We start from the raw sequence: 72,089 nt of genomic DNA, 5'->3' as shown, positions 1-72,089 counted from the left end.
GTGTTGATTGCACCATAACTTAAATTTGCATCAAATTGTAATGTTGACAAAAATTCTACAACATCTGAAGTGTCTGCAGTGTGGTATGAAATGTTTTGTCTTGCACAAAACTCCTCCCATTTCTTAATGTAAGAAATGTACTGCTTCTGGGTACTATCCCTCCAGGATCCTGCAATTACATCCATAGTGTAATATGATAGTCTTCTTCCGACATATGGCCTTTTTAGATTCTGCAAATCAACAAATCAATATGATCATGTAAAGGATGAAAATCACCAGTTACAGGGTGCACGAGTAGGTTTTCTTGTCTTGAGATATGAATTAGAGGTTGTGTGATTTCAGGCCGTAGATTCAATTCCGGCGTATCACTGCATTTGATTGACTCTATGAGTGAAAGACAGTATGCAACCATAACATTTATGTAATCAGTTAATGGTTTATTTATGATAAACATTTTGTGTCCCCTTTTAATCCTGAAGCATTTAATATCTTGTTTCTGCAATCTCTTTTGTGGTAACTTGTAAAATCTACTTTGATAAGACAAAAGGGTTTTTTAACACTATGGCATAACCAAAAACAAGCCATCTTGTTTGATCTTTTGTAGACATTACTGATAAGACAAAACGAGGAATGCATAAAAACATTCCACCCCAATTTAACGAGAATGCATCTACCCCTGTTGCACCTGGGTCTGGTTCCCATGAAACATATTGAGGTAACTGATGGTTCAGTCTGGATGCAAACAAGTCAATTTCTGGTTTTCCAAATTTTTGAACAATGTTATGGAAAATGTCACGATTTAACATCCATTCTGTATTGTCATTAAATTTCCATGACCTAGTGTCTGCAATTATATTGAATTTACCTGGGAGGTAAATTGCAGAAAGCCAAATGTTTCTCGTAATGCACCAATGCCAGATCATGTTTGCCAATCTGTCACATGCTTCTGACTTGATTCCACCCTTGATTGACATATGCTACTGCCGTAGTGTTGTCAATCTGAACCTGCACATGCAAGTTTTGCACCTTAGCGCAAAGGGCTTTAAGCCCATGAAATTAATAATAAGTACTTAATAATTCAAGATAGTTAATGCCATGTGCCTCGAGCAAAGGTTCTTCCTCCGCATTCCATCTACCTCCACAGCTCGAGATAGTATCAGCAGCTCCCCAACCTAGTGCGCTTGCATCGGTTTGTAGAATGATAGCTGGTGATTCAACCAGAATTTTTCTGTAAGAATAATGAACATTCTTAATCCACCATTGTATATCATCAATTGCTGTTTTTAGTAGTTGCATGGGTCTATCAAAATGCCCGGAATGTCTTTTCAGTGCTTGGACCTTTGCTCGCTGCAGTTGTTGGTAATGCAGTAGACCAAACTGAACAGCTGGAAAAGAAGCAATTAGTTTGCCATACTTGGCTTGCCACTTGCCTGATTGATGGTTGTTGATCTGAAATTAGCTTGTTACAACCTTCAATTCGCTGCTACTTTTTGTCCTTGGGTAAGGTCACTGTCATGTGCTCTGAATTAATAGTGAACCACAAGTAATTAATTGTTTTATTAGGTGACAGTCTAGATTTATCTGGATGGATAAGAAAGCCCAGATTTTGAAATGTTAGTTTGACTTCTAAAACTGATGCTTTTGTTGTGGCTTCAGTGTCTCCCACAATTAAAATGTCATCCAAATAAGCCATTATCAAATGGCCCTGGGCTCTTAACAATGCTAAAGTTGGTTTTGGCAGTTTTGTAAACAATCTAGGGGCTAAGTTTAAGCCATTAGGCAATGCTTTGAATTGACACAATTGATTCATCCAGATAAATTTCAAATATCTACGATCATTAACATGCACGACCACAGAGTAATATGCTTCTTGGAGATCTATGCTTGCCATATGGCATTCTGTTGAAATTAGATGCAAATCATTAGTAACTGTCTCAATTTTGAAATGTTTATACTGTACAAAAGGGTTGAGACTTGTTAAATCTAAAATGATTCTACAGCCACCATCCTTTTTTGGTCTAGAAAAAATACTAGATATACTAAATTACTAAATTACTAAATACTAAATTGGATAGGCATATGGATGAGAAGGGAATGGAGGGTTATGGTATGAGTGCAGGCAGGTGGGACTAGGGGAAAAAAAAAAAATTTGTTCGGCACGGACTTGTAGGGCCGAGATGGCCTGTTTCCGTGCTGTAATTGTTATATGGTTATATGGTTATATATAAATTGGTGGTTTTGATAAACTGTTTTCTCAATCACCCCTTTTTTACTCAATATGTCAAGTTCTACTTGAATGATTCTATTCTCTTCTTTAGAGAAAGAATGTATTCGGTTCGGGATATATTGAGTAGGGGGATTTTCATGTTGGTAGAATTAAATTCTAAACCCCATTATACTGCACAGTATATAAGCGTCAGATGTTATTTTACGTCATTCTTTTAGGAAGAATTGTAACCTTCCCCCAATTTGTGAATATGAAACATCTGATATGTTTCTGTCAGAACCAGAACCACCTAGCTCAGGGTTTGCTGGTGTCACCTTTTGTACCTTGCCCCTTGTGGGAATACCATGTCCTCCACGTCCTGGGGTCGTGTACCAATAGCGCGTATACGGGTACGAGCGACTTGTTCCTTCACCAGCTCCAGCCACCCTTCGCTATGGATATTGCCTTCGAACTGTTCAGCCAAACATCGGTGGTTTTATCATACCCATATTTTTTTGCTTCTTCGTTTAAGACTTTCAGCTTTTTGGCAAGATCTTCTCCAAAGAGTAAGTTCGGCAATTGTATATTCGATGGTTTACAGAGCCCTGCAAACTTAGGATGTATGTTAGGTCTTATCGCAGTTTTACGAATATAGTTTATTTCCAATTGTGCATTACACATCATCCCCATAACATCCTGTTGTGACGTTGGCACATTTCCTTCTTCCAGGTCTCTGGCAAACGCCGTAATGCTTGACCCCATTAATCTAAGCACCCGCTGTAACCTCATTTCTTGTGCACGTACTGCGGCGCCCATATAAGCCCATATTTCACTGTTTAGTGCTGGGACTGCTAGCAGAGCGCAATTCTGCAGGATTTCGTATTTGTTCACAATCTCATCCATCGTTGGTTCTTCCAAATGATGGGAAAGCAGGTAATTTATATTTTCTGCTATATCCTCCGGCAGAGGTTGTCCCTTGTGTCTGGGACTATAGAACGTTTGGGCCAGACCTGGTACTTTGCGCTGTATTGGGCTCTGGTCTTCATATGATTCATTGTCAGAATATTCTGGATATTCCTCCTCATAATGGGGTTCACCTGGCATTTCTTCTTCAGGTATTTCATGCGCTGGCTCTCTGATAGGCCTACACTTAGTCAACCCTTTTTTGGGTATCTCAGGCTCTTCCATAGAACCATATTCCGGCAGCCCTTTTTTGGATGCTGCTTCATATGCTAGCTCTCCTGTAGACTAACGTCTGTATTGTCTTTCAGACATTTCAGTTGCTGGCTCTCTGCTAGGCCAACATACATATTCACCATCATCAGGCATTTCAGTCGCTGGCTCACTTCTAGGCCAACGTTTCCCAGGACCTCTCCTGGGTGTTCCATACGCTGGCTCTCCTGTAAGCCCACGTATTTTTATACTCCTTCTGGAGTTTGCCTTTGTATATCATTTTCCCCATGAGGAATTCCAATTGTGAAACTCGGTCTGACATAACCTCTGGTTCTGACTCGTCCGAGTCCACTGGCCTGTTTGTTTTCTTTTTGGCCTTTGGGTGGGTGTTTCAACGGGGCTTTTTTCTCCCGTTTTAGAAGTTGCTGTTTTTTCTACCACCGACTTTTTCGCCGGGCACCCGCTAATCTGACATTCTGTCCTCTTGAGTTCTCACTGCGGTGCGCTTTCCCTTATTTCTCCCACTTTTCTCCATAATAAGACTTGCCTGTGTTCTCTGCACGCAGTCTCCACAGAGGAAAAGCAGCCTGAAAGTGAAAGTAAAAGTAAAAGTACTTACCTTCAGGTTTTTCTTTCACTCACCGCTTGGAGGGTTCTGCACCTCCTACCGCGGTCGCAGTCGCTATGCGTCTGACGATATGACGCATGTGCGCCTGGACGGGCCTTCTTCACGTAGTCACTCACGTGACTCCAAAGTAAAATCTGTTTATATCAGGAGATGCACTGCTGACTGAAATATCATTCACTGACAATGTTCACATGCACCTCCTCCAACCTCATCTAGTAAGGGTGACTGTCTGTTGTTCAAGATGTGGACTCTTATACATTGGTGAGACCAAACGCAGACTAGGCGATCGTTTCGCTGAACACCTTCGCTCATCCCGCTTGAACCCATCTGATCTCCCGGTTGCTGGACACTATTTCTCCTTCCCATTCCAACACAGACCTGTCTGTCCTAGGTCTCCACCATTGTCAGAGTGAAGGTAAACACAAATTGGGGGAACAGCATCTCATATTTCGCCTGGGCAGCTTACAGCCCAGTGGTGTGAATATTGATTTCTCTCACTTCAGGTAGCCCCGGCATTCCCTCTCTCTCTCTATCCCTTCTCCACCCAAGTAATAATAATAATATCTTTTATTTTCATTGCACATAAGCACAATGTACATAAGCGCTCTAGCTTCTCAATTTCACCCTACAAACAACTTAAAAGGCCTTTAAGAAGGAACTGCAGATGCTGGAAAATCGAAGGTAGACAAAAGTGCTGGAGAAATTCAGCGGGTGCAGCAGCATCTATGGAGCGAAGGAAATAGGTAACGTTTTGGGCCAAAACCCTGCCTCAGTCTGAAGAAGGGTTTCGGCCCGAAACGTTGCCTATTTCCTTCACTCCATAGATGCTGCTGCACCCGCTGAGTTTCTCCAGCACTTTTGTCCAACTTACAAGGCCTAATTCCTTTAGTATTGTAACCTATTTGCATATTTTTCAGTCATTGTTCTTTATCTCTCCACTTCACCATCTATATCACTTGTTTCCCTTATCCAGTCTGAAGAACGGTCTCAACCCAAAAAGTCACCCATTTCTTCCCTCCAGAGATGCTGCCTGTCCTGCTGAGTTACTCCAGCTTTTTGTGCCTATCTTCGGTTTAAACCATTGAAATTCCCTACACACTGACAATTCACCTGGATATTCATTCTCACTTTAAAACATATATTATGCTGTATATTAAGCTCAGAACTTTGCTGCACCTGCTTCATTGTGACTAATTCATATGGATTTCCCACTAGGGTAGTCTGGATGTGGACATCTTGAGCAGAACACCATCTGTCCCCATTCTGTATCAGCCATGTTCACCCAGCTGAACTCGTCTCAAAATGAATTTTGCCCTTTCTTCATTTCATTAAATAAAAAGCATTGCTATGGGAACATGTGTGGAGAAGTGTGTTCCAAGGAAAACCATCTGCGTGTTCCCCAACCAGAAGCTTTGGATGTATCAGAAGGGTGTTTTCATTAAAGGTAGATGCAAACATTACTGTGTTAACCACCTCCAGTTTAAATTCCATTTGGAATATTTTGGAGGACCAAGAAACCAAGAACCAAGAACTACTGAATATATACACTGAGAAGGTATGATGAGTTTTTTTCCCGTTTTGTTTCAGATATATTTCTATTCTAAATAAAGCTTTTTTTTTTAAATTAAAAAAGAGACATCTGTCCTGTCAAGTACTCTTTAGATCTTTATATATTTTGATGGAGGCACTTTTCATTCTTCTAAATCAGGAGTTGGTAACCTTGTTCTGCATAGGGACCAGGACTCATCTATCACATGTCCACATGGATCCCGCCCTCATCCTGGCCCAGATGGCAGGCATCAAATCACCGTGTATACATGGATCCCGCCCCTTCGAGGACGCCACCCCGAGCACTGGCCCTTGTTACGGGCTCTCACGAACATGATGAACCTACGGACCATTGCCTTGGCTCTGTCCTGAAGGTGGTGGCTCAAATACTCACACTCACTTGTCCCCGGCCTATTGACAACCCAGATCCCAACACAGAAGGTGCGCAACCATGCCGGCGGCTTTGAGCAGTATGCGGTACAGCCAGAGATCGGCGCAGCTCGGCGGCTACGCCATTCCGCCATTGTAGACGCCAGCGCAGGCCTCCTTGCATCCTCGCGTAACTGTATCTGGGCACAGCGGCCTCGGGAGGTACCGGAGATGACAGAAGTCTGCGGGCAGGATAATTACGTTTAAAAAAAATACGTCCGTGGGCTGGGTGATTTTGGGTTACAGGCCGCATTCGGCCCGTAGGTTGCTGACCCCTGTTCTAAATTCTAGAGTTTAGAGGGTTCGCCTGCTTAGTAGAAATATGGAACTGCAGATACTGGTTTACAAACAGAGGTTCACGTTGCACCTCCTATAACCTCACCGACTGCATCCGTTTTTCCAAAGTGGCCTCCTGTAGCAATGGTACAAAATTTTGCGATTTTAAAAATCAAGTCTGCCATTTATCTCATCAGATAAAGCATAAAAAGAAGTTTAATTTGACACATAATTCACTTTCATATCTTCAGTATTAAAAAAGTTATGGCCATTTTCATACTTGGAAATTAGCATCTTGTTCCCTATTGCTTTTCCATTGACTTAACACAAAAGCTGTGATCAAGGACAGTCAAATGGCCAAAACTTTATTAAAAATTAAGAGAACTGAAAGAAATTTTCAGTTATTATGCATTAAAGCATTCTGAAACAAATATTAAACAATCTTACCTGGATGACCTGAAATTAAAGCATATAATTAGTTAGTTACCCAATTGTAGCTAATTCCAAAATTCAATGACTAAATCTAAACATCTATCCATTTCTTAAGAAAAGATTTACATTTTTAAATAGCCTAAATGTCCCAATAACATTCACACAAGAATTCACAATATAACATGATTTTAAAATCTCATAGTCATAATTTTATAGGCCAAATGGAAGGAATTTAGTGTTTAATTGCTGTAAATTAATGGCCATTTAAATCATCTTGCGAGTGGGATTTTGTGGAACGCGCTGGTTTGGAACATTGCGGTTGCAGTGAATTTGAAGCACATGTCGGCACGAAAAACACTGCTGGTTCAGATGGGCTCCAAGTCACCTTCTCGCAACTTAAAGTTTTGAATAAAGGCATCTTAAGAAGTACTTTTTATGTAAAAATAAACAGCCTTTTAAACCCGCCCCCCTCTCAAAGGCGTCAAAGTCACGCACACGGGCAGCGGCAGAACTGCAGCGCCGCTGAAGGTAAGTTTTGTAACATCCGGTTGGTGGCGCGACTCTCGTCAGCAGCGGCCTCTGCAGCCCGTCCGCGTTTTTATATTTTTTGTCTATGTTTCTATGTAGTTTTTGTTATTTTTTGTTGGGGTGTGTGTGTGGGGGGGTGGAGGTGGGGTGGGAGGGAGGGGGTAACTTTTAAATCTCTCCCTGCATGGGAGACCCGACCTTTTCTTTGTCGGGTCTCCGTTGTCGTTGGGGCTGCAACGAGGAGCGGCCTCCAACAGGAAGACCGGGGACTCTGGTGCCGACGACTCACCTCACCGTCGCGGAGCTGGCCGAGCCCAGAGCGGGTGGAGCGGTGGTGGAGCGCTGCTGCGGCCCGACCTCTGGAGATTCGGAGGCTGCAACTGCGGGTCTGGCGGACGGCGGCACCGGGAGCCTGCGGGTCCCTGGAGGGAGACCGCTTTTCAGGGCTCCTGCAACGGCGACTTCTCCCGCCCGAGTTGCAGGGTAGAAGAGCTCCTGGAGTGGGGCCTGACTTCACCGCCCCGCGCGGCTTGGAATGGCCGCGGGACTTTGCGAGTGCACGCCGGGGGCTCTAACACCAAGACCCGGTGTGCGACCTTGCATCACCCGGCGTGGCTTTAATGGCCGCGGGACAATCGCCATCGCCAGCCGGGGGCTTTGACTTTGACTCTGACATCGGGGGGGGAGAGTGCAGTGGAGAGATAAGTTTTTTTGGCCTTCCATCACAGCGATGTGATGGATGTTTATGTAAATTATGTTGTGTCTTGGGTCTATTTGTTTGTAATGTATGGCTGCAGAAACAGCATTTCGTTTGGACCTCAAGGGGTCCAAATGACAATTAAATTGAATCTTGAATCTTGAATCTTGAACCTCCTGTACATCGGCGAGACCAAGCGTAAACTCGGCAACTGTTTCTACTAACAATTGCACTCAATCCGCCAAGGCTTACCGGATCTCCCGGTTTCTATCCATTTTGACTCCACCTCAAATTTCCATACTGTCCTGGGCCACATCCATTGCCAGAGCGAGGCCACATGCAAACTAGAGGAACAACACCTCATACTCCTTGGGTGGCTTACAACCTAATGGCATGAACATTCTCTAAATTCTCCAATTTTAGGTACCTATTAAACTCTCACTTCTTCCCCCAACCTTAACAATATAACCATATAACCATATAATAATTACAGCACGGAAACAGGCCATCTCGACCCTTCTAGTCCGTGCCGAACACATATTCTCCCCTAGTCCCATATACCTGCGCTCAGACCATAACCTTCCATTCCCTTCCCGTCCATATAACTATCCAATTTATTTTTAAATGATAAAAACGAACCTGCCTCCACCACCTTCACTGGAAGCTCATTCCACACAGCCACCACTCTCTGAGTAAAGAAGTTCCCCCTCATGTTACCCCTAAACTTCAGTCCCTTAATTCTCAAGTCATGTCCCCTTGTTTGAATCTTCCCTACTATTAGTGGGAAAAGCTTTTCCACGTCAACTCTGTCTATCCCTCTCATCATTTTAAAAACCTCTATCAAGTCCCCCCCAAACCTTAGACCTATCTTGTTCAACCTTTCTCTGTAACTTAGGTGCTGAAACCCAGGCAACTTTTAGTAAATCTCCTCTGTACTCTCTCTATTTTGTTGACATCTATCCTATAATTAGGCGACCAAAATTGTACACCATACTCCAGAATTGTCCAGAATTGGCCTCACCAATGCCTTTGTACAATTTTAACATTACATCCCAACTTCTATACTCAATGCTCTGATTTATAAAGGCCAGCACACCAAAAGCTTTCTTTACCACCCTATCTACATGAGATTCCACTTTCAGGGAACTGTGCACAGTTATTCCCAGATCCCTCTGTTCACCTACATTCTTCAATTCCCTACCATTTACCATGTACGTCCTATTTTGATTTGTCCTGCCAAGATGTAGCACCTCACACTTATCAGCATTAAACTCCATCTGCCATCTTTCAGCCCACTCTTCCAACTGGCATAAATCTCTCTGTAGACTTTGAAACTCTACTTCATTACCCGCAACCCCACCTATCTTGGTATCATCTGCATACGTACTAATCCAATTTACCACACCATCATCCAGATCATTGATGTACATGACAAACAACAGTGGACCCAAACACAGATCCCCTTATTTTTCATGCTGCTCCTCCCCCCCCCCCCCCCCCCCCACCCCCCCCCCAATTCTCCCGTGCCACACCTGGACACACATATTTATCTCATCCCTCCCCCTCTCCATTCCTTGCTCTATCTTCACAATTCACAACTCTTAAATCCTTATATTACAAGCATTCTGTCTTTTCATCTCTGGCCTTTGGCCAACCATTTACCTATCAAAAATTCCTTTCACCAGTATCAGCCTTACTTCCCAGGCTTTGTCCTACATCTCCTCTCTTCCTGCTTTCTTTCCCCCCCTCCCCACCACAATCAATCTAAAGAAGGGTACTGACACAAAACGTCACTTATCCATGTTCTCCAGAGCTGCTGCCTGACCCGCTGAATGACTACAACTCTGTGGCTTTTTTGGCTACTTAGTTTCTCCTCATATAACAGATCTGCCATTCATACGTTCAAAAGTGATCGGTGCTGAATTAAGCCATTTGGCTACTCCGTCATTCAATCATGGCTGATCTATCTTTCCCTCTTAATCCCATTCTCCTGCCGTCTCCCCATAACCCCTGACACCTTTACTAATCATAAATCTATCTACCTCTGCCGTAAAAATATCCATTGACGGCCTCCATAGCCTTCTGTAGCAATAAATTCCCCAGATTAAACACCCTCTGACTACAAAAATTCCTCGTCCTCTCCTTCCTAAAGGAACGTCCTTTTATTCTGAGGCTATGATATCTGGTCCTAGACTCTCCCACTAATGGAAACATCCTCTCCATCCAGGCCTTTCAATATTCAGCATGTTTCATTGATGTCCCCCTCATCCTTCTAAACTCCAGTGAGTTGAGGCCCAGTGCCGTCAAACACCCATCATATGTTAACCCAGAAAGCAGTCTGATGAAGCTTTATTGTATTTCCTCAGTAGCAAGTTCATCTCACTTTAGGTAATGTGGCCAAAATTATTTCTAATTCTCCAGATTTGGTTTCACCGTGGTCCTATGTAATTATAACAATACATCCTTAGTTTTTGGGCTGAGGCCATTTCTTCCAAAACATCACCTATCCACGTTTTCCTGAGATGCTGAGTCATTCCAGCACTGTGTTTTCCTCAAGACTCCAGCATCTGCAGAATTCCTTTTCACTATGTAAAGAAATCCACGTTCTGTTCTTTATATCGTATATTATCTTGATGAATGAAATTCATTGTTGGAAATTAAAAAAAGCCTTTACATAGAAACATAGAACATAGGTGCAGGAGTAGGCCATTCGGCCCTTCGAGCCTGCACTGCCATTCAATATGATCATGGCTGATCATCCAACTCAGTATCCCGTACCTGCCTTCTCTCCATACCCTCTGATCCCTTTAGCCACAAGGGCCACATCTACTCCCTCTTAAATATAGCCAATGAACTGGCCTCAACTACCTTCTGTGGCAGAGAATTCCAGAGATTCACCACTCTCTGTGTGAAATTTTTTTTTCTCATCTCGGTACTAAAGGATTTCCTCTCTATCCTTAAGCTGTGACCTCTTGTTCTGGACTTCCCCAACATCGGGAACAATCTTCCTTCATCTAGCCTGTCCAACCCCTTAAGAATTTTGTAAGTTTCTATAAGATCCCCCCTCAATCTCCTAAATTCTAGCGAGAACTCTAACGAATTCTCCTCATGGTATTCCTACTTTGAAGAGGTTCTCTCTCTTACGAGTTTTGCAACATCCTCTCACTGCACCCACTCTATGATTCCTCCAGCTCTCCAACTATTCGCCCACGTTTTAGCCCAGACTCGCTGCCACAGCCACGTGTACTTTATCATCGTTACTTTCATTCATTTGTTGTGTATCTCTCTATATCACCGTCTATATCTCTGGCTTCCCTTTCCCCTGACTCTCAGTCTGAAGAATCTCGACCCCAAACTTCACCTATTCCATTTCTACAGAAATGCTGCTTGACTCGCTGAGTTACTCCAGTTTTTGTTTTGTGTCTGTCTTCGACCTCAACACTTGAATGAAGTTCATTGTTGAAAATAACAACAAGCCTTTGATGAAATCTCCTCATGGTATTCCTACATTGTAGTTCTCTCTCTCCAAGGAGAGTTCTGCAACATCCTCTCTCATTGCACTCAAAGATTTTGCTCTACTATCTTTGATTGCACTTGTCTTCCCACAGATGGCAATGTTTGGCAGCAGGACCTCTGTCCAGCCAGTTATGGATGGAGGCAGGTACACAAAAATGCTGGAGAAACTCAACAGGTGCAGCAGCATCTATGGAGCGAAGGAAAATAGGTGACGTTTCGGGCCAAACCCCTTCTTCAGACTGATGGGGGGTGGGGGGGGGAGAAGGAAGGAAAAAGGGAAGAGGAGGAGCCCGAGGGCGGGGGGATGGGAGGAGACAGCTTGAGGGTTAAGGAAGGGGAGGAGACAGCAAGGGCTAGCAAAATTGGGAGAATTCAACGTTCATGCCATCCGGACGCAAGCAACCTAGGCGGATGGAGTATTTTTTATTGTATGGCTGTATGGGAATTTAATTTCGTTAGTTTCACAAATTGACTGTTTTTACTTTTTTGTGTGTTTTTTTACAAAAGTGTTTTTAACTAGAAGCCTTTTCCTAACGTCAGCTTTTATTTCAGTGGTTTACTTTGGTGCCTTCCCACACAGTGGGAAACTTTGATTCTGCTGTTGGGGATGTTTTATGTTAAATTCTATAGTGTGTTGTGTCCTTTATTTTTATTGTATGGCTGTATGGGAATTTCATTTCACTGTGCCATCTGGCACATGTGACAATTAAATGTATCTTGTATCTTGAATCTTGTATCTTGAATCTTTCCCCGTGTAGCGGCGCTCTCGGCCGGAGGACCACACGGCACCCAGTTCTCTCCTCCTCTCGCTCCTCGCTCGGGTTGTCCTTCTCACATTGACGTCAGATGCCGGAAGGTCAGAGGCTGCGAGCGGAAGTGGGTGCAGGAGCGCTCCGCCATTGTGTTGGAGAGAAGAAGTAATCGTACATCTATAGACACGTACACACAGGCAGCAGTCGCGGCCGCCGCCACCGCCACCGGAGTGAGAGGCCGGGCCCCGAGAGGAAAGCCGCCGACAGACAGACAAACAGCCGCCCGCCCGCTGCTCCGCCGCCTCCTGGTATCTACCGTCACTGGCTTGGGCCGCTGCGCGATCCACTGGGAGCACGATTTTTACTTAAAGTCGGCGGAGCCTGAGGCCGAGGCCGAGCCCCTGCCCGCTGTTGTTTAATGAAGAATGTCTGCGACCAGCGTGGAACAGGTAATGAATGCGCTGGCTGTTGGCTGTTGGCTGTTGGCTGGGGAGTGAGTGCTCGAGTCCGGGCCGCCGCCGCCGCCGCCGCCGCCTTTAGTTCTCGCAGGCCAGGACTCGTTCCCTCTCTCCCTTGGACATATCCTGTCGCGTAGTCTCTTGCAACAAGGTTGATTTATTACTTTAAAAATTAGATGACTTGATATTGAATTTCCATAAGGTACTGACGGGTGTTTTCTTTTTGTTGTTGTTTTTTTTTTTTTGCATTTTTGCTTTCTATTAAACGCGATACTACATCAGCGATCGAAAGGACAGGGAAGTAAAGGTGAGTTGGTCCGTAACTCATTGTTAGTTTCACAAATTGACTGTTTTTACTTTTTTGTGTGTTTTTTTACTAAAGTGTTTTTAACTAGAAGCTTTTCCTAACGTCAGCTTTTATTTCAGTGCTCATTTATGCTCGAAACTATTATTTACATTTAATGTTCATATTGCAGAGCATATTTTCTAATTTGGGGCATTTTGTCAAAATTTAAATTCACTGACGTAAGTTTCAGATTACTTCCATTGACGGCATATATGAATATAATTATTTAGTCTTGCGTTCATGATTTGCTGTTTATATCACTTGTTTGATCTTTTAAGTGTTAGCTTGTAGCCTTTAAAATTAATGTACTTTGATTCTAGTTCTGAAAATGAAATTAAGATATTGAAGTAAACAAAACCTTGCTGATACTGGAAATCTGAAACAAAATATGCTTGCAATGTTTGTAACCCCAATGGTTTGCTGTTTACTCTGAAAACAGCAGTATTTACTTTTTTTATATACAAATTTTGCAATGGCAAGTTTCACTTAGTAGCTACCTAATTCATTCTGTTACTATTGTACATATTTTAGGAACCTAAAAACATTTTAAATTCAAGTCCTCTCAAGCAACAATAAAAACAGAAAGTCTAGGGATTCTATACATAATAATAGTCAATAAATGTGACAAGTTTAGTTTCTATCTGAAATGTAAGTGCAGCAGTTTTGTGTTATTTAATGAATTTCAATTGTGAGACACGAAACAAAGTTTTGTGAAGCTGAAGGGAAACAGCATAAACCAGCCAACAATACTTGAATATCAGAGCTAAATGACTATTGGCCTCTGAATTGGAAGTTGATATGCCTTTTGTTTAAACAATAGAAACTATCATTCATCTTGGGTTATATTTAAAGTAAATGTTTGGCCTGGTCTGTGTGAACTTGTAATTTGTTAATTTAGAATCATGTAGTTATCACAATTTTCAGGGGAAATTTAGGAAATCCAGGGCCTGGGCTATGTTCATATTCAATAAAATTGGCTTAAGTGTGTAATAATGTACCATGCTTTGACTTCACTTCCTGTTTATGCCTGTTTGCTTAGCCCAACTAATTGTAGTGTGCATAGTTTACTATTGATGGAATCTTAAGTGGTTGAATTGTTCATATTTCGATCTGTTGATGGACTGATTTCAAATGACCATGATCTGAAATAATTCATTTCGGCTACAAAGATTCTTGCATTTAATGCCTTGAACTACCATATGTAAATGTTTGATACCTCAAATGGAAGAAAGCTTGCATTGTTTGATTTGCCATATGGCCACTGAGAGTTATGTTGCAGAAACAAAATTAGCAACACAGACAATTTTATTTTCTCTCCCAGCTGACGAAGGAATGCAATGTCAGAAAAAACAAGATAATTTAGAGTATCTTGAGAACAATTCAATTCTATAGGGTGATTTCACGAAAGGTCACTGGATCATAGATCCTCACCCACGTGGACGCAAAATTTAACTGAGGTACAAACGTCACTTCCGGTACATGTTATTGATGCTAGAAACGCGTACTTTCACACCCTTTAAAAACCGTGAAAACGGCCCGTTTTTGAGCTGTAAATAACTGCCAGTCGTGACCGTGAGGCACAGTTATCGTACTTTACAGTCCAGAAGATAAAGAAAAACGAAGGTAAAGACGAGGGAGCTGAAGGGGCAACAACAGCGGAAGTGTTTAGCAAACATTGGCCGTGGAGATATAAAGATAGAAAATATCGGGAACTATCACGTTTGCTCACCGCATTTCATCAAAACCATATAACAATTACAGCACGGAAACAGGCCATCTCGACCCTTCTAGTCCGTGCCGAAGTAAGGCATTATGTTTTATCTTTATTAATTTGTTATATAAAAAGTTTTAAAAGTGAAAAATCCATCATTAAAATTGCAAAATCTTCCATGATTCTCAGGTTGGTTTTAACATGCAAAAAGAAAATGCTTCTGAAGCTACATTTACCATTTAAATAATCGTAAACCATAAATGCGTTTTGAAATGAATTTTACTCGGATGCAAGCTGATAATAATAATAAAATGTCCTGATTTTGTCCAATTAACAGCTGACAATTATCCCATTCCTCAGCTTGCATCCGAGTAAAATTCATTTAAAAACGCATTTATGGTTTACGATTATTTAAATGGTAAATGTAGCTTCAAAAGCATTTTCTCTTTGCATGTTAAAACCCACCTGAGAACCATGGAAGATTTTGCAATTTTAATGATGGATTTTTCACTTTTAAGACTTTTTATATAACAAATTAATAAAGATAAAACATAATGCCCTACTTTTGATGAAATGCAGTGAGCAAACACGATAATTCCCGATATTTTCTATCTTTATATCTCCACGGCCAATGTTTGCTAAACACTTTCGCTGTTGTTGCCCCTTCAGCTCCCTCTTCTCATTACCTTTGTTTTTCTTTATCTTCTGGACTGTAAAGTAAGATAACTGTGCCTCACGGTCACCCCCGACTGGCACAGTTATTTACAGCTCAAAAACGGGCCGTTTCACGGTTTTTAAAGGGTGTGAAAGTACGTCTAGCATCAATAATGTACTGGAAGTGACGTTTGTACCCCAGTTAAATTTTGCGTCCACGTGGGTGAGGATCTATGATCCAGTGACCTTTCGTGAAATCACCCTATTACCAAATAGACGTGGTCTACTGTAGTTTTATTTTTAAAGTTAAACAAGATCTAATAAAATTGCCATATGTACAGTGCACTAGCTCAAAAATAGAACGGATCTTTTGCCCAAAAAAACCCAAAATAAGCTACCACCCATTGTGCAATGGGCCAATCAAATATTTTGGTGCCACGCATGTGCAATGCAGACCATGTGGTTGTGTCACTTTTCACCTTGTGAACTAATTTTACTAGAAAATATTCTTGCGATTCAGGTGAATGTACTGCATACATTTATTCACTTATGTCACAATAAAAAAAGCATGAACAAAATAGTTGCCCTATATGCTTTTCATTCTTTCCATTTAACTGCTGAAATGTTACAGCCATATTTACCAATTTACTTAATTACAACTATAATTGGCCACATCTTCATTCCCAGCTGGCCATAAAATGTCTTTCCTTTCAAATAAATGTGGGATAAACAGCCATTGAAAACTAGCAGCAAGTTTTCCTGTTCATTTATAAATAGCAGCTTCTTAAATGATCTGAGACAATCCATTGTTTAATACCGATTCCAATGTGACATTCAGACAGGCAAGAGTTTATCATTAGAGTGAATACAATATGCATTTCAGGATTTCCATGTAGCATACCTCTTTATTTAATGTAAACTGGATTGAGGAATATGAAAACTTGTGTATGTCTTCTGGTCACACTTGTATTGCAGTCTCCACTACAATTTTCTGTGTCACGTGAGATTGTTTTTAAAAAATGTGAACTCACCAGTGTATGAACTTGCCAAGCAATTAATAATAAATAGTCTTTGTAAGTGCATCTGTACTTTAATAGTGACATACTATAATCTTGTTGTTTTAGCAAATGGTTTATCTTGATGTTAACATAGCCATGGGTGGCATGTTAATTTTTAAACTAAAAGAACATGAAATGTATAGACCTGTTGTACTGCAATTAATGTAAAACAACCCCTTTGTGAAAAAAGAAAGAAAATTAGTACTGAGCAAATATGATCAAGAGAAATTGTGACCACTATTTTTACAATCTGCACAGATATTAATATGTATGTTTAATTTAATTTGGAAATATCGCGCGGAAACATGTCATTCGACCCACCGAGCCTATGCAACCAGCGATCTCTGTACACTAGCACTATCTATAAACTAGGGACAATTTACAATTTTTACCCCATCAAGTCTATGCAACCAGCGATCTCTGTACACTGGCACTATCTATAAACTAGGGACAATTTACAATTTTTACAAAGCCAAATGTGGAAGGAAACCGGAGCACCCAGGGAAAGCCCACGCAATCACGGGGAGATAACAACAACTCCATACAGATAGCACCCGCAGTCAGGATCAATCCCGGATCTCTGGCGCTGTAAGGCAGCAACTCCACTGCTGCGCCAATCTTCCATTGAATATAACGTCAATGCTTCAAGACAACGATTTAAAAATTGTATGAGCATATGATACTCTACATATGTAGATAATAATAAAACACAATGTTATAATTTCCAATTCACAGTTCACTGAATAAATAATAAAACTTTGACCGTATAATTTTTACTTTTTGTTTGATTTTTGATTGGTACAGACTTATTTTGGCTTTAAGCAGTAGATTGATATATAGCACAAGATTCAATGCTCATGCATTATGTCTTATGTTTTTCAGAGACTAATTTTGAAGTTGTCTTTATTTTGCCAAGTTGACTGTTGTTTAGATGTTGGTAATAATTGCTAATGGTTCTTGTTTACATGGCATGCAGATATACTGATCATGTTGCCATATAATTAACTTAGCTATGTTTTGCATTCATATTATCCTTAACTGCTCTAAATCTTGTTTTGTGGTAATGTGGGAATTAAACTTTAAAAAAAAAGTGCAATTTAGAAACTTGGTTAAATATGCCGTATACATCCACACAGGATATCCTGGAACTGTTTATTAACATTAACATTTCATGGGACACCTGTTCTTTTTACTATTGATTTTGTTATGTTCAGTTATTATGGTCAGTGTTAAACTAGCCTATATTAAGCAAACCATGGAAGTCTTTTTAAAGATAGTTCCATTGGTTCAGAGCACCTACTAATGGAATATTTTTAATTGCAGTTCAGAACGGTTCGATGCATCAAAAAGACACAGTGAATGATGATGATTTTGAACCTTATTTAACAAGCCAGGCAAATCAGGTAAGTACTTAATTATCACAAAGTTTTCAATGCGTGTTGACAAACATAATATGCGTTACTATTTCTTAAAACAAATATTAATTCACAATAGTGGAATATTACTTTCACTTTATCATGTTTTGATTTGCTGAAGGATGATAATACTGTAGTAAGCACAGAGCAGGATTTAACAACATTGATTTAACAACTATCATTTCTTATGTTTTGGGTCAGGAGAGATGTTTAAATTAAATTTAGATTAATTAATCACAACAAGTTGCAAGGAAGTTCCAACGATGATTTTTATCAGGGAAGCCAACAGCTTAAAGGACATCGAAGGTAGACAAAAGTGCTGGAGAAACAGCGGGTGCAGCAGCATCTATGGAGCGAAGGAAATGGGCAACGTTTCGGGCTGAACCTCTTCTTCAGACATCATGGATGCATTTACGAGAGGTCTACAGATTTTAAACCAAAATGATCAGTTGCCATTTATAATTGCTGCTGGTGTTATGTTGCTGCCTAAGCTCCATAGGGTGCATGATATCTTGAATTCTGGCTTTGCATTATCTCTTAAGATTTCACACTTTTTGAATTTCGGGTTGGTAGCAGCTTTGCTGACAGATAAGTACGTCAGCATTTTAGGCACTTGTTATACAGCTGCCAGCACAATCACTTTAATTCTAAGGACTTTAGCTGTTTTGATCTACTCTGAAATAAATAAATCCCAAAGATTATTGTTGGTGCACTAGTGAGGGAAAAAAAGGTCTTGGGAGAGGGGTTGTACTGGACCTGGTTTGGAAAATAGAAACATAGAAAAACAGGTACAGTAAGCCATTCGGCCTTTGGAGCTAGCACCACCATTCAATTTGGACCCCAGTTATTTAGATTTAGACGAGGGAAATGTGACATATCCAAGTTTGCGGATGACACAAAGCTGGGTGGCAGTGTGAGCTGCAATGAGGATGCTATGATGCTGTAGAGTGCCTTGGATAGGTTGGGTGAGTGGGCAGATGCAGTACAATGTGGATAAATGTGAGGTCATCTACTTTGGTGGCAAGAACAGGAAGGCAGATTATTATCTGAATGGTGTCAGATTAGGAAAAGGGGAGATGCAGTGAGACCTGGGTGTCCTTGTACATCAGTCTCTGAAAGTAAGCTTGCAGGTACAGCAGGCAGTGAAGAAAGCTAATGGCATGTTGTCCTTCATTACAGGAGGATTTGAGTTTGGGAGCAAGGTTCTACTGCAGTTGTTCAGGGCCTTGGTGATACTGCACCTGGAGTATTGTGTGCAATTTTGGTCTCTTAATTTGAGGAGGGATCTTTATTGCTATTGAGGGAGTGCAGCGTACGCTCACCAGGTTAATTCCCAGGATGGCAGGACTGACATATGATGAAAGAATGGGTCGACTGCGCTTGTTCTCACTGGCATATAGAAGGATGAGAAGGTATCTTATAGATGCATGTAAAATCTTAAAGGATTGGCCAGGCTAGATGCAGGAAACATTTCTCATGTTGGGTGAGTCCAGAACCAGGGGTCACAGTTTAAGAATAAGGGGTAGGCCATTTAGGATTGAGATGAGGAAAAACTTCACCCAGAGGATTGTGAATCAGTGGCATTCTATGCCACAGAAAGCAGTGGAGGCCAATTCACTGGATATTTTCAAGAGAATTAGATTTAGCTTTTGGGGCTAAAGGAATCGGGGGATATAGGGGGGAAAGCAGGAACGGTGTACTGATTTTAGATGATTAGCCATGATCATATGGACTCATTTTCTGGATTTTTTTGATGATGTAGCTAGGAAAATGGACAAGGAGAGCCGGTGGCTGTAGTGTAGCAGGACTTTCAGAAAACATTTGATAAGGTCCCACATAGGAAATTAGTGGGCAAAATTAGAGCACATGGTATTGAGCGTAGGGTAAACTGACATGGATAGAATATTGGTTGGCAGACGGGAAACAGAGTAGGAATTAACAGATCCCTTTCAGAATGACAGGCAGTGACTAATGGGGTACCGCAAGGCTCAGTGCTGGGACTGCAGCTATTTACAATATACATTAATGATTTAAATGAAGGGATTAAAAGTAACATTAGCAAATTTGCAGATGGCACAAAGCTGGGTGGCAGTGTGAACTGATGAGGATGCAGGGTGACTTGGACAGGTTGGGAGTGTGGGCTGATGCAGTTTAATGTGGATAAATGTGAGGTTATCCACTTTGGTGGCAAAAACAGGAAGGCAGATTATTATCTGAATGGTGTCAAGTTGGGAAAAGGGGAAGCACAATGAGATCTGGGGGTCCATGTTCATCAGCTACTGAAAGTAAGCATGCAGATATAGAAGGCAGTGAACAAAGCGAATGGCATGTTGGCCTGCATAACAAGAGGAGTTGAGTATAGGAGCAAATAGGTCCTTCTGCAGTTGTGCAGGGCTCTAGTGAGACCACACCTGGAGTATTTTGTGCAGTTTTGGTTTCTACATTTGAGGAAGGACATTCTTGCTATTGAGGGAGTGCAGCGTAGGATCACCAGGTTAATTCCCAGGATGGCGGGACAGTCATATGTTGTGGCTTGTATACTCTGGAATTTAGAAAGATGAGAGGGGATCTTATTTAAATATATAAGATTATTAAGTGTTTGGACGCTAGACACAGAAAACATGTCGCCGATGTTGGGGGAGTCTAAGGAGAATAAGGGGTAAGCCGTTTAGAATGGAGATGAGGAAATACCTTTTCACACAGAGGGTTGTGAATCTGTGGAATTCTCTGTCTCAGAAGGCAGTGGAGGCCAATTTTCTGTATGCTTTCAAGAGATAGTTGGATAGAGATCTTATAGATAGCGGAGTCAGGAGATATGGGGGAAAAGGCAGGAACAGGGTACTGATTGTGGATGATAAGCCATGATCACAATGAATGGCGTTGCTGGCTCGAAGGGCCGAATGGCCTACTCCTACACCTATTTTGGTATGTTTCTATGTAAGATCATAGGTCAAGAATCTTGTCCTAAAAGTGCTAGAGAAATATAATCTTGAATATAAACTAAAAAGTTCATTTCATTCTTGACTAGGACCTGAGGGGAAAAGCTGTAGTTTTCGTCCCATTTCTTTTCACCCCTTCCACCATTCAGTACATTAATTTGTGGTAAACATAGTTTGTGGGTGAAAAGGCACACAACTACAGATGATCACATTACTGTTCCTGTGTGATGGATCAAGTCATAATCCAAACTCAAGATTATGTCAAAAGCAGATATTCTCAATCTGAACATCAAATGACTTGGTATGATCAGGGCTCGAAATTAGCGGTTGCCCGGGTGCCAATAGCCACCTAAAATGTCGCCGGGCAACCTAAATGCCGAGTCATTTTGCCTGGTTTGGCACTGCTGATACTGGTTTTTACCAAAGATAGATCCAAAAAAACTGGAGTAACTCAGCGGGTCAGGCGGCATCTCTGGAGAAAAGGAATGTATCGTTTTGTGTCGGCGGCGACTGTCGTGCGGGGCAAAGATACGAGGTGTGGGGTGATGGAGGGTCAGAGGGCCCCGCACACCGGTAGCGGCTCCAACTCCCCCACCCGCCATGATAGCGGCCGCTGTGTGCCACTCCACAAACAGCGATAAACGCTTTCAAAACAAACCCTCCCGCACGCCGAGGCCGGGAGGAAGGAGGAGGATGCCCCCTTCTGGCGTCTGAAGCAAAAATCATATATCATCTGCGCAGCTCGGCCCCACACCTTACTGTCGGCTGGTGGAGCAGGGGAGGCGGTGGCGAGGAGATCCCAACTGTCTCCCCCTTTGGGGGCGGCACTTGGCGGTGGACAGGGACGGTCTGGCATTGTCTGCATATGCGTATATGAATATAGCTTCAACGCGATTCAAGACATCCTCTAGCACATTCCATTCTTCATTGTAACTTAAGCCACTTCAAAAGCTGTTCCACAAAAGTTGAAATTTCCTGCCTGTTGAACAGTTCTCCCAGTATTTTCTTCACATGACTGCGATGTGGCAAAAAAGATAGTGCCTCATTACCCCCTTTCATTTTTCCCAGTGAATCTGACATCACATCCAAGTTTATAAGGCTTTGCTTTTCCCAACTCTGATTTCCCACACAACTTGTATTCTTTTCTAAACATTTGTTGTATCCATTGTGAACCAGACCCAATTTTCAAGAATTTCTCCTTGAGCCTCTGAGTTTTCTCTAAGACATTTTCTAAAAATTGTTTATTAGGCCAAGCTAATATTTAGGGGCAGGGTTTTGTCATCAGTCAAAGCTGCTGGGGGATTTTCATAGTGGAGATTTTTTTTAATCATTTGCCTAAGTTACTGAGGCCAGTAAAGGGGCTGTCCCACTACGGCAACCTAATTGGAGAGTTTAGGAGAGATTGAAAAAATGTCATGTTGAAGACCTTCGACTATGTAGAAGACCTCCTTCGACTGTTGAAGACTAGCCTTGACTAGCTTCAGGAAAATTGGACACTGAATAGTGGAGAGTGAAGAAGACCTCCTTCGATCTCCTACGACCTCCCTTCGACAATGTTGAAGACTGTCTACGACTATCTTCGACTACCCCCGATTACCTACGAAAAGCATGCCGACCTTCTGACCTACTTCAACTAAACCTTCGAGTAAAAAAGTGTCGATTTTTTTTCACGGCCACCTTTTTTTACATGTTTAAAAATACGCCGCGACCTAGCTGAGGCCTCGAGTACGCGGGGACTGCTCTCGAGCATGAAGGAGAGTTATAAAGACATCCTAGGAACTCGTGTCGACCAAGCTGCGAGTAGGAGTCGAGGGCAAACTCGCCAGAACTCGTGGATTAGGTCGCCGCAATGGGACAGCCCCGTAAGGTAAAACCTTGGCATCCATGTTGTGAGCAATTGCAGAGGATGAGTCATTATTGAATTTGGGGCCTTTAATTTTTCTTTCATTCCTTTTAAATTATCTACAATTAGAAATGCATTGTAAAATCATAGATGCAGTTACATGACCATACACAAAGGACTAATTATCAACTATATGTTGCCATGGAAGATCAATCCACTGAGCATCTGATATGAGCTGCACTTTGAAAGATTGGATTGCTACAATGATTAGCGCTGATTTTTTTTCCCCCGCTGCATCATTGTATCAAGAAGTCATTTTGTTGAGCAGGCAGCCAGCCTTAAAGATGCTTAAAAATCAACTACTAATTTTAGATCTCAAGCACGATTAATTGTACCTAATTTCTTATCTTTCAGCATTGATTTCCTTATTAAATCACATTCCTATGTTAGTTACTTCACTTAATTCATGTGGAGTTGTTTGGCTTGATTATATTCATGTATAGTATCTAATTTGATAATGCACAACAAGCATTTCACTGAGCCTCTGTATATGTGACAATAAATCTAAACCTAGTAGAAAAGATGTACAGCTTCAAAATTTAGCTTTTCTTTTGTGGAGTGAACTGGACTTTATTGTTTATTAAAAACAAAGGAGCAGTGCATGTGGTAAATTATCTGTTACTGGTTTATACCAAAGATCGACACAATGCTGGAGTCAGAAAAAAAAAAAAAAGCCTGAAGAAGGGTTCCGACCCGAAACATCCCCTATCCATGTTCTCCACAGATGCTGCCTGATTCACAGAATTACTCCATTTTGTATCTAGCATTGTTGGATATCCTTGTTTGCTGTTGAAATAATTAACTAAAATAACGTAGTTATATAATGTATTTTACTTCCAAATTACATCCCACTTTACAGTCAGTAACATTTATTTTGTAGTTAGTATGTGCTCATTTGGAAGAAATGTGATGACCAATGAAAAGATAGTCCTGTTTACACTTTTCATAATGTGATTTAGCAGCATCAGGACAGAATTATTAATCGTGCTGTTCTTCCAAATTGTGTTTTCTTGTCTTCTTGAAAGAACAGATGGCACCTTGGTTAACATCACTTTGATAACCACTTCAATAGCACAACCCCTAGTTTCACTTTGATAGGTGTCAGCTCTGTGACGGGGCTTTCACCCCAGCCTAAGTCTAGTTTGACAATCCAGTATCAAACCAAGAGTATGCTGCACTGTCAACCTAGACTTAGGCTGGGGTGAAAGAGCTGACACCTATTGATGTGAAACGAGGGGTTGTGCTATTGAAGTAGTTTGAGCAGGTGATAGAAACATAGGTGGAGGAGGAGGAGGCCATTCGGCCCTTCGAGCCAGCACCGCCATTCATTGTGATCATGGTTGATCGTCCCCCATCAATAACCCATACCTGCCTTCTCCCCATATCCCCTGACTCCACTAGCCCCTAGAGCTCTATCTAACTCTCTATTAAATCCATCCAGTGATTTGGCCTCCACTGCCCTCTGGCAGGGAATTCCATAAATTCACCACTCTCTGGGTGAAAACATTTTTTCTCACCTCGGTCTTAAATAACCTCTCCTTTATTCTAAGACTATGGCCCCTGGTTCTGGATTCTCCCAACATTGGGAACATTTTTCCTGCATCTAGCTTGTCCAGTCCTTTTATAATTTTATATGTTTCTATAAGATCTCCCCTCATCCTTCTAAACTCCAGTGAATACAAGCCTAGTCTTTTCAATCTTTCCTCATATGACAGTCCCGCCATCCCAGGGATCAATCTCGTGAACCTACGCTGCACTGCCTCAATCACAAGGATGTCCTTCCTCAGATTAGGAGACCAAAACTATACACAATACTCCAGATGTGGTCTCACCAGAGCCCTATACAACTGCAGAAGAACCTCTTTACTCCTATACTGAAATCCTCTTGTTATGAACTTGCTAGTGTTGCTCCTAATTCCCTCTTCCAAATCATTACTATATATGGTAAACAGTTGCGGCCCCAACACCAAGCCTTGCGGCACTCCACTCGCCACTGCCTGCCATTCTGAAAAGGACCCGTTCGCTCCTACTCTTTGCTTCCGGTCTGTCAACCAATTTTCTATCCATGTCAACACCCTACCCCCGATACCATGTGCTCTAATTTTAGTCACCAGTCTCCCGTGCGGGACCTTATCAAGGGCTTTCTAAAAGTCTAGATACACTACATCCACTGGCACCCCTTCATCTATTTTACTTGTCACATCCTCAAAAAATTCCAGAAGATTAGTCAAGCAAGATTTCCCTTCCATAAACCCATGTTGACTTGGACTAATCCTTTTACTGCTATCCAAATGCCCCATTATTACCTCTTTAATAATTGACCTGTATCTTTCCCACCACCGAAGTCGGGCTAACTGGTCTGTAATTCCCCGTTTTCTCTCTCACTCCGTTCTTAAAAAGTGGGATAACATTAGCTATCCTCCAATCCACAGGAACTGATCCTGAATCTATTGAACATTTGAAAATGATCACCCATGCATCCACTATTTCTAGAGCCACCTCCCTGAGGACCCTGGGATGCAGACCATCAGGCCCAGGGGATTTATCATCCTTCAGTCCCATTTTTTCCTTAACATATCTAAAACATCTTTTACTGTCCTTTATATTCCTGGCCAGCTTCCCCTCGTACTTCATCTTTTGTTCCCTGTTTTGTTTCCTTCAGTTGTCCTATGAAAGTTTCCCAATCCTCTGGCTTCTGGCTACTCTTTGCTGTGTTATACATCTTTTCTTTAGTTTTATTCTATCCCTAACTTATTTTGTCAGCCACAGTTGCCACCTACTCCCCTTAGAATCTTTCTTCCTTTTTGGAATGAAATGATCCTGCGTCTCCTGGATTATGCTCAGAAATTCCTGCCATTGCTGTTTCACCGTCATTCCTGCTAGGATCCCTTTCCAGTCTACGTTGGCCAGCTCCCTTCTCATGCCTTCATAGTCCCCTTTGTTCAACTGCATCACTGCCACTTCCGATTTAACGTTCTCCTTCTCAAATTGCAGATTAAAACTAATCATATTATGTTCACTACCTCCAGCGGTTCCTTTCCCTCGAGTTCTCTTATCATATCTGGTTCATTGGACAACACTAAATCCAGAATTGCCTTTTCTCTGGTCGGCTCCATTACAAGCTGCTCTAAGAACCAATCTCGGAGGCACTCTACAAACTCTCTTTCTTGGGGTCCTGAACCAACCTGATTCTCCCAGTCTATCTGCATATTGAAATCCCCCATCACCACAGTGGCATTACCTTTGTTACATGCCAGTTTTAACTCCTGCAGCAACTTGCACCCTACATTCGGGCTACTATTTGGGGGTCTGTAAATAACACCAATTAGCGTCTTCTTGCCTTTACAATTCCTCAACTCAATCCACAGTGACTACCTCGTCAGTCTCTATGCCTTCCCTCGCAAGGGACTGAATTCCATCCCTCACCAGCAAAGCTACCCCCCCCCCCCCCTCTGCCACCTGCCTGTCCTCCTGTCCTTTCTATTAGATGTATAACCCTGAATATTAAGTTCCCAGGCCCGATCCTCCTGCAGCCACGTCTCAATAATCCCCAAATTGATATTGTGTAAATGTTGGGGAAATGCCATCACCATTTGGCGAGGATAAATTCCCAGAGGATTCAAAATCGTGACACTTGGTAGTTATCTTTGTGACGTTTCAATGTCTATTCAGAAAAGGGTACTGTTTTGCTTTAAAAATATTCCATTAATTTGTGGTGGGATAGTACAGCAGATTGAGCAGTCCATGTTTAATCCTGATTTTAGGTGCTGTGTGGGCAATGTTTGTGCATTCCCCCTTTACAGGGTTTCTTCTGGTGCCACATCTTTAAACAATACAGGTGCACAACCTTTTATCCGAAAGCCTTGGGACCAGACACTTGTCGGATTTCGGACATTTTCGGATTTCAGAATGGAAGATTTTTAGCGTAGATTAGGTAGGTAGCGCGGGCGGCTTGAAAAGTCTGGAGCAGCTGCCTCCTCCCCGGAGACCGGGAGAATCATTGCATAAATGTTAGTCAGTTAGTTTGGAGGGATTTTATGTGGTGGTGGTGGTGTAGGGGTGAAGGGGGAAACTTTAATTCTTAGTCCCCTACCTGGTCAGCGACTCCCAACCTCGCGGAGCTGGGGGCTCCGTCCGGCCGCGGGCGGCGCCGGTTGTAGCTCCGACCCCGGCAACTCTACCCCTGGCTGCGAGGCGCTCCAAATCCAGCGCGGCCCGCGGCCGGACGCCCCAGCTCCGCACCAGCGGGGTGCGGGCAATGCCTTACCGGGTCGCCGTGCGGCAAGCTCCGGAGCGCTGTGGCCGCCTTCTTCCAACATTCGCGGAGCGTCGCTGGATTTGGAGCCGCGGAGCTGGGGGCTCCGTCCGGCCGCGGGTGGCGCCGGTTGGAGCTCCGACCCCGGCAACTCTACCCCTGGCTGCGCGGCTCCAAATCCAGCGACGCTCCGCGATGTTGTGTGTCGGCGGCCACAGCGCTCCGGAGCTTGCCGCACGGTGACCCGGTAAGGCATTGCCCGCACCCCACTGGTGCGGAGCTGGGGCGTCCGGCCGCGGGCCGCGCTGGATTTGGAGCGCCTCGCAGCCAGGGGTAGAGTTGCCGGGGTCGGAGCTACAACTGGCGCCGCCCGCGGCCCCACCGGCCACAGCGCTGCGGAGCTTACTGCACAGCAACCCGGTAAGGCATTGACCGCTCCCCGCCTCTCCGACCAGGTAGGGGACTAAGAATTAAAGTTTACCCCTTCACATAAAAGCCCTCCAAACTAACTGACTAACATTTAAGCAATGATTTACAGATGTTTAAGCGTCTCCCGGTCTCCGGGGAGGAGGCAGCCGCTACAGTAGTACAGACCTGGGTTGACCGTGGGTCGTTTTGGGTCAAGTTTGGCGCCAAACGCGAGCTTTGGTGCGCAGACGACATCTGGAAAAAATGGCCGGTTTTCGGAGCTTTTCGGTTTCTGGAACACCGGATAAAAGGTTGTGCACCTGTACTGAGTTAACCAGCCACAGTAAATTGGGGCTAGATGAACTGCTCCTCTGGGAGTTGAGAGGGACCCCAATGGGCTGAATAGCTTTCTGCTGTATATTAAAATAGCATGCGCAGGGCACCAACCCTCGGATACTTCCATGTCCCCTATGTTTCATGTGCTAAGAATACTCAACTGAAATGGCAAACTTTGTCCTGCCTGGTGACATCAGCTATCTGCATAAAGCTTGTGAGGTAGTGATCCTGATATAAGGCTGCATTTAAATTTGGGTTGTAAGGAAGAGTAGTAATTTATCAAGGACAGCTTACTCGCTATTTTATCGTAAATTTGTTTCCTGCACAAATGTTGAAGTCTTCATTTAAAAAAAAAAGTCTTGTGTAGTATTTATACACTTATTAGATGTATATTTGAACTAAACTTTAAACAAAGAGAAATGTTAATGGCTTACCAGATGACCTGGGGAGTTGGGATTTGGAGGTAGAAAGGACTAACTTGAAAAGCTGATTATTGCAAACAAGGATCAAGCTTGATTGCCAGTCTCAGGCAGTTATTCATTGCTGAGATGAAGGAAAAGACTTAAGTTGGTATTGTTCGAAGAGCAGGGAGGTTCTACTGCAGTTTTACAGGGTTTTGGTGAGACCACAACTGGGGTATTGTGTACAGTTTGGGTCTCCTAATCTGAGGAAAGACATTCTTGCCATAGAGGGAGTACAGAGAAGGTTCACCAGACTGATTCCTGGGATGTCAGGACTTTCATATAAAGAAAGACTGGATAGACCTGGTTTGTACTCGCTAGCATTTAGAAGATTGAGGGGGGATCTTATAGAAGCTTACAAAATTCTTAAGGGGTTGGACAGGCTAGATGCAGGAAGATTGTTCCCGATGTTGGGGAAGTCCAGAACAAGGGGTCACAGTTTAAGGATAAAGGGGGAAGGAAGTCTTTTAGGACCGAGATGCAAAAAACATTTTTCACGAAGAGCGTGGTGAATCTGTGGAATTCTCTGCCACAGAAGGTAGTTGAGGCCAGTTCATTGGCTATATTTAAGAGGGAGTTAGATGTGGCCCTTGTGGCTAAAGGGATCAGGGGGTATGGAGAGAAGGCAGGTACATGATACTGAGTTGGATGATCAGCCATGATCATATTGAATGGCGGTGCAGGCTCTAAGGGCCGAATGGCCTACTCCTGCACCTATTTTCTATGTTTCTATGAAAGGCGGCATTTGCATCTGAGTGGGAGGGTTTTTGGTTTGCAGCATTTTGAGTAAAGGCATTTGCTTAAGACATTTTGAGTACCTGTCAAGCAGATGGTCTTCAGGTTTGTGTACTTTGGGGTTGCATGTTTCAGTTATCTAACACCAGAGGGCTGGGTTTAAGGTGAAAAGCAACATTTAAAGGGGTCCTGAGGGGCAGATTGTTTGGACAAGCTGGTGGGTATACGGAATGAGTTCCCATCATTGAGGATGCGCCAGAGAAACAATTATGACATTTATTCCAGTGAATAGGGGTCACAGTTTAACACAAGAGATCAGTGTGCAATATTAGAGCACATGGTATTGGGGTAGGTTATTGACCTAGATAGAGAACTGGTTGGCAGACAGGAAACAAAGAGTAGGAATTAATGGGTCATTTTGAGAATGGCAGGCAGTGACTAGTGATGTGCTGCAAGGCTCAGTGCTGGGACCCCAGTTATTTACAACATATATGAACGATTTAGATAAATGTGAGGTTATCCACTTTAGTGGCAAGAACAAGAAGGCAGATTATTATCTGAATAGTATCAGATTAGGAAAAGAGGTGCAACGAGACCTGGGTGTCCTTGTGTATCAGTCACTGAAAGTAAGCATGCAGGTATAGCAGGCAGTGAAGAAAGCAAATGGCATGTTGGCCTTCCTAGCGAGAGGATTTGAATATAGGAGCAAGGAGGTCCTACTGCAGTTGAACAGGGCCCTGGCGAGACAGTACCTGGAGTATTGTGTGTAGTATTGGTCTCCTAATTTAAGGAAGGACATTCTTGCTATTGAGGGAGTACAGCTGAGGTTCACCAGGTTATTTCCCAGAATGGCGGGACTGATATATGATGGAAGAATGGGTTGACTGAACTTGTATTAACTGGTATTTAGAAGGATGAGAGGGAATTTTATAGAACCATATACCATTATTAAGGGGTTGGTTAGGCTAGATGCAGGAAACATGTTCCCATGTTTCCAGAACCAGCAGTCACAGTTTAGCACTAACGGGTAGGCCATTTAGGGTTGTGATGCCAAAATAATTTTCACCCAGAGAGTTGTGAATCTGTGGAATTCTCTTCCACAGATGGGAGAGGAGGCCAATTCAATGGATGTATTCAAGAGAGTTGGATATAGTTCTTGGGGCTAATGGGATCAAGGGATATGGGGAGAAGGCAGGAACTGATTCTGGATGTTCCGTCGTGATCATATTGAATGGTGGAGCAGACTCAAAGGGCCAAATGGCCTACTATTTTTCAATGTTTCTATGTTAGCATTTTAAATTAATTTGGACAGGTACTTAGGAAGACTTTAGAGGGATATGGGCTAATTACAGGTAAATATGACTAGCTCAGGAAGCTTGATTTGACATGGGCAAGATGGGCCAGGGTCCCTTTTTCCATGCTGTAATTCTGACTGATACTTGAAATATAGGATTGGAAAGCCTCATTCGGAGAAATATCATGGGAGTATTTTTAGTATTGCATATTTAATATTCCTGAGTTGTGAACATCCAACATACGGACAATGAACATATGAACAAGCTTTTGGGAGACCAAAAGGATCGATTTGCCAGCTGCTGTGGCACTGCAGGCATCTTCTGCCAGGTGGAAATGGGGACTGGGTACATGTAAAGTGCAATCTCCCTATACACTTTCTGAATGTTCCGGCTACTTTTAAATATCTACAGTGGAAAACACTTTTTGTGTAAGCATATTTCTTGTTTAAGGGATCAGGGGGTATGGAGAGAAGGCATGTACAGGATACTGAGTTGGATGATCAGCCATGGTCATATTGAATGGTGGTGCAGGTTCGAAGGGCCGAATGGCCTACTCCTGCACTTAATTTCTATGTTTCCCCCTCCTCACTCCCTCTCCCACCCATCCCTCTCTCCCCCACCCCCTTCCCTCTCTACCCCCACCCCATTCCCTCTCTCCACCTGCCCCCTTCCTCCTACCCCTCTGTCCCTCTTCCATCACTCCCCCTACCCCTCTCCTCCCTACCCACTCTCCACCCACCTCTCTCCCCTTCCCCCTCCACTCTACCTCCCCACTCTTTCCAATCTCTCCCCCCCACCCCTCTTACCCTCCCTCCCTCCTCCCACCCCCCCTCTCCCCCCTCTCACCCTCCCCCCCCCCCCCCCCCCCCCCCCCCCCTTTACCGGCTCTCCTTTCCCTCCCAAATCTGTCCCGTTTCCTCCTCCTCCTCCTCCTCCTCCTCCTCTCCCCTCCCTCCCCTCTTCTCACCCCCCCTCCCCCCACCTGTGTGTTTGGGGGGTGGTTAATGTGAGTGTGATGCTGCAGCCCCCCCCCCCCCCCCGCAAACGCCGTTTGGGAAACAGACCCAACGGGTCTGCACTTGGTCTAGTAGACTGTAAAACTCTTGTGGAAACAGTTTCACAACTAAGGCCATCCACCTGCTGCCTTAATGCTTTACCTACCAACTGCTTTACGAATGTTTTTGACTGCCTAGCAATAGACATACTGCAAATAGTTAACAGCTCTCTTCAATCAGGCAATTTCCCAAAAGCCTTGAAAACTGTAGTTATTAAACCTCTTTTAAAAAAGCGGAGCCTAGATGACTATTATTAACAACTATAGACCAATATCAAACCTATCTTTCATAAATAAAATCATTGAGCAAGTTGTCCTCCAGCAACTTAATCACTTCCTGGCTTCAACTGGCTGCTATGACAACTTCCAGTCAGGATTTTGACCTCTTCGTAGCACTGAGACCGCCCTTATTAAAGTTGTAAACGACATCCGTCTAAACACAGACTCTGGCAAAGTTTCAATATTAATGCTATTAGACCTCAGTGCTGCATTCGACACTGTTGATCACTCAATACTTTTGGACAGGTTGGTAAAATGGGTGGGGCTTTCAGGCACAGTCTTAAGTTGGTTCAGGCCATATCTACAAGATAGGAACTATTTTGTTTCCATTGGCGACTTTGTATCAGAACCAACCAACGTGACGTGTGGAGTCCCGCAAGGTTAGATCTTAGGGCCCTCTTTATTCAACATCTACATGCTCCCACTAGGCAAATCATGCAAAATAATAATATTGACCACCACTGCTATGCCGATGACACTCAAATCTATGTAGCGCTATCACTAAATGACAATCGCCCCATAGATCTGCTGTGCCAGTGCATTGAGCAAGTCAAAGACTGGATGTGCCAAAATTTCCTCCAACTAAATAAGGACAAAACGGAGATAACTGTTTTTGGTGCTAAAAACTTTTAAAACAAGCCTGAAAACTTTTATGTTTACTTTAGCTTTCAGCTAAATCTTAACTACATTGCACTTTTAACTTTTGCACTTTTTATAATGCATTCTTAACTTTGCTTTTATTTTCTTTTAATTCTATTTTATTTCATTTTATTATTTCAAGTTCCTGCTTTTATAGTCCCTGCCCCTGCCTCCAGCGGGGGCAGCAGTGTGAATAGGGAAATTAGTAAAAACATTAATATCTCGGTCATATTTCATCGACGGGAAAAATCCTCGGCACACATACGTCGGAGGGGGTCTCTGAGCAAGGTGGCCAAAAATGATGGCCGTAGGTGGCGGCGTTCTCTCGGAAATCGCAGCACAGATGGCCAAAACCGGTCAAGAACAGAGTTTTAGTAATTTTTTTTAAATTATTTGCCTCAATGACTTCAGCAGCTCATTCCATATATCTACCATCCTCTGTCAAAATGTTTCCCCTCTGGTTCTGGTGAAACCTTTCCTCCCATACCCTAAACCTATACCCATCTAGTTCTTGGTTTCCCTTTGTGCATTCACTCTTATCTATTTCCCTCATGATTTTATACACCTATAAGATCACCCCTCAGCCCCCTGTGCTCTAAGGAATAAATTCCTTGCCTGCACACTCCTTTTAGTTCAGGTCCTCAAGCCTGTAAATAGTCTCTGCAGTCTTTATGGCATATTTGCTATAGCAAAGTGGCAACATTGAACTCTGTGGGCTTGCCAATGTCTTGTGCTACTATGACTTGACATCCCACCTTCTCTGATTGCTGATTGCATGCCAAAGGATGCCTTCAACACCCATTGCAACATTTGCAATGTCATTTTCAACCAACTTTGTACTTGTACTCCTAGATTCCTTTATTCAACAACATTCTCCAGGGCCCTATCATTCACCGCTGAGATCCTGCCCTGGTTTGACTTCCCACGTCACACCTATCTGAATTAAACTCTATTTTCTTCATAGGGAGAGGATTTGAGTATAGGAGCAAGGAGGTCCTACTACAGTTGTACAGGAACCTGGTGAGACCACACCTGGAATATTGTGTGCAGTTTTGGTCTCCTAATTTGAGGAAGGACATTCTTGCTATCGAGGGAATGCATCGTAGGTTCACCAGGTTAATTCCTGGTATGGTGGGACTGACATATGATGAAAGAATGTAGTCTTGTAATCACTGGCATTTAGGATGGGATCTTATAGAAACATATAAAATTCTTAGGATTGAACAGGCTGGATGCAGGAAAAATGTTCTCTGCTGGGGGAGTCGAGAACCAAGAGTCACAGTTTAAGAATAAGGGGTAGGCCATTTAGGACTGAGATGAGGAAAACCATTTTCACCCAGAGTGTTGTGAATCTGTGGAATTCTCTGCTACAGAAGGCATTGGATGCCAATTCACTGGATATTTTCATGAGTGTTCGATTTCTCTCTTGGGGCCAACTGAATCAAGGGATATGGGTGGAAAAGCAGGAAACGGGATGCTGGTTTTAGATGATCAGCCATGATCATGTTGAATGACAATGCTGGCTCGAAGGGCCAAATGGCCTACTCCTGCACCTATTTTCTATGTCTATGTTTCTAACCCCTCTTCGACCCACCTGCCCAGCTGATCAAGATCCTACTGTAATTCTTGTGGGTTAAGTTATGATGAGCGTTTGACGGCATTGGTCCTGTACTCGTTGGCGTTCTGAAGAGTGAGGGGGACCTCATTGAAACGTACCAAATAGTGAAAGGCTTGGATAGAGTGGGTGTGGAGAGGATATTTCCATAAGTGGGAGAGTCTAGGGCTCAAGGTCATACTCTCAGAATTAAAGAACTTTCCTTTAGGAAGGAGATAAGGAATTTCTTTAGTCAGAGGGTGGTGAATCTGTGAAATTCTTTGCCACAGAAGGCTGTGGAGGCTGTCAATGGATATTTTTAAGGCAGAGATAGATAGATTTTTGATTAGTACAGGTGTCGGGTTTAGTTTAGAGATACGGCACGGAAACAGGCTCACCGACCCGCCGACCAGCGATCCCCGCACATTAACACCATCCTACACCCACTGGTAAAAGTTTTTTTGCATTTACCAAGCCAAGCCTATAAACCTTGGGGTGTGGGAGGAAACCGAAGATCTCGGAGAAAACCCATGGGGAGAACGTACAAACTGTACAGACTGCATCTGGTTTGAACCCGGTCTGGCGCTGCATTCGCTGTAAGGCAACACTTCTACTGCTGCCTCACCATGACCGCCACAGTAATGGGGAGAAGGCAGGAGAATGGGGTTAGGAGGGAGAGGTGGATCAGCCATGTTTGAATGGCGAGGTAGACTTGATGAGCTGAATGGCCTAATTCTGCTCCTATTATAGTGACATATTGGCTAATAATTAAAGTAAAATAAAATGCTTTTTGTAAACTGAATGTTGATGACTACAGTGGGACCATGCTAAATGTATAAAGTTGAGGTCTCTACCGTGTTTCTGGCCCCTTGTGTTCGTAAGATTAAAAACAGCCCCTGGTCTGACTGGGGACTTCAGGGACACCACGGGAAGCTATTTGCGCTGGCATCTGACCCCCAGGTGTAGATGTCTGAAATTTGTGTGTGTGTTTTCTATGGAAACATTGGATACTCATCCACACAGTGTAGCCCAATAAATCATTTTTTTTAATTCTGTTTTATTGTGTAGTGATGTTGCATATCTTGCAGGTGCCCTAACTAATTTTCTGTAACTTGGTCTCAGATGAGCATTTGAAATTAACCAGCTATCGTTTAAAATAAGCAACTAAAAAAAATCCATACAATTCATGTTTGCTCGGTAATATATTTATTGGGTCATAAATATTGCCAATGGAAGAGTACACTGTTTGCATGAAAATTATAATAATCACACAAACTATTGTCTCATCTTATAGACAAATCCTGTGTGGCAAACCTAAAAAAATAAAATTGCCTCTGCTTGTAGAGAAACCTTCCCATATGCTGCAGATGGTTACAAATTGAATAATTAGTTTTAAAATGTAATTTTTTAATTTGCTGCATGGTGTTAATTGAAGTCCTAGTTTTTATGACCAGAAGATGCAATTCCAGGGTGAATTAAAGGGGTCCTATTTAAATCCATTTGATTTTTAGTAATTGCTGATGTCACGGTATGACAGCATGTAAGCTGCTATGGAATGAGCAGCATTGCTGGTTTGATGAAATGTAGTAATTTTGCAGTGTTTATAAATTACATTTTGTTCTTTCTTGCAGAGCAACAGCTACCCACCAATGTCAGACCCATACATGCCCAGTTACTATGCTCCTTCCATTGGATTTCCGTATTCTCTTGGTGAAGCTCCCTGGTCAACAGGGGGAGATCCTCCAATGCCATACCTAACAACATATGGACAGATGAGCAATGGCGAGCATCACTTTATACCAGATGGTGTATTTAATCAACCAGGGGCCTTGGGGAGCACCCCACCATTTTTGAATCAACATGGATTTAACTTTTTTCCTGGGAATGCAGACTTTTCTACTTGGGGAGCAAGTGGATCCCAAGGACAGTCAACACAAAGCTCTGCATACAACAACAGTTATGGATACCCACCCAGTTCTCTTGGAAGAGCCATAGCTGATGGACAAGCTGGATTTGGAAATGACTCTTTGAACAAAGTGCCTGGCATAAATAGCATTGAGCAAGGCATGACTGGGCTGAAGATTGGAGGAGATATGACGACAGCTGTCACAAAAACTGTAGGTTCAGCTCTTAGTAGCACAGGTATGTGCAGTAGCATTGTTGCTAATAGCATTCCAGCAACCACATCAGCACCTAAGCCAACATCATGGGCTGCTATTGCCAGGAAACCTGCAAAACCTCAGCCCAAGCTAAAGCCCAAGACTAATGTGGGATTAGGTGGATCTGCAGTGCCACCTCCACCTATAAAACACAACATGAATATTGGAACTTGGGAAGACAAAGGTAATGTGCCCAAAGCCCCACCTACACAGCAAGTTCTGCCTCCTCATGTAGTTATCCAACAACATCAGCTTCCACCGCAACCAATCGCTATTCAGACTCAACCAACACATCAACAACCACAGCATCTAGGGCCTCAACAACCTCAGGGTCAGCAGCAGTTACAAAACCGCTGGGTGGCTCCTCGCAATCGGGGAGCTGGCTTTAATCAGAACAGTGGTACTAATAGTGAGAGTTTTGTGTTGGGTATGGCCTCTTTAAGCACTTCACCACCTGGAGGAGAAGTACATCCTGTATTGGAAAAATTAAAAGGCATTCACAACTACAACCCCAAAGATTTTGACTGGAGTCTGAAGACGGGTCGTGTATTTATAATTAAAAGTTACTCTGAGGATGATATACACCGTTCCATCAAATATTCTATTTGGTGCAGTACTGAGCATGGTAATAAACGTTTGGATGCTGCTTTCCGCTCTTTGAACGGTAAAGGGCCACTCTATTTACTCTTTAGTGTGAATGGAAGTGGACATTTTTGTGGAGTGGCTGAGATGAAATCAGCTGTGGACTACAATGCTTATGCTGGAGTGTGGTCACAGGATAAATGGAAGGGCAAGTTTGAAGTGAAGTGGTTCTTTGTGAAAGATGTACCGAATAACCAGCTACGGCATATTCGTTTGGAAAACAATGATAACAAACCGGTTACCAACTCAAGGGACACACAGGAGGTGCCCCTAGAAAAAGCCAAGCAAGTGCTTAAAATAATTGCTACTTACAAGCATACCACTTCAATCTTTGATGATTTTGCACATTATGAAAAGCGTCAAGAGGAGGAGGAAGCCATACGTAGGGTAAGTGTGGAGCAGATGGTATCTGTTGTTTACACTTAAGCCACTTGTTTCTGCTTGTAAAGTTTTTAAAGTTACTGATATTTTATGTACAACCATGAATCGGGTAACTGCCTAATATTGGTATTCAAGGATTATCAGAAATCTTTCATGGCAAACCTCTGAAGGTATAACTAATTCTCAAAGGTCTTAGATCCTTGAAATATTTAAAACTTTGGCTAATGATGTACAGTGTGTGAATTAAACGGGCCTATTTGTGCAAGTTAATGTAAACAAATAAATCAGAAACTCATGTTTAGTAGCCCATGAAGGATTGGTGCTGGTTCCATTGGGTTGGATAAACGTCCTGCAGTTTTTCCACTCATTCCTTGACATTTTTCAATAGTGCTAAATACCAAAATAAAGAAAAATGTGCAACAAACCCCCGTTACAATGCAAAAAGCATAGGAAAACTGGTTCCTATACTGCAGAATCTCTCACCCCTTGCATACAGAGAGTCAAGTCATACAGTACTTAAATGTGCCCTTCGGCCCAACTTGTCCATACCGACCAAGATGCCAATCTAAGATAATCCCATTTGCCTGAGTTTGCCTATGTCTATCCGAATCTTTCCTATCCATGTACGTCCAAATGATATTTCAATGTTGTTATACCTTCCTCAAACACTTCCTCTGCTAGCTCTTTCCATACAAGCAGCTGTGTTTGGGGGAAAAAAAGTTGCCCTCCTGGAAATCTTTTCACTTTCACCTTAAACCTATCTCCTTTTTCTTGCTTTCTGAAACCTAAGAAAAAAGACTTAAGCATTCACCATATCAATGCCATTCATTATTTTATATACATCTATAAGATCATCCCTTGGTCTCCCATGCTTCAAAGAGTAAAGTCTTATCCTGTCCAACCTCTGAAGAACAGTGTGCCAAAGGACCTCCATCATCCTACCTGTGGTGACACTTTCAGGGAACTATGGACTTGTTCTTCTAGGTCTCTGGCCTACACCACTTCCCAGGATCCTACTGTTCATTGTAAAAGTGCTATCCTGGTCTCACTTCCCAAAATGCCTTGCACTTATCTGAATTTTTCCATTTCTTGACCCACTTCCCAGCTGATTAAGATCCTATTATAAACAACCATGTCTTGTACGTTCTCACCCATATCATACGTAGCGATCTATAACTTATGATTCGGATTGGAACCTGTGACCATGAAACGGCTATTGGCCTCTGGATTAATGCCTGTGTTTTTAGCGGAGAATATTACGGGGAATATTTGTTACGAGAGAAAAAAGATTGGAACAAGTTCCAACAATACGAGTGGTGTCCACTGTTGGAGGTTATAAGGAGCAGTGGAGTTAGGAGGCAGCATGAACTGGAAATTTAAGAGAAAATAAGATTTGAGCTAGGATAAAATGATTGAAATAACCGGTAAAGAAATATTAGAGGAGAAAAGGAAATTAAGGATATTTTGGTAGTAGGGGGTAAAGAACAGTTTTAGCAGATATTGCCTAGTGCTGGACAACCTGTGAACTTTGGCTTTTATTTTGGCATTCTGAAAGCGTGTAGTAGATCATCTCGTACAAACCAGAGTTCAGGGTATACTAGAAATGTGTTAATCTGGCACATATTAGTGTTAACAAAAAAATTTTGCATTTAAAAAAAAAAGGTGATGTTTTGAGTTGGGATACTTCAGATTGATTTTCAGACTAATTTTGATATTGTAGGCTATCAGTAGAGAGGTGACAAACTGGAAAATTCACAGGTATTTTTTGAACAATGTAGAGGAAAAGGAATCTGAAATACAAGTTTTGGAACTCAATATTGTGGATACATTTGGAATCGTGAACTCTCTGATTTTTAAAAAAGTTCTTTGAATCTGATACTGGCTGAATATTCTTGGAAAACACTTTGTTCAGTCCTATTATTCAATAACTTTATCCTCATTTAATGTTGTTCACACGTGCTTCTGGTTTTCATGTTATTGGTCTGCTAAGCAGTGCCCCATAATGCCAGGCTGTGAACATCCCTCTGGAAATTTAGCTACCTCTTCATACTGCCATCAATGAATTCTCCATCATTAACGTCTTTGGGGGCGGTCACCAGTGTGCAGAAACTTCATTGGATTGCACACATCAAAAGCATCAAATGATGCGAAGACTTTCCACAATTTGTTTGTATATATATTATACTGAAAAAGACAAGTATGATACAGGAAAGAAAAATAGCATGCTTGTTTGACATGCAGGCACCACAGTAAACATTTACACTTCCACCACAATGCACTGATTTGGGTGTACAGCAGTGTCGACTAGATATAGAACTTCTACCAACGAGAAGGAAAAGGAATTAAGCACGTAGGGACACTGGGGTCTATCTGCAAGTTTGTTCCAAAATAGTGCGTTAACCTGGCTTCTAAATAAGCTATTATTGGATCACTGCAATATGTTTAAATTCATGCAATTCATTAACTGGGTGAACTGGCCATTTTGACTGCAGCAGGCCACAAAAGAGGTTCACTATTACTTAAGGCAAATTGGGTGCAAGTAACAAATTCTGGTTTTGTTAACTGTATTCATGTTCATAAATTAATGGGTGGTAAAGCATCATACGTTTACTGTGTGCCATTTTTCACTTGTTTTTCTGGCTCCAAGATATGCAAGGAAAAATAATGCGAGTTTAATGCCAATCTGTGGGGTAAAAAACACAGCTTTACAATTTGTCAAGTGAAACAGGAATGTTGATTAAGAAATGGAAAGTTGATAAGAGGTAAGGTGCAGTTTGGAATATGAAAATTCTGATTATAAGTGGTAGATAGTGTGTAATTTGAAAGTACATGAAAGGACTGAAAAAATAGTTTCAATGAAATTCTGGCCTGCGACTAATGAGCTGTACAAATCAGTGGAGTCAAGTGTCATTCATAAGACGATTAAAGGAGATAATGTTTTAATCCTTGTAGACGCCCAACTGTTGTGCAAATCCTTTTACAAATATTCTCAGTCACAAGCCTTGGCTGTGAAATTATCTATGAATTACTGGCCATTAAAAATCATAATTTTCCTCCAAGAGGAAGGGAATTGATGGTAGTAAGTACATTGTTTTTTTTTTTAAAGATACTTGCATAATCCTCAGGCACCCATATTGCATCAAGAGGAGGTAAAATATTATATTCAGCAATATTTGTCTAACAGTACATTATAATATTGATTTTTCTGTCCAACAGACCATCTACATGTCGATGCTTCAAGGGTGTCTATTTTGGTGGATTTGTCAAAGAGGTCTTTTGCAGGATGCATTGCCTCTTTGTCAAATGCAAGTAAATTGCTGAAATAATTTGGATCACTGACACTCATGTTACAGTCGCTTGGGTTATAGAGATTAAGCCTTGCAACATTTGCAAGTAACTGCTCAGAAATGTGTGAAACAGGATAAATTGCACTCAGAATTTATACGAGGGAAAAATAAACACGATGTTTGTAAGAAACAATAAAAGTTGTAAATGTTTGCTTTGTTGCACAATACAGTGGGGCAGTAAAAATTTGGATTGAACGTCACCTTGTCACTTAAATCACAACTGATTTCCTCCTTTGCCATGTCTCCAGTCTGATAAACAGGCAAACAGACATTTCAGAATACAGCACTACTGTTCTCCACCTGCAATGCATTTTCCTTGCCATTGAATTATAGGTAGCAGTAGCAGCCTTGTTCGATTCCTTAAAGTAATCCCTTTGCCATTCCTTAAAGTAATCCCTTTGCCTTTACTCTCCCAAAATCATCACACTTTAAACCATTAATCCCTTGAACTATTTACAGTGCCCTCCATGCTGATTGGCACAAAGACCCATCATTTATTTATTTGCATCTGTACTTCACAATTTGAGATTTGTAATCGAAAACGTCACATGCAGTTAAAGTGCACATTGTCAGATTTTATTAAAGGGTATTTTAATACATTTTGGTTTCACCATGTAGAAATTACAGCTGTTTATACATAGTCCTCCACCATCTCAGGGCACCATAATGTTTGGGACTCGTGGCTTCATGGGTGTTTGTAATTGCTCAGGTGTGTTTAATTGCCTCCTTAATGCAGGAATAAGAGAGCTCTCAACACCTAGTCTTTCCTCCAACCTTTCCATCACCTTTGGAAGCTTTTATTGTTGTTTATCAACATGAGGAACAAAGTTGTGCCAATGAAAGTTAATAAAGGCATTATGAGATTGAGAAACATGAATAAAACTGTTGGGGACATCAGCCAAACCTTGGGCTTACCAAAATCAACTGTTTGGAACATCACTAAGAAGAAAGAGAGCACTGGTGAGCTTACTAATTGCAAATGGACTGGCAGGCCAAGGAAGACCTCCATAGCTGATGACAGAATAATTCTCTCTGTAATAAGGAAAAATCCCCAAACCTGTCCGACAGATCAGAAACATTCTTCAGGAGTAAAGCGTGGATTTGTCATTGACCACTGTACGCAGAAGAATTCATGAACAGAAATACAGAGGCTACACTGCAAGATGCAAACCACTGGTTAGATGCAAAAATTGAATTGCCAGGTTACAGTTTGCCAAGAAGCACTTAAAAGAGCAAGCACAATTCTGGGAAAAGGTCTTATGGACATATGTGATGAAGATTCACATAGAGTGATGGCAAGAGCAAAGTATGGCAGAGAGAAGGAACTGCCCAAGATCCAAAGCATACCACCTCATCTGTGAAACACGGAGGCGGGGGTGTTATGGCCTGGGCATGTATGGCTGCTGAAGGTACTGGCTCACTTATCTTCATTGATGATACAACTGCTGATGGTAGTAGCATAATTAATTCTAAAGTGTTTAGACACATCCTATCTGCTCAAGTTCAAACAAATGCCTCAAAACTTGCGGGTCATTCTACAGCAAGACAATGATCCCAAACATACTGCTAAAGCAACAAGGAGTTTTTCAAAGCTAAAAAATGGTTAATTCTTGAGTGGCCAAGTCAGTCACCTAACCTGAACCTAATTGAGCATGCTTTTTATTTGCTGAAGGGAAAACTGAAGGGGACTAGTCCCCAAAACAAATATATGCTAAAGATGGCTGCAATACAGGCCTGGCAGAGCATCATCAGAGAAGACACCCAGCAACTGGTGATATCCATGGATTGCAGACTTCAAGCAGTCTTTGCATGCAAAGGATATGCAACAAAATACTAAACATGACTTATTTCAATTACATGACATTGCTGTGTCCCAAACATTATGGTGCCCTGAAATGGGGGAAACTATGTATAAACACTGCTGCAATTTCCACATGGTTAAACCAAAATGTGTAAAAATGGTCTTTATCTGGCAATGTGCACTTGAACTGCATGTGATTTTTTTTTTTTTTTTTTTTTTTTTTTTCTATTACAAATCTCAAATTGTGGATTACAGAGGCAAATAAATACATTTATAAATAAATAAATGATGAGTCTTTGTCCCAAACATTATGGAGGGCACTGTGTCTTCTATGAACCCTGATCGTTGATTCCCTCCCCTTTACCTGATATCCCTACTTTCCCAATTCAGAGAAAATGCCTCACAGAAGAGGAGAGCAACAGTTCACACTTTCTCACACAGGAGAGATCTGTGACTGCCATTCCAATCAAAGAAGTGACATCATGTCCAAATCTCATTGCCCACAATATTGTTTACCTATAAATTGTTGAATGGAAACATTCGTTTCTTTTGCATGGGCCTTGTCAATACTCTTGTCAACACACAATAAAAAGTTGGCCTTTTTGTCATTGACTATAAGAACAACATCCTGTAGGAATGCATCTCTGCTCCAACATGGGATTCAATGGGAAAAGAGGGTTCTCATTTTAGAAACTTGGGATGTGGACAGTTTTCTGAGAATGTAATCATTCTATAATGTGGGGATTACCTATCCATTGAGTCACAAAGATGATATTGAAAATCCACGTGTATTTTTTAATAAAATGTAATGTTGGCAGCATTTTGTAATTACTTTGAACATGTTGTCGCTGAAAGTATTGATCATAAACTGGTTATATTAATACTGCTGGACACTTAATAAAACATTATTTCTGTAATTAAAACCAGAGTAATGTATCCACTGTTAAATAGTTAATTATGTATCAAGTTTTAATATCTGCAGATACAATGTAAAGAAATTGTAGTCTACTGAGATTGCTCTGGAATCTGCCTCTGAACATTTTTTCTCATTAATTTTAAATGTCGAAATTTATGTTTAAAATGGAGTTATTTATTGGTTATGGGTAAAGCCAACAAATTTCAATTAAGGTCTATAAAGAAAAATCATAGTTGGGTAACACTGAGTTAGAGTCCGCTCCTTTTGCATGCATCCTTCAAATATTGATGACTACAATAGAAAAAAGCGCATTGCAATGGGGATATTTGGATTCTGCAACAGGGTTATGGTGAGTGAGTTGGCAAATGGAGTTTAATGTGGCAGAGGAATCAAAAGATAGACTGTTATCCAAAATGATGAAACTGCAAATTGGGTGCCGTACAGTGAGATCTAACAATTCTTGTATATGAACTGTGCAAAGGTTAGCCAGCAGGTGCAGCAAATAGTTATGAAAGCAAAGGGCAAAGGTGGTTTGAGCTTAAAAATGGGGAAGTATTGTTAGTTGCACAGGGTGTGGGTGAGGTGGCACCTATGAAGTACTATGCATAGTTTTGACACATTTAAAAGAGGATATTTAACAATGGAGGCTGTCCAAAACAGAGAAAATATCTTGCTTGACGAGGTTTCCGTCACACAAGCAGCTAAAGTTGAATCTGTGTTACTGGGAATTTCAAAGGATGATGGTGATCTTTGTGAAACCCACGATCCTAAAGGGACATGGCAGGATAGTGTTGATTCAACCAATCAACGGTGGTACAGTCTTAAGGAGGAGATATTTCCAAGGTAAGGAATGGTCAACTGAGTACATTGAGCATTTGTCTCACATGGAAGGGCGAGAGGAGGAGGAAGGATGAGTCTGGAAATCTTCACCCTGGTGAATTATGGCAGTTATATTATTGGAGGTATTTAAAGAAGTAGATAGTTTTGTTTGAAAGCTTGTTAATAAGCCAGTTCAGTCTACAGAAAAATGCAAGGGATCAGGTTATTCGAGAATTAAAAAAAAAAAGTGAACAGGGTGCCTGGTAGCGGGGGAGAGCAGGGTATAACAGCGAGAGAGAGGGGGCAGGTGCGAATGGGAGACGGTGAGAGAGAGGTTTCAGTTAGACAGACAACCACTGGTAAAGCCGTGGTTCGTTGCTTCGAGGAGAGTCGAGAAAATGTCCTCAATCAATAGAATGCAACTTCAGAACCCCCTCGTCTCGACTGCGCTGGATAGTTCCGCAGGCGCAAGGAACAAATGACCTAAAGTGTGCGTTGAGTGAACTGAATGTTCTTACCGTCCTCGCCGTACACCGGCGTTTTATGAGAGTGGTTGGATCCCGGGATCAAGGAGTCAGCGCCCGATAGGTGAGCGGCCCACGGTAGCCAGTGCCTCTCCGTTCGCTGCTGGAAGAACTGACACCTACTCCCCGGGTCGGGCGTGGCTCTTTGAACCCGCTGCTTTGCGGCGGCCGACTAGGATTCCAGAACATCGCCGACCCCTCGCCGCCTGTCCATATAATGTGACCGACATTGGTTGCGCTGAAGCTGGGATCCAATTACTCACAAAACGTACGGCGAGGACATTAAGAACATTCAGTTCACTCAACGCAAACTTTAGGTCATTTGTGCCATGGAAAATCTCCACTCCCATCCATCCCAACCACAGCGCTGCTTCCCCCTGCCCTGTCCCTTCCCCTCGGACGGGACACTCTGGAGGGGACGGGGACAGGGACAGATGGGGGAAGGCCCAGTGGCGGCTGTTTAGGGACGAGACGCAGGTCTGCACACGCAACGGAATGGCTGCCGAAAGTGTTTATCCCGAGTGACCCATGACCTGTGCATGCGCAGTCGGAATACCGAACTGGCTTATTCAGGGCTATGAGGAATTAGCCAGAAGTTGACATAGTCATATTGCATGGCGGGGCAGGCTTGAAGAACCAGGTACCTGTCTCCCCACTTTTCATATCATCTTGTTCAGCAAAAGATAAATATGCCCCATGATGTCCTATTATTAACATCTACTAATAACTGCATCAATTAGAATTCAAAGAAACATTTGGGTGTCCAGAATTGTAAATGAAATGAGCCTTTACTGAATCTCTCTCTCTGGTGTCAAAAACCTTAATTCTGACAAATGTAGTTATGCTCATAGGCCCATTTGTCCATTGATAGCTGTTCTTAGCCACGACATTTCACACCTCTCTTTAGTGCATTGCTCAACATATTTATACAGTTCTAGATCACTTAAGTGGCTGTCTGATATGTTTGACACAGTTATCTGTGATACTTCAAAACCAATCACTGGTTCCAACCATCAATAAATTAATTGGAAATAGATTGAAGCCTGGTTCTTGCTTAATGATTCTATGTTAACTATATTGCATTATAGGAAGGGGGGGGGGGGGTGTTTAAACAAATTTTAGGGCATATTTGAAAGCAAACCAATAGATATCAAATGAGCAGATAATAAACTCTGCTTTTTAATCTTTATTTTACCTTTTTAATCTTTATTACCAGTCAGACTTTTGTTCCCTCCCTCCCTCCCCCAACTGATCCGCAATTCCGTGTCCCTCACCATCTTCCAGTCCAGCCTCAAGACCCATCTCTTCACCTCTGCCTATCCTTAGCCCCATGTGCCGTCCCTTTTCATCTGTGCATTAATTGCCTCATACTGTGTTTTGTATTGAATTCTGTATTTACTTTGTGTACTAGTCATGTCTCTACTCTTTATTTCATTCCCCTTACATGTTTTTCCTCTACCTGCTAAATTTTTGTAAGGTGTCCTTGAGACTCTTGAAAGGCACCCATAAATAAAATGTATTATTATTATTATTAATTAATGCCTCGTTGAGCTCTATTTTTTATTTTGTGGCACTATCTTTTTCTGATGTGGAAATAAATTTGCTTAAACACTCATTGGTTAAGAAGGTATATTTGCCCATTCGTGCCAGGGACGTTTTTACAAGTTGTTGCTTCCTTTCACCATTCTATCAATTTATAGTTGCAAAAAGGAAGTAACCAATAACTGGCATGCCAATTAGAAGGACAAATGTTAAGTGTCCACTGACAATCCCATATCAGTGTGAATTAGATTTTGCAGATCCTTACATTTAATGTGGTTGCACGTGTGATCCTTTTTTAAAGTAATAAATGCTCAATATTTCTCTGATATTTGCAGGAGCGGAACAGAAGCAAGTAGTAACTGAATGGAGATGCTCTATCAGATTCACAACACTAATGATACAATCCTTGGAAATGCCTGGTATCTTCAAGGAACATGATTATTGGAACTTCACTGCTCATGGCAACCTCTACAGAACACTTGAACACAAAATTGGCTTTTCCGTGTTGGTTCTCATTACTGCATTTGCCCTTATACTCTTGTCTCAAAAAGCATTTGAGCGCTATAACTTTGTCAAGCACTTTCTGCCATCCTAAACTTTTATCAGTAATTCCGGTCTTTCTAAGTCACCCTCTTAGATGAATTACAGAAATTGAGTGAAAGTGAGAAACCAATAACCTTTTATTTGAATTTGTTTAATACTAATAATTAATGAGTGTAGTTTGATCTGATATTTCAAATTGCTTGGCTCTTCAGAATCTTTTCTGTTTTTAGGATTTATTTTAAGTTTTAGCTATTTTTAAACAATTGGGATATCATGTAATTTTTAGTTCAAACCGATAAATCCATTATAATGCCTTTGTGAAAATTATTGTACTCATTAAAGCAAATAAATTGAATTCATATTTTGCCAAATGTGAAACAAACCGGAAGGTATGCAAATTTCTTACCCAAATTATTCTTGACTTTTTGAAATATAATTTAAAAAAATGTATGTGCAACCATTTGAATGCAATGCTCATTTTTTTGTACACTGTATTAGGCTTCAGAAAAGTGCATTGGTCAAGGAAGGAGATGCTAGATGTTTGATACGACCATTTATGAAACTGTCCTAAGAAAATATACTTCAGTTTGATTTACATTTTTAGATCTGTAATATCTTTTAAATATAATTTCCTCACTTTGAATGTTTGCCCTTCTGGCAAGAAACTATCATGGAAGTGATTTTTATTCCCTCCTCTTAAATGACTCATTAGCTTAATAAATCCAGTACTTCTTTAGCAAGTGTTATGGCATGAATTAATTTATGATGTGGTTTCACATTTTCATTTTTTCTGAGTACTACTTTACAGGAAATCAACCAATTTAGGAGATACTGAGCCCATAGTCTCCTGTTTACATATACCACATATTGAGTCTCAGTGATGTAATTGCCTTAATTTATAATGTGCATTTTCAATAGGTACCAATAGCCTAATAGAAACAAAATGGACTTTTTATAAGCACAGTACTTAAATCACTGTTCATACCTTGAAGGCTATTTAATTTATTTTAGCACACTGTTTTCAATGTATTTAAATTTGGCAGTCTCCTAATGTGATCCTATAGTTGTCATGTGTTTATAATGTCCACGGTCATTTAAAATCTATGACGTTGATAGGGGTGCATATTTAGAGTTTAAAGTGCCCAGGTTGTTTAAAAGTGCATTGTGTACATGAAATCATTATCATAAATAATTTCATTGCTTCGTTCTTGCATATGTTGAAATTAAATTAACTAGTATGAAGACATCGAGTGTGAATTAGCATCGATATGTATAACTTCTATGCATTTACATCATGAAGTTCCCTGATTAAAATGTAGTAGTTCTGTTTTTTTCTTCTAGTAACCCAACTATTATACTGGCATCAGTGGGTGCAGTACTTGGTGAAATTAGTAATGCAAAAATAGAAAGTTTAGCGGACTTTGGAGCTATTTCTTGGTCACCTGACATTTTACTTTCTAAATTGTTCTTAATTCTCCTTTGATTTAATCTTTGTATGTTGTTTACATGTTGTCCCAAATACCAATTTGCGCCTGTCATGGGTAGTGGTGTGATACTATATGTAAATTCCTGATTCCACTCATTTGAAAATATTTTAAGATTAGATCAGTAGCCTTAATATCCACACGACATTGCATGTATTTTTGTCTCTAGTTCAGTTGGTTGTATGAAATCATACATATTTTGCAGACCTCTACAGAATCACTACCAATACAGATGTATTTTAATGATTGACCTAAAAAAAATCAGCTGGAAGATTTAACTCTTTCTTCCCATGTTTCAAATATAATGGAATGTACTTGGTCAGAAAAATTCAATGTGGTTAATTTATCTTATGTTCTGATTCTGGGGTAGTGAAAGAAAAATGTTCAATATTAGAGGCAGAATGTAAAAGAATATATGCAATAGCATATGTATTAAGGAAGTGAAAGCATTGCATGAATGCAAAATTACATGTCTTTGATTTAGAAAGTTCGGTTTTTATTGCTGACATTGTAGAAATGTCAGGCTAGGGTACTCTAATCCTAATTTGGAGCCCTTATTCTAATACAGTGCTAATATAATTTTTTGTTTAGTAAAGGTTATTTTGGAATGGCTTTGCAAACTGAACTTTTATTATTCAGATAGTTATCCAAGGAATAGAACATTGCAATCATAAATTTTAAAAAGGTCTATTCTTTCTCATAGTCATTAATATTCCCATACCTTTATATGCACCTCAATAAAATGCTTATTGTTCTATTATACTTTAAAAAGAAATTGCTGTTTTATGCCTGCGCTAATATCCCACAAATTACTTTATCCTCCCATGCACCATCGGTCCTGCCTCTATCACAAAATTTGAATTGCTGTTTCATGTATAATTAAAGGTTAAAAGATCAAATTGTCTCATTTCATTAATTTGCGTATTTGATGTTTTCACTTTCTCTGCAGGCATATTTCCGCATTGTGCTGTGAATTAAATTAATTGTCTCTTTAAACAGCATGTTTAATGAATGATTTCCTCATATCTTGTTTTTTTGAGGAAAAATCAGTCTCAAGAACATGCTCCTGTGGTCAATTTGTACAGTAATGCATTCTGCTGTCGAGTGCTTAATTTTTGTACCTTCTCTCAACAGATGATAAATTGTTGCGTAGTGTTATCAGATTTCACCAGTAATGCGGTATTAGAGATCTCAAAAGGGTTGGTCAGGGGTAGAGTCAAAGAAAGATAATGGAATGTATGTGGAATCAATGGGACAGACATGACAAAAAGGACAGTGAGTAAAATTCAGCAGTATGTGAGAATTTAAAGCAAGAGGGCACTCCAGTTGTAAACGTACCATCATAGTTCATAAAATATATTTTGGTTGAATTGGAATGTTGTAATATAGACTTTATTGAATATGTTAAAGTAATTATCTTTGTTCATCACCCGAGGTGAGAATTCCAAGAGTCATAGCTCCTGTTGCCTAAGCTATTTTACCAGAGCAATTTTGAAATCTCTCGAGAAACTAGTTGATTGATAATCCCTTGTTTTAAACTGATGTGGCATAGAGATGCAGATATAAATTCCATTCATCTCGGGGTAATCTTAAATATTTGAATATAGAGGTGTTTTTAAATCAACATGCACTTCAATACTAAGATGATCCTGTGATCTATTGGATCTGTGATCCTTTTAGCTCGTCATATTAAATTTTTGTTAGTTTTGGAAGACTGCAAAATAAATTTAGCATCAGGATTTGAATGCAGCTGCTGACTAACTTTCTACATTTGGTTTCCAAAACAGAGTCACCCATTTGTATAAATTATTTATTTCTTGACATGCTTTGGAACTGAAGGTGGGTATCTGAAGAAAAAACGATTGCTGTTTTGAAAGTGTGGGAAGAAATGGAATGACATTTGGAAAGTATTGTTTCAATTTCTTGGAACAGACCTGTGAGCAACTGACAGAATCACAATGGGGGAAAAAACTGAGGCTTTGGAAGACACTGATCGATCTACCCAAAGGCGTAGCAGGCACATAGTTTTCTAGGGTTGGAATTGCCAAAAGTATTGAAGCTGGCAAAATGCAGAGAACCCAAGGAGGCCAGCTGGTGAGTGTCAGTCATCTCTGGGCTTTGTTAGGGTTGAATGTTAGAAAACTTGGAAAAGAGCATAGGTGATACTTAAATTAAAAAATCTGCCTGATATCTTCTCAATGTCTCCAGCCCCTGATTCCTACACAGCTGAAATAGATTTTTTTTTAAAGTGTAGACATCAAATAGACAAAACAACTCGCAACCTTCAGGTATGGAAATTTCCAAAGATTTCTCCACATTTCAGTCATAAAACCGTTTCCTTAGTTCAGGGGTTGAGGAAATGGTCCCCAAGTATCTACCTTGTACATCTTGAATATCTATGTTTCACTGAAATTGTATCTTTTTAATGAGCTCCAATGAGTGTAGACAAGTTTGGCTCAATCAAATAGAATAATCACCTCATGAGGAATCAATCTATGAATCTACTTAGCAGCAAATCCTGAGACATGCATCCTTCATAGTTTAAAGCTATGCATAGTAGTCGATTTGGTCATTGCCAAGTCCCAGCAGCATCAGAAGGAATTATTTTGTATTTTAACCTCATTGCAATAACAACCAACACACTATTTGCCTTCCGATCCTACAATTAATGGCCAAATTATTTCCGCAATTTGTGAACTAATATCAAGAATCCTTTGTACATCCACATTTACCAGTTCAAATCACTGCTGAAAACATTTTTTTTCACTTGCTACCAAAGTGCATATGTTTATACTTTACTGCATTGTAATCTGACAGCTGCCGCCAGCTTCATTTAACTAAACCATTTACAGATTCTTTGCATTCTCATCCATTGCTTGATTTCTTACTCGCAGTGCCCTCCATAATGTTTGGGACAAAGACCCATCATTTATTTATTTGCCTCTGTACTCCACAATTTGAGATTTGTAATAGAAAAAATCACGTGTTAACGTGCACATTGGCAGATCTTAATAAAGGGTATTATAAATTTTGGTTTCACCGTGTAAAAATTACAGCACAGCCCCCCCATTTCAGGGCACCATAATGTTTGGGACACAGCAATGTCATGCAAATGAAAGTAGTTATGTTTAGTATTGACGCCCTTCCCACCCGCACCACCCCCTCTCCAGTCACTTTCCCTTGCAACCGCAGGAAATGCTACACTTGTCTTTTTACCTCCCCCTTGATTCCATTCAAGCACCCAAGCAGTCTTTCCAGATGTGGCAAAGGTTTACCTGCACCTCCTCCAACCTCATCTATTGCATCCGCTGCTCTAGATGTCAGCTGCTCTACATCAGTAAGACCAAGCGTAGGCTTGGCGATCGCTTTGCCAAACACCTCCACTCGGTTCGCAATAACAAACCTGATCTCCCAGTGGCTCAGCACTTCAACTCTCCCTCCCATTCCGAATCCGACCTTTCTGAACTGGGCCTCCATGGCCAGAGTGAAGACAACCGTAAATTATTTCGCTTGGGTAGTTTGCACCCCAGTGGTATGAACATTGACTTCTCTAATATCAGGTAGCCCCTACTTTCTCTACCCCTTCTCAACTCTCCCTTTCTTCTCCCCCCCCCCAACCCTCACATCAGTCTGAAGAAGGGTTTCGACCTGAAATGTTGCCTATTTCCTTCGCTCCATAGATGCTGCTTCACCCGCTGAGTTTCTCCAGCATTTTTGTCTACCTTCGATTTTCCAGCATCTGCAGGTCCTTCTTAAACACAATGTTTAGTATTTTGTTGCATATTCTTTGCATGCAATGAATGCTTTGAAGTCAACGACTCAAAAACATCACCAGTTGCTGGGTGTCTTCTCTGGTGATGCTCTGCCAGGCCTGTATTGCAGCCATCTTTAGCTTATGCTTGTTTTGTGGGCTAATCCCCTTCAGTTTTATCTTCAGCATATAAAAGGCATGCTCAATTGGGTGATTGACTTGGCCACGCAGGAATTGACCTGACCTGAGTGGCCAAGTCATAAATTGACATATTTTAGCTTTGAAAAACTCCTTTGTTGCTTTAGCAGTATGTTTGGGATCATTGCCCTTGGTTCTTGGTTATTTGGTCCTCCAAAATATTCCAACTGGAATTTAAACTGGAGGTGGTGAAGGGAGGGATTAAGCCAGAAAGGGTTATTGGGAAGAAAGTGCTACTTTAAATTTAGTTGCATCTGGTTGGGTAACTATAGTTTGGTGGAGATTATTCCATGCTTTAATTGTGCGTGGGAAGAACGAATTGCTGTACACATCTGTCTTTGTAGCTGGGATCACAAATTGGATCTAATGCCCTCGTCTGCTCCTAATTGGTTTGGGGTTGGTGTAGGTCTTGTGATCTATGTCTAGCTGACCATTTAACATTTTGTAAAAACAGGTCAAACGGTGAGCTTCACGTCTGTCTTGGAGAGGGTTCCACCCCAGAGAATTTTGGTGACACTCGCTTCTCTCTCATAGGTGTTAGTAACAAATCGAGCGGCCTGTCTTTGGACACGTTCGATGGATGAAATGTTTTTATCTGTGTATGGGTCCCAAGCTGCAACTGCGTAGTCCAAATGAGGTCTAACGAGGGTGAAATACAGCTTCTCCTTGACAGAAGCTGAACAATGATGAAAGTTGCGCCTCAGGAAGTTTAGGACACCTGTTGCTTTCACTGTTGCATGATGAGTCTGACCATTCCAACGCAGATCATTCTGCAATTTGATGCCAAGATACTTGGTTTGTTTGGATTCTTCAAGGGTGACACCAAGTATGTTGTAGGATGTGACGCCTGGATTCCTCTTTCTGGTGACACGCATGGTTTCACATTTGGATGGGTTGAACTGCATGCCCCATTGTTGTGACCACTCGACCATAGTATCGGGATCCTTTTGGAGAGCATCTTCATCATCAGTTGACTTAATTGGACGGTACAGCAAACAATCATCAGCGAATAGTCTGGTCGTACTTGCGACTTTTTCATGGATGTCATTTATGTAAAGCAAAAATAGGTGTGGGCCAAGTACTGTGCCCTGGGGTGTACCACTCAACACTGGATGCCAATTGGAGCTCTTTCCGTTCACACACACACGCTGAAGACGTTTTGTCAGGAAACTGGAAATCCATCGTTTCGTGTTGGAACGAATACCATAGAAGTCAAGCTTCCGAAGCAGTCTCTGGTGTGGGATGACATCAAATGCTTTAGAAAAGTCCAGCACAACTAAATCCATGATGGCGTTACTGTCGAGGTGCTTGGCCAGGTCATTTGTCGTCGGGATAAGCTGAGACTCGCGTGATCTATGCCTCCTAAATGCATGTTGGTTGTCGGCAAGAATATTATGTTTGCTCACGTGATGCATCAGATTACTATCAATGATATGCTCTAGCAATTTGCAGCAAGTACTTGTTAGTGAAACAGGACGATAATTTGCTGGGTTGGTGGTTGAACTCTTCTTAAAGAGAGGAATGATGTTGGCCTTCCTCCAATCCAGCGGAACATCGCCCGAGTCAAGCGATTGTTGAAAAATGAATTGCAAAACTGGAGCCAATTCTTCAGCTGCTGTAGAATTGAACAAAATCTAAAAGTCCTGCTGTAGATTGAACTGCCGGACAATGAGTTTTGAGGCATTTGTTTGAACTTGAACAGTTAGGATGAGTCTAAGCACTTCAGAATTCATTATGCTACTACCATCAGCAATTGTATTATCAATGAAGATAAGTGAGCCAATATCTTCAGCAGCAATACATGCCCAGGCCATAACATCCCCACCACCGTGTTTCACAGATGAGATGGTATGCTTTGGAACTTGGGCAGTTCCTTCTCTCCTCCATACTTTGCTCTTGCTATCACCCTGATACAAGTTAATCTTAGTTTCATCTGTCCACAAGAACTTTTCCCAGAACTGTGGTTGCACTTTTAAGTACTTGGCAAACTGTAACCCGGCCATCCTATTTTTGCGGCTAACCAGTGGTTTGTATCTTGCAGTGTAGACTCTGTATTTCAGTTCATGGTGTCTTCTGCAGACAGTGGTCAATGCCAAATCCACACCTGAAGAGTGTTTCTGATCTGTCAGACAGGTATTTGGAGATTTTTCTTCATTATAGAGAGAATTCTTCTGTCATCAGCTGTGGAGGTCTTCCTTGGCCTGCCAGTCCCTTTGCGATTAGTATGCTCACCACTCCTCTCTTCCTAATGATTTTCCAAACAGTTGATTTTTGGTAAGCCTAAGGTTTGGCTGATGTCTTTAACAGATGTATTCTTGTTTCTCAGTCTCATAATGGCTTCTTTGACTTTCATTGGCACAATTTTGGTCCTCGTAGATAAACAGCAATAAGTTTCCAAAGGTGATCGAAAGACTAGGTGCTGAGTGATCTCTTATACCGGCATTAAGGAGGCAATTAAACACACCTGAGCAATTATAAGCACCTGTGAATCCATGTGCCTCAAACATGATGGTGCCCTGAAATGGGGGGACTATGAATAAATGATGTGTCTTTGACCCAAACATTAATGAGGGCACTGTAGCTTTATAAGATCAGCAAAATTGGCATTATATCAGTCCTTTTGATTTAGGTGGTTATAATATTTGAGGTTTTCACGTGTGTAACCTTATTAAGGGATTTTAATCTAGAAATAATGCATTTATTTCTGCATCTCCCCCTTTAACCAATTCTCCATCTATCTATTTCCATGTGTTAGACCAGCAAGTTCTATTTTCTGATTGTCTGAAGAAGGGCCTCGACCCGAAACATCACCCATTCCTTCTCACCAGAGATGCTGCTTGTCCTGCTGAGTTACTCCAGCTTTTTGTGTCTAATATCAGGATTTTCAAACAGCGATATACTTCATGCACTGTTTCCCTACTGGTGCTCTACTGGTTATATTCACAAAATATTATTGGATTACAATTTTTCCATTCATAATAATCATATTGCCTATGTTTTATTGTGTGTTTGAAACATGACCATCCTTTTTTGTGTGGTAGAATGGAATAGTATGAGTTTTGCATATTAGAATAGCGAAAAAAAAGATTCAATGGAAGAATTGTATAGACTTCTGTGAGCACAGTTTAGACAAATTAAGGAAAAATGTACCAATGAATGTATAATGCAATATTTAAGCATCGAGAATATAGCAGAACTGGCCCTATGACCCACCATTTCTGTGCTGGCCATGGTTCCAATCCAATCTGCCTGCATAGTGCAAACTCAAACTCCATGAGCAGGTTATTCGACTGAACTGGGTATTAATCTGAACACATGATCAACCTAATCCTCCAGAGGAAAAAAAATAGACAGTGCTGGATTAACTCAGTGGGTCAGGCAGCATCTCTGAAGAACGTGGATTGGTGATGCTTTGGGTAAGGGCCCTCTTCAGACTGATTACGAGAGTGGGGGAGGTGCTGAGGGGAAGAAAGCTGGAAGAGAGGAGGGGTAGAACAAACCTTGGTGGCAATAGACAAGTACAGGTGAGGAGAGGGGGTTTGATCGGCAGATGTCTGGACAAAGGCCATAGATGAAAAGACGTGAGACAAAAGGGTTGCAAATTGTGAACCTCGAGGAAATGTAGATGGAGTTGGTGAGAAATAGGCAAATTCAGATGAGGCACAGTGGAGTGTGGGAGCAAGGGGGGGGGGGGTGTTTAGTTGCCTAAAATTGAAGAACTCGATGTTCATATTGAGTTGAAAGCTACCCAAGTGGCCTTACTTTGAGAATGGAGGAGGCCCAGGATAGAAAGATCAGTATGGGAAGGGGAGTTAAAATGGTAAGCAACCGTGAGATCCAGTAGGCCTTGGTGGTCCAAACATAAGTGTTCTGTGAGTGGATCCCCTGGTTGCTATCCATTTTAACTCCTATTTCCATTCTTAAAGCGACATGGGTGTGATGCTTAAGTGTACCATTTGGATGTTAGATTGCAAAGTATGTGTGCTTGATGGGTGTCTGATGTTGTATGCGTTGTTGCAAAATTATGATTGTTCACAGAAAGGAGGTTTTGATGATGCATTCACTAATCTTGACTGCAAGGTGATTAATATTTGTCGAGCACTTCATCAGTCTTTGAAATTTGACTTCTTGATGACTTACTTCCTCTTCATGCTACTACTTAATCATGTTCCTAGAGGTTCCGCGCAGGCAAAGGACCTCTTCACCTTATCTCTTGGGGCCTCAAGGGCTGCAGTGGAGACTGCCATCCACTCCGAATATACAATTTCAGCTGTACATGAACATGGGCCCTATATGCATCAAGGTAATAAACATCAAGTACTGGTCAGATGATTGGTCATTGATACTGTTGACAACACGGCAAGACCTACAGCTGATTGACAGGAACAGATTAATTGTGAATGCCCAGTGGAAAAATGATCAATCTTTACAGGCAACAGATATAGTTGCATCTAACTTACACTGGAGAATATCAAATTGATATTGATTTACACTTTTCATGTTAAATGTTTTTCAAAGACAATCACCATTAATTTATCTTAAAATCTGTGATGCTGCCCTGACTTGCTGCATTGCTCTAGCATTTTGTGTTTTAATCAAGATTCCAGTATCTGCAGTTCCCTGTGCGAGTTTATTTATTCACTAATCACCCTAACACATTTGATAGCTGCTCTTGTGCAATATTTGCAGTTTCAATATATGCTTCTATAAGTTTATGTGAGTCACTCCTAAATTGGAGATGTTGGCAGGAGGGAATGAGGGTGTGGTGATGTGGAGGTGGGTGGGGGCGGGTAGGAAATATTTGAGGGAAGTGGTTTGGCCACTGCAGACAATAATTCAATGCAATTGTCTTCGTTTTCAATCTTTAGTGCACAACTGTTAATTAAATTCCAATTGACAATTATGTTTTCTTGCACTATCATTGAATTGTCACATTGAAAAGATATTGAAAATGCATTATTAGAACTTTTCACTCCATGCAGCTCATCCACACTAACTGGAAATTAATAATGCTGACACTGGGTTAAAAATTCTGGAAGAAATTACTGACTCGCAAAAACAATATTTCTCACATTGAATCAAATTAAAATAATTTATATCTTGGCATCACTCCAGGGCCGAATGTCTCTTAAATTCAATTATACTTGCTTTTCACTTAGTATAGCTGTATGGTAACTCAAATTTCACTGTACCTTAACTGGTACATGTGACAATAAACTGACCTTGAAGCATGCATCAAACAATTGCTCCTGGCCCATCGTTCTGCATGTGTATATAATGTTAGGAGATTTTCCATTAGTTGCCTCTGACTTCCAAACTAAGTTATTTCGATTTTTGAGTTTTTTATTTAATTTCATAATGTAAGTTAAATTTTAGAATAATAAATTTTAAAGTTGACCTATATGGATATGTTTTTAGCAAAATGTGTTTTCTTTGAGTGACCAGAATTTACTGGTGTTGGGCATCTTCTGAAAGGCATGACCCAAATCTTTTTCAATGTTCCATATCTGTGCCACAAAGCACTTGCTATAAGTTATAACCCTAACAACTTATAACTTATCTCCCCAACAAAATAAATTAACGAAAAGAGATGCAAATGAACTGCACCAAAGGAAATTATGTGTATTAGATAAATTAAGACAGAGTAGAGAAAAGCAATTTGATTGTGAAACTGAAACCAAATAAAGAAAAATTTAGAAAAATAAGATTAAGAAAGCCTCAAACAGCTTCCCGCAGGAATGAGACATGGCTATGAGAATTACTGCTTTCTTTTATCTCCTGGTGAAATGCGATGACATGAAATACCAGTCTGAACTTTCTAAGATTGCTTAATTCTTATTTACCTAATTAATTGTGTAATTCATTAATTTGTTGCAGGATTTTGTAGTTATTCCCATTTTGCAAGCTTCACTGTAAACTTGATTATTTTTATTGATTTGTTATCTGCTCATTCAGCATGACAGTAATCGGTTGTTTTTATAGCAAATTCTAGGCCTGTGGTTTTGAATGCTTAATATTACACAGGTATTTTCCAACTGCCTTTTATAATGTTAAACAACAAAAAGGACAATTTTTTTCAGTTAGAATTTTATTAATAGAAGTATTAATAAAACCAGAAATGCATATGACAGTTAAATACTGACATTTTGTGCTCAAAAATCCACAGTCAGATTCAGATTAGTTTATTTGGTATATGGTATTATATGGTTATATGGTATTATATGGTTATTATTATTATTTGTTCAGAGAAAACAGTATACATGTAATGATAAGCACTACAAAGACTAGTGCAAAGCCGCAGAATGGTACAAAAATTGCCAACGAATTGGGACATCTTGGTCAGCATATGAGAGTTGGACTGAAGGGCCTGTTTTGATGCATCTATTGCAATGTGATCCGAAGTAGTGTAAAATAATAGTAGTGCACAATGAAATTACTGAATGAGGTGGTGTAAAGAGTTAAAGTACATGGTAGCACTTCCAGGAAGGAGGTGTAAAAAAGGTGATTGGTTCAGGAGTTTGAGACAAATTGAGAATCTCTTAAGACTAGACGTTTGGGCTTCAGCAGAGGTGAGGGAATGGACAGCGTGACAAGCATCTGTAACAATACTTCCAGCCTTCATATATTCTATTCAAAGGTCTGCTGATATGTTACTCTCCCTCACCACCTCTCTCAACAGTTTTACTTTCCATGATTTATCTAGCTGCCTTTTCATATCCAATCCTGAACATCAGAGTTTTCCAATTATTGAGAAGTCCAATGATGCCTTTCATTAACTTGGCTGCATCCAAATTTTTATTATCTCCATTCTTCCGTTCTTTTGATCTTGGATTGCAAACCATATTAACTTATTCCGATCCTTGGTTTCAAAATCCGCACTGGCCTCCTGGTGTTCCAAGGCAATGACAGGGATACCCGTAGATTGTAGCATGACTTGCTTGCTATAACAGGCTACAAAGTGAAGCTGGGTGATATCACTAGCCACAATTGGTCCCTCCACAATAGATTCAACACATTCTCTGCTCGCTTTGAATAGAAGATCAGTGGTGAAATGGCAACAGTCTTGGCTGTGCCTGTGCCAGCGGTTACTGACACCTTCCAGAGGTGCTATGGTGAAGCCGAGGCTGGAGCCAATTGCACACTAACTTCAGCTCCCAGCCACCATCTATTGCAGTTTATTTCCTGTCCTACCAGATCCACAGCAGATGCTGTCTCTCGAGTCCTAAACACACCTCCAGAAAATCTAGACAATAATGTTAAACTTTATTGATGTCCTAACTACTATTTACAATGCCCTCCGTGCCCACTACTATTTACAAAGACCAATCATTTATTTATTTGCCTCTGTACTCCACAATTTGAGATTTGTAAAATAATCACATGTGGTTAAAGTGCACATTGTCAGATTTTAATAAAGGCAATTTTTACTAATTTTGGCTTCACCGTGTAGAAATTACAGCTGTGTTTATACATAGACCCCCCCCCCCCCCCCCCCCCCAATTTCAGGGCACCATAATGTTTGGAACACATGGCTTCACAGGTGTTTGTAATTGCTCAGGTGTGTTCAAATGCCTCCTTACTAGACAACAGACAATAGGTGCAGGAGGAGGTCATTTGGCCCTTCGAGCCAGCACTGCCATTCACTGTGATCATGGCTGATCATCCTGCCTTCTCCCCATATCCCTTAATTCCACTATCTTTAAGATCTTTAACTCTTGAAAGCATCCAGAGAATTGGCCTCCACTGCCACCAGAGGCAGAGAATTCAACAGATTCACAAATCTGGGTGAAAAAGCTTTTCCTCATCTCTATTCTAAATGGCATACCCCTTATTCTTAAACTGGCTTCTGGTTCTGGACTGCCCCAACATCGGGATCATGTTTCCTGCCTCTGGCGTGTCCAATCCCTTAATAACCTTATGTTTTAATAAGATATCCTCTCATCCTTCTAAATTCCAGTGTATACCCAGTCCGTCGCTCTATTCTATCAACACATGACAGTTCCGCCATCCCAGGAATTAACCTTGTGAACCTATGCTGCACTCTCTCAATAGCAAGAACGTACGCCCTGTACAACTGCAAAAGGACCTCTTTGCTCCTCTACTCAACTCTTGTTATGAAGGCCAGCCCTCATAGCTACTGACGAGGGTTCGACCATAAGTGGTCTGTGTATCAGCTGATGCCAAACCAAACATACTGCTAAACTAAAAGGAGTATTTCAAAGCTAACAAATGGTCAATTCTTGAGTGTCCTAGTCAATCAGCCGATCTGAACCCAATTGAGCATGCCTTTTATATGCTGAAGAGGAAACTGGGGACTAGCCCCCAAAACAAGTACAAGCTAAAGATTGCTGCAATACAGGCCTGACAGGGCATCACCAGAGAAGACACCCAGCACCTGGTGATGTTCATGAATCACAGACTTCAAGCAGTCATTGCATGCAAAGGATATGCAACAAATTACTAAACATGACTACTTTAATTTACATGATATTGCTGTGGCCCAAACATTATGGTGCCATGAAATGGGGGGACTATGTATAAACACTGCTGTAATTTCTACATGATGAAACCAAAATGTATAAAAATTGCCTTTATTAAAATCTGACAATGTGGACTTTAACCACATGTGATTTTTTTGTTCTTCAATTACAAATCTCAAATTGTGGAGTACAGAGGCAAATAAATAAATGATAGGTCTTTGTCCCAAACATTATGGAGGGCACTGTAGCAACTGCAGCTCTGCCTTCAACACGATAATCCCATTCAAACTCATGTCCAAACACTGGGACCTAAGAACCAGCTGTGCCCTCTGCCAATGGATCCTTGACTTTCTGACCCACCAACCCCAAACAGTGAGGATAGGTGACATAGAAACATAGAAATTAGGTGCAGGAGTAGGCCATTCGGCCCTTCGAGCCTGCACCGCCATTCAATATGATCATGGCTGATCATCCAACTCAGTATCCCGTACCTGCCTTCCCTCCATACCCCCTGATCCTCTTAGCCACAAGGGCCACATCTAACTCCCTCTTAAATATAGCCAATGAAGTGGCCTCAACTACCCTCTGTGGCAGAGAGTTCCAGAGATTCACCACTCTCTGCGTGAAAAAAGTTCTTCTCATCTCGGTTTTAAAGGATTTCCCCTTTATCCTTAAGCTGTGACCCCTTGTCTTGGACTTCCCTAACATCGGGAACAATCTTCCTGCATCTAGCCTGTCCAACCCCTTAAGAATTTTGTAAGTTTCTATAAGATCCCCTCTCAATCTTCTAAATTCTAGAGATGTATAAACCAAGTCTATCCAGTCTTTCTTCATAAGACAGTCCTGACATCCCAGGAATCAGTCTGGTGAACCGTCTCTGCACTCCCTCTATGGCAACACCTCAACCACAATAACTCTCAATACCAATGTCTCCAGTGACCCTTCCAAACTTCTATAGATTCACCATAGAACACATATTGTTAGGTTGTGTCACAGCTTGGTTTGGGAATAGTTCTGCCCAAGACCACAAGGAGTTGCAGAGTTATGGATGTAGCCATGCCCATCACATAGACTAAACGTCCAACCCTTGACTCCATTTACACTTCACATTGGCTCAGAAAAGCAGCTAACATAATCAAAGACTTGTCACACCCTCATCATTCTTTCTTCTCCCTGTTCTCGTCTGGCAGAAGGTACAGAAACTTGAGACCATGGACCACCAGACTCAGGCACAGCTTCTTCCCTTCCATTATTGAGCTTCTAAACTGTCCATTGAATTTTGTCCAAGGATCTGATGTACTGCAATGTTGAGAACTCTCTTCTACACTTTGTATCATCCCCTTTGCTCTATCGTACTTGAGTGTAACTACTAGTTATAAGATGCAAGGTGGAGCAAGTTACTGTTGCTAATTTTATCCTTGTTAAGATATTTTCATGCAGGGCTCATACAGTCCTTGAAAGTCCTGGAATTTGAAACACTGTTTTTCAAGGCCCTGAAAGTCCGTGGATTTATCATGGATCCTTGAAAGTCCTTGAAAATTCACTTTTTATGATAAAATAAATTAAATAATGCAGAGTAACGTGGTGTTTTTTTCATCAAGGTTATAATGTATTTTTTAATTAAAAATCAGGAAACATTGTTAGATATGTTTGCGAACAATGTTCGCTGAAGGAGGGAGGAGAGAAGCACAAGGACCCAGGAAAGTCAGACCATGTGCTGTGTTCCCTGCCCGGGGAGGTGGTGAGATTCGGCAGCCGAGGCCAAAGATACTAGAGCAAGAGCAAGATGGTCCACTCGGCGAAAAGGCCGTAGTAGGTCATAGGTAATTTTTTCTAGCCATCTTGGGAACCGGCTTCGCGATTACCATCATGCTCTAGTATCTTTGCCTGCAAGTACAGAGTATGCAGTGCCACGTTAGTCATGCCAGCGTCGCACATTAATGTTATTGTATTATATTATGGCGCATTAATTGGGGGGGGGGGGGCGCATTATAATCATTTTTGTTTATACACAAGTCTGCAGCCATGATTAAGTGATTCGAGTCATCTTGCACCATAGCAACAGCGTTCCTAGCTCTGTGTACTCACTGCATTATCTCTGAGGAAGTAATTTCTCCTAAGTTTGGACAATGCAATTGATTGTGCAATTTTTTTTGAATGGATTGCAATGAAAACTGCATGCACTCTGGGAACGAAAATGTGGGAAGATTCCCCGATCTGTCTTTTGGTGCTTGCATTCACTCACTAACTTTTTTTCACTTATTAAAAAGCACTTATCAGAGCACACAAGTAACACAACAGAAAACAAGGTCTCAATCCCAAATTCCAATAGGCATTAGGCAATAATTTGAGCTCTATCAATGGTTCATAACTTCAAAGGAACTTTGCGTTGAAAGTTGATTTTTCTGCTGTGTTCTTGCAAAACATGATTTTCAATCAAATCGGAGAGGGTGACCAGCCAACCTTCTTACTTACTATTATTTGGTACAGAATCAAATCATCCAATACCAAACAATTTATATACAAGTCTCTGATAAACCATTAATGTTTGCTGGATTTTGGTCCTCGAAAATTGGATATTTTGACCTTGAAAGTCCTTGAATTTATAGTTCCATGTGTACAAAATCTGTTCATGTAATCTTGATTTTCCCAATTTAGTTTTTACTCGAGCATCGTTCCCAAAATTATCTCTAAGTAATTACTTTCCTTAATCTCAATCATTGTTCCCAGCATGAGGTTTGTTTACTATAGTTTAGCGATGCAGTGGGCAGGTGCTAGAGACCTGCACTGGAAGCTAGAAGCTCCCGCCCTCATGAGTCTCGAGCAGATGGGGTTCGTCAGCCTGGGAAGGCAGTCCATCTAGGAGAGGGAAAACTCTGATTTAAAACTTCCACTGCCTTGTGGCCATAGCCAGTCATGGAAAAGGCTCCAGGAGTAAACCTCAAGAAAATCTGGAGTTGGAGCCCCTAAGGCAGTTTGTCGTTATCTACAACCTCGCTCTGGCAGCTCCTGTGATGGCGCTGGTGCCAAACTGTAACAGCCCTGCTGTTCCTTTGGATTGATCAGCGACGTGGAGAGTGGGGACGTGCTGCATAGGCAACAGCCTGTCTTCCATATGACATTGCCAAGGCTTGCATCCGACCAGGATGCATCACTCATGGTCAGTCATGACCCAGGGGGGGCCTACTAAGAGATGTAGTATGGACACAGGCCTTTCGACCTACTGAGTCCATGCTGACTATCGATCACCCGTTTGCACCAGTTCCATGGTGATAGTTATAGAGTGATACACTGTAAACAGCCCCTTCGGCCCACACCGGCCAACAATGTCCCAGCTACACCAGTCCCAGGCAATTTACAGAGGCTAATTAACCTACAAACCCACACATCTTTGGGATGTAGGTGGAAACTGGAGTACCCGGAAGAAACCAAAGAAAATGTAGAATGGATCATTGTTAGCTAAAATAATGTGATAATGAAGCAAACAGAGATGAAATGTAAACAAGGACAGTCATACTAGTCAGAAAACTGGGATAAGGGAGGGATGGAGTCCTGATCGCCCAGTTGCTAAACACTAAATCTCTCTCCCACACCCCAGCAGTATGGATATTGTCTTCTCTAACTTCAAGTAACCCTTGCATTCCCTCTCTCTCCATCTCTCCCCTTCCAAGTTCTCCGACCATTCTAACTGTCCTCGCTTTAGGTAGACAAAAATGCTGGAGAAACTCAGCAGGTGAGGCAGCTTCTATGGAGCGAAGGTAATAGCCGACATTTCAGGTCGTGACCCTTCTTCAGACTGATGTGGGGGCGGGGGGGGCAGGAAGAAGAAAGGAAACCTTTTATCTGGCTGAGATGCTGCCTGTTACTCCGACATTTTGTGTCTATCTGTGGTTTAAACCAGCATCTGCAGTTCCTTCCTATACACCCGGAGGAAACCCATACAGTCACACGGAGAACTTGCAAACAGGATCAAATCCAGGTTTCCCACACTGAAAGGCAGCAGCTCTATTACATAATTACAAAAAAAAAACACAAATCTTGGACTTCTTTTCAGAAGAAGTCCATTCTTCTCAGAAAAGCGATTAAAAAAAAATATCAACCATTTGGTGTCACTGTTGTCTTCCAAACATTTTAGTATTTATAGATTGGAATACAAGAACAGGCCCTTTGGCCCACAATGTCCGCACGGTGACCCAGGTTCGATCCCGACTATGGGTGCTGCCTGCACAGAGTTTGTACGTTCTCTCTCTGACCTGCGTGGGTTTTCTCTGAGATCTTCGGTTTCCTCCCACACTCCAAAGTCATACAGGTTTGTAGGTTAATTGACTCGGTATAATTGTAAATTGTCCCTATTGGGTGTAGGATAGTGTTGATCCACAATAGTGGGGATCATTGGTTGGCGCGGACCAGTGGGCCGATGGGGCCTTTTTCCGCGCTGTATCTTTAAACTAAACTAAATCCAATGTGATGCCAAGTTAAACTAATCTCCTCTGCCAGCATGTTATCAATACATCCATTCCCTGATGTTGTGTATTTGGTGCTTGGAACAAACTTTAAATAAGGCTCGGACACGGGCGTAACTAACAAGCTTCTTTTATTCTGAACACCACGATGAGTCTCTCCTGCGCATGCATACCATTGTGCAAGACATCAAATATGTTAATGATATTTCATACATAACACTCCTCCCCCCTTTAACTTGAAGGCAGGTAACATAATTTCTATTTCATACACAACACTCCTCCCCCTTTAACATGGAGGCAGGTAACACAATTTCACCTTCACGGTATATGCTCTTTACTAAAAAATATTTAATTGGAGCAGCCATGTCAGCAGGGTAAAGTATGCTTTGTGTGTTTTGTGTGGGGGGGGGGGCTAAGGAGGAAACAGCTTTGGTCGCTGGAGAGGCGAGTTTTTCCAGGTTGCCTCCCCCGTGGCCTAACATCAAGGATCGGCGCTCCGTTTCGCTGGACACGCCGGGGCTGCCGGGGCAGCCTGAAGCCCCGCTGGGGCTGCAGAGTTTCCAGCAGGGGTGTGGCAGTCTACAGCCCTGCCGGTTCCAGATGCCTCGTGGAAGACCCGGGGGAAGAAGAAGCCATCACTGCCGGCCCGCGGCCAACTTCTACCGCGGGTCCGGCATGGACTCACCATCACCCCTGGAGGGGAGCTTCGACCGCCGGCCCTGCAGTCTACGGTGCTTCTGGCTGCGGCGGAGTCTTTAAATCTCGACCGATCGGCCTACACCATCTTAAAGCCGCAGTCTCAGGTGAGGAAGAGCCGATCCTGGACTGACTCTGGACTCTGGTCCTGTCCATGGGGGGGGGGGAAATGGAGGAGTACTGGCCAAATTTTGTGCCTTCCACCACAGTGATGAATGCTGTGGTGGATGTTTGTGTTACAGTTTTATTGTGGTTGTGTGTTCTTTATTATTGTACTGCTGCTGACAACCCAAATTTCCACTGACCCTGGTTGTGTGGCAATAAATTATATCCATCTATCTATCTATTAATTCACTTGCAAAATTGTATTAATAAAGTCATCTTACAATACATCCTCATAACTGTAATAATCATATCTAAACTTAGCACGTATAATTTTTTCATTCCACCCATCTCCCTTAAACCAAATACCTTACACCTTGCTTTATGTGTTATCATTTTCAGTTTCCTTATGTGTAAATTGCGAACACTTTCTAATCGCTCGAACTCTGCTTGTATCTCTGCCTCCTACTTTTTTAAATTTCCTAATCTTAGTTAAATGTCTTCCTATTCATGATATTCTGCTAATGTTAATGTTTAATTTTCTGCTCCATTTGCTTTGTTTTCCTCTGTTTCTGTACATTATTAGTAGGTGACATCTGACACATGTCTGCAGGTTTTTGTTTTGCTAGCAGCTTCCTCTGTCGCTCAATTTCTTCCGCTCATGTTGTTTAATAAGATTCTGAAATGCATAATCATCTGTCCATTGCTCAGTGAAGGAGGCTCCATACTGGACTGTAGTGAAGTGTCCTAGTCGCAATCGGTCCTGTATACTTTTGTCTCGACCGGCAAGCCTCTCTTGTTTAGACTTTTCGATTCGCAGCTTTTTACTCATTGTCACACATTTGTTTAACCGTTCTTTGTATTGTTTAAACATTTTCTGATGTTCATCTATTTGTCTTAAGTCACATCTCTGGTTCTTCATCACAAAGTAGGATCAATATTGTCTTTGCAATACAACAGTGGCTTTGATTTGTGCTCTGTATAGTTTTCTTGCTTCATAAGCACGGTAGTGAGACTGCACTACAATTGCTGTATATTTCAGTTTGCGGAAGTCTTTCCTATATCAAATCATACGGAGTACTGACTGAACTTTTACAGCAGCCCGCTTTTGTTTAACCCAATGCCGAACCACCATACCCTTGTATGCAACCATTACCATTCAGGCTTCCTACCTCATTGACTGATATTGCACAAATTGGGAATGCCCTATTTTGCATGCTTTGTACCATCTCTGGATCAAAATGACTGCTTGTCGCATAGCTCTATAGCATACCCTTGATCGGTACCCATGGAATGAAGCTTGCAGAGTGACTATAGCCGCCTTTTGAATCAAGAAATGTTTTCTTATAATGCACATCATTAAGAATGAATTAATATGGCGTGCCTTGATTTTTTCAACCTATTCTCTGGCTTTGACTCCGTGGTAGAAGGCCTGAATACAAACCACTGCTTTTCTCAAACTATTATAAAATCTCACGTGGGCATCTCTTATCTGGCAAGCTCTGTATCGTTGCTGTACAGCAGTGGTGGACCAGCGTCGTTTCTTGAAATACTGGCGCTGTTTATGCATTTGATAATATGTCTGTATGACCATGGCAGATTTGCGTTTGCACTGCAAATGCTTTCGAACAACCATTCCTCGGTAGGCAGCCTGAAGCAGCAAAACGCTGTTGCGTACCTTCACGTAAGTTTTGCGATCAGTTTTCATTTGAAAGTGTGTCCTATAATGGGTTTGTATTATTATAGCTGCCAATCTCATTGCCCTGTATGGAAGGTATACACTGTGCATTCTAAATGCTGCTTGTATTACCGTTGCTGCCTTCTGTTTGTCCCGGATATCTCTCCATACCTTCATACCCCTGAAGGCAGCTTGAATAGATAGGGTTACCCTTTGGATCGCAATGTACATTTGCATTTGACTTCTGGCCAGTACATGTGCTCTGTACTGCTGTTGGTAAGCTCTAACAGCATCACACTGGCTTTTGATGTGACCCATTCCCGAGCACCTGAAGCACCTACCATCTCTGAATTTACATATCGCTGGCTCATGGCTGCCGCCACATCTCCAGCACCTTAGAGTTGTGAATCTTGTCTCTTGATGCCCTTGATGGACTCCATGTCTTCTTTAGTTCAGGCTCCTTCTCCCTGGATGCCCCTGGAGGTTTTGGTGAGAAATGAGCAATTAATGTCTCCTTACATTCCTTATACGTTTTACTCGTGGGCTTTGCTGGCTGGACCAACGCTACATAAGGTCTGATAACCCTTGCTTCCTAAGCCTCTAATGAACCATGCTCCTCTTCTCTGCAGTGATATCATTTGAAATGAACCACCCCTGTAAGACTTCGGTCCATTCCTCAAAATTATACCCCAAATCTAACTGGGGCACATTTCCTACAATTGAAGTAGCCTTGCTACACTGTTGTTATTCAGGTACACTGTGTTCTGTTCTCTCACCCAGTGTTCTCTGCACAGGACTTAATTATTTTACACACTAAGAAGTTATCCTGCCCACTGACTATTACTAATTCTTATAATAATATATGTATACTAATAAACCAACATTTAATGTTAATAGCAAACGAACATTTTAAGCCATATACCTCCTATGCACACATATTTACTTAAATCATTGATAACAGTGACCAATACATTAAATTCGTACAGTCCGGGACTCCGGAGCCTCGGCGACCTCTCGGGTTGTCCTAACGGGCTGCAGCACCTTGTGTATTTTCTCGTAAATCTTTTGTGCAGTTTGATGACATCTTTCCTGAAGCAGGGTGGTTACACGGCAATACACTTTGATGCTTCATCTGTATTGTGAGACAACAGGAGTATCATAAATATCATCATACGTAGAATAAAGCAGGACTTGGAAATGTGGCCAAGCACCATGGAATATTGATCAATCTTGGGAGTACTGGATGATCAACTGCATCATGAAACCAGGGAATCTCTGTGGCTGGTAAGTTAAGATTTATTATTGTCACATATATTAAGGTACAGTGAAAAGCTTTGTTTTAGTTGTTAATGGATATGATATAGTTGGGATTAAGGAGACATGGCTCCAGGGTGACCAAGGCTGGGAGCTCAACATGCAGGGGTATTCAATATTCAGGAAGCATAGAAAGGAAGAGGTGGGGTGGCATTGCTGGTTACAGAGCAGATTAATGCAATAGAAAGGAGAGACATTAGCTCGAATGCTGTAGAATCTGATGGGTAGAACTGTGAAATAGGCAAGGGCAGAAAATGCTTGTTGGAGCTGTGTGCAGACCACCAAACAGCAGTAGTGAGGTTGGGGACAGCAGCAAACAGGAAATTAGGGATGCATGTAGCAAAGGTACAGCAGTTATCATGGGTGACTTTAATCTACATATAGTAGCAATGTTACATTTTGAGATTTTAAAAATCAAGTCTGTAATTTATCCCATTGGATAAAGCATAAAAAGAAGTTTAATTTGACACCTAATTCACTTTCATATCTTCAGTGTTAAATAAGTTATGATCATTTTCATACTCGGAAATTAGCATCTTGTTCCCTATTGCTTTTCCATTGACTTAACACAAAAGCTGTGATCGAGGAGTCAAATGGCCATAACTTTCTTAAAAATTAAGAGAACTGAAAAGAAAATTTCAGTTATTATAGATTGAAGCATTTTGAAACAAATATGAAACAACCTTACTTAGATGACTTGAAATTAAAGCATATAATTAGTTAGTTACCTTATTGTAGCTAATTACAAAATTCAATTACTAGATCTAAACATCTATTAATTTCTTAAGAATAGATTAACATTTTTTAAATAGCCTAAGTGTCCAAATAACATTCACACAAGAATTCACAATATAACATAATTTTTAAATCTCGTTGTCATGGATTTATATGCTGAATGGAAGGAATTTAATGTTTAATACCTGTAAATTAATGGCCATTTAAATCATCTTGCGAGTGGGTTTTTCTGGAACGCGATCATTTGGAACGGTGAGTTAGACCCCCATATCAGCATGAAAAATATTGCCGGTTCGTATGGGGACTAAATCACCGTTTCGCAACTTAAAATGTGAACTAAAGACATCTTATGGACCACTTTTATACATAAAATAAACTGCTTCTGTTTACCTGTCCCCTACCTGAAATCCGTCGGCGTTGACGGCTTTAGAAGCTGATTTTAAAATGACTCCAGCGCTGAACTAGTCGGGCGATTTAAAAAAAAAAAGACACAGAACGCCCGTCGGAACGATTCTTCAGCAAAAGCTTGCACTCCAACCAAATATAATCCAGGACAAGGTAGGAAAAGAAACCACGTTTTAACCCCCCCCCCCCCCCCCCCCCCCCCCCCCCCCCCCCAACCCCCCCCCCCCCAAAGGCGCCAAAATCGCGCACACGGCCAGTGGCAGAATTGCAGCGCCGCTGAAGGTAAGTATTGTAACATACCTACATATAGATTGGGGTAATCAAATTGGTAAGAACATTGAGGAGGAGGATTTCCTGGAGTGTATACGGATGGTTTTCTAAGCCAATATATAGAAGAACCAACTAGAGGGCAGGCCATCCTAGACTGGGTATTGTGCAATGAGGAAGGATTAATTAGCAAACTTGTTGTGGAAAGCCCCTTGGGGAACAGTGACCATAATATGGTAGAATTCTGCATTGAGGTGGAGAATGACACGGTTAATGCAAACACTAGGGTCCTGAACTTAAAGAAAGGTAACTTTGATGGTATTAGATGGGAATTGGCTAGGATAGACTGGGAAATTATACTTAAAGGGTTGATGATGGATATACAATGGCAAAAATTTAAAGATCGCATGGATGAATTACAACAATTGTTCATCCCTGTCTAAAAATAAAACAGGGAAGGTGGCTCAACCGTGGCTAACGAGAGAAATTAGGGATAGTATTAAATAGAAACATAGGTGCAGGAGTAGGCCATTCGGCGCTTTGAGTCAGCGCCGCCATTCAATACGATCATGGCTGATCATCTAAAATCAGTACCCTGTTCCTGCTTTTTCCCCACAACCCTTGATTCATTTAGCCCTAAGAGCTAAATCTAACTCTCCCTTGAAAACATCCATTGAATTGGCCTTCACTGCCTTCTGTGGCAGAGAATTCCACAGATTCACAAATATCTGGGTAAAAACGTTTTTCTCATCTCAGTCCTAAATGGCCTACCCCTTATTCTTAAACCGTGACACCTGGTTATGGAGTACCCTAACATCGGGAATATTTTTCCTGCATCTAGCCTGTCCAATTGTTTAAGAATTGTATGTTTCTATAAGATATCCTCTCATCCTTCTAATTTCCAGTGAATACAAGCCCAGTTGACCAAGGAGGGGGCATATAAATTGGCCAGAGGAAGCAGCAAGCCAGAGGACTGGGATAAATTCAGAATTCAACAGAGCAAGACAAAGGGGTTAATTATGAGGAGGAAAATAGAGCAATAGAGAAAGCTGGCGGGGAAAATAAAAACTGACTGTAAAAGCTTCTATAGATATGTGAAGAGGAAAAGATTAGTGAAGACAAATGTAGGTACCTACAGTCAGAATCAGGTGAATATATAATGGGGAACAAGGACATGGCAGACCAGTTAAACAAATACTTTGGTTCTGTCTTCACTAAGGAAGACACAAACAATCTCCCAGAAATACTAGGGGACTGAGGATCTAGTGGGAGGGAGGAACTTAAAGGAATCCACATTAGTCAGGAAATTGGGTGAGGTAAACTGTTGGGACTGAAGGCAGATAAATCCCCAGGGCCTGATGGTCTGCATTCCAGAGTACTCAAGAAGGTGGTCCTAGAAATCGTAAATGCATTGGTAATCTTTTTCCAATGTTCTATAACTCTGGATCAGTTCCTGTGGACTGGAGGATCGCTAATGTTACCTGACTTTTAAAAAAAGGAGGGAGAGAGAAAACTGAATTATTGACCAGTTAGCCTGACATCGTAGTGGGGAAGTTGCTTGAGTCAATTATTAAAGATGTAATAGCTGTGCATTTGCAAAGCAGTTACAAGATTGATTGAAATCAGCATAGATTTATGAAAGGGAAATAATGCTTGACTAATCTTCTGGAATGTTTGGAGGATGTAACAAGTTGAATGGATAAGGGAGAGCCAGTGGATGTGATAATATTGGTCAAATAAGTGTGTCACAAAATGGAGGATCTCTGCATTTGCAAAGCCTGCTTGTCATCTTTCTGTGAAAAGCTGCAAAACTCATGGCTCCAGGGTGTCTGGACGTGGGAGGAAGTCAAGCACAGTGATGTCCAGATGTCCCCTCTATTGTTAATATGTATGAGGGTTTTGCAGAAAGAGTTGAGCTGCATTGCAAATGCATGATCAGGATTGGTTGTAGAATGGGGTGTTGTAAAGTATTGTTAATTATATGGCAATTTGCACTGTTATCTTGCGATTGGTCAAAGTATGGAGCCTTTCTTAAATTGTTTATATTATCTGGGGAATGTTTCTTTACTTTAGTGAACTGTCTTCCACCTAGATCCTTCTGTGGAAACAATGTAATG

At 41.5% G+C, this 72,089-nt stretch overlaps 1 protein-coding gene across 2 annotated transcripts; it reads left to right on the top strand.

Annotated features, from left to right (window-relative positions):
• The first annotated feature begins 12,287 nt into the window (after positions 1-12,287).
• On the top strand, positions 12,288-48,782 carry LOC129696259 (YTH domain-containing family protein 3-like). Of its 2 annotated transcripts, XM_055633983.1 has the most exons (5): positions 12,288-12,634; positions 12,926-12,950; positions 17,736-17,815; positions 35,357-36,913; positions 46,192-48,782. In XM_055633983.1, the coding sequence occupies exons 1-5, from the start codon at positions 12,611-12,613 to the stop codon at positions 46,210-46,212; spliced, it is 1,707 nt and encodes a 568-aa protein (XP_055489958.1). In that variant the 5' UTR covers positions 12,288-12,610; the 3' UTR covers positions 46,213-48,782. The 2 variants fall into 2 exon arrangements, with proteins under 2 accessions (XP_055489958.1, XP_055489959.1); XM_055633984.1 differs by lacking the exon at positions 12,926-12,950 and having other exon boundaries at positions 12,289-12,634.
• The last annotated feature ends 23,307 nt before the right edge of the window (positions 48,783-72,089 follow it).

The sequence above is a fragment of the Leucoraja erinacea genome, chromosome 4 (genome assembly GCF_028641065.1).
Source record: "Leucoraja erinacea ecotype New England chromosome 4, Leri_hhj_1, whole genome shotgun sequence".
Classification (NCBI taxonomy): domain Eukaryota; kingdom Metazoa; phylum Chordata; class Chondrichthyes; order Rajiformes; family Rajidae; genus Leucoraja; species Leucoraja erinaceus.
This window is presented reverse-complemented; position numbering and strand designations above follow the sequence as displayed.

Bases quoted from the DNA above. Each gene is read 5' to 3' on its own strand.
- LOC129696259 (XM_055633983.1), top strand. From the start codon at position 12,611: ATGTCTGCGACCAGCGTGGAACAG. The intron at 12,951-17,735 runs GTGAGTTGGTCC...TTTTAATTGCAG, and splicing joins GAAAGGACAGGGAAGTAAAG to TTCAGAACGGTTCGATGCAT. The intron at 36,914-46,191 runs GTAAGTGTGGAG...TGATATTTGCAG, and splicing joins AGGAGGAAGCCATACGTAGG to GAGCGGAACAGAAGCAAGTA.